Below are 72,089 nucleotides of genomic sequence, written 5' to 3' on the forward strand. Positions count from 1 at the left end.
TTTACAAACTGACATGAAAGTATTTCAATATTTTGTCAGTTAGTATGACTCCACAGATATAGCAGCTGCAGATCACCTCTGACTCCTTTAATAAGAAGAATGCCACCACCAGCTTTTTTTCAAGAAGGTATTTTATAAGACTCAAAGTTCCTTGAAAACAAGAACTGGGATTGATTCACCCATGTAGTTCTCACAAAGCTTGGTACAGAGCCTTCCTCATAATAGAAGCATCATAAAAATCAGTTCAATGAAAGAAACAATAAATAATTCCCTTCTTTTTTTCTTGGTGCATGAGGCACTCTTTGGCAACAGCTCCGTATGATGACTCTCTTGCACTTGAATTCCTTCATCACAATAGTTAAAGCCAAAACTAAGCAAAACATATTGGGGTGCTGGCACCTTCTGTTGAACAAGTTGTATATAAAATGCTGTGGAAAAGGAGCATATGTTTTTGATAACTATAAAACACATTATATTTAAGAACCAGGAATGAATGTAAATGCTGAATATTAATGCACCTGAAGTCTTATTTAAATTAAAAGTTGGTCTTTGGTGTGATTTGATTCTTTCCAAAACATGAGAATCCCTTTCAGGGTCTCTTCTGTACAGGCTGCACAGGGAGAGTCAGCTTTGCTCCTAGTGCCATTGTAACCTTGCCTTGGGACTGGAGGTAAGGATCAAGATGCCGACACTTTGTTTTAAAAGTAAGATGGGTTAAAAAAGAAGTGAGGCTAAGATGCAAGGCAAGCAGTGCAGTGTGTTACTGGCCGGCCAGTGACTCACTATGAGCCACAGAAACACTGCCCATAACTCAGCAGACGTGTTCGCTTAGCAAGTTGGACTTGTCTGTAGGGAAGCAAGGAGGAGCCACACCTCAGGGTGGTCCACAAAAGCAGGAAGGGAGGGCGTCTGTATTGGCTTCGCTCTTTCCCATCTGCCCTTGCACACGGGACAAGGCTCGCCCCATGTGGGCTGCACCATGAAGCCCTCTAATAGCCACTCCGGGATCTAGATGCCCAGGACCTTCGGGTGGTCATCCAAAACTGAGAACGGAGGGGTGACTAAGATGAGTGGGAGACCCGGAGAGAAAGGAGGCGGTCAAGGCAATCTGGGAACGTGCCCGAGCTTTAGCCCCATTATACCCCGTGCCTGCTGTCTCCATGGGTCCAGTGGAGACACAGCCCCATCAATGGTTCCGTCATGCAGCTCTGCGCCCCGTCAAGGGTCTTTGCGTGTCTTTGCGTGTTAGAAAGACGAGGGTCAGAGGCTAGAACAGAGTGTGAAGGGAGGAAGAAGAAGGAGTAGGTACTTAAGAGAAATGACCTAGCATCCTGGAAAGAGCTCAAACCTTATAATCAGATAAAACTTGGTTCAAATCCCAACTTCACGCTTACTAGTTGTGCAGCTTTGTGCAAATCACTTAACTCTCTGAGTTAAGTTTTCCCATCTTAAATGAGGATAAAAACAATTAGTCTAAGAGATGTTATGCCAGTATAGGTCTTGGCATAGCAGATGGCTCTAGTCTGCTATGCCATCAAACATGAGTTCCTGCACGCACCAGAGAACGCATATCAAAATCCTGTGGACCTCACGTTGCTTAATAAGTAATACTTGTTAGCAAGTCATTGCCTGATAAACTAAGAGCGTGAAAGAAAGTCTCCATAATCACAAGAGCCTGGCATTGCCTAGACACGGCCTGGAACCACACTTCCAAGCACAAACATACGTTCCCAAGTGCCTTGGGTGCACCTCGCTAAGACCTGTGATTTTCTCTGGCAACACACATCAGCCACTAAATTTTAGAGCTCAAAAAATCTCGAGGACAAGTTGCCTTCTTCTTTTCGGTTTTGCAAGGACAAATCTGACAGAAATGTAGAACCTGTGTAGATATTTAAACAGCCCATGTGACAGGGAGCGCCTTCAGCCCGGCCATGAAGGATAGGCTTTCCGACAACATCCACTATACAGATGAGCCCTCAAATTAGTGCAGGAGCTGCGAGTCATCGGGCTCGGAGGAGAGAGGCGTTCGACGCTCTGCCTCTGCCACGGGCCATGCCGCCGGGGGCATCCATCACAGTAAGTACCAGGGAACAACACCTCTGATACCTCTTCATTGGGCCGCCAGCAAATGAGGCACTAGATTAGGCCTGACACGGGAAGAGCACAAGCTGAGGTTTGCCGGGTGTAATTAATTGGAACCTCGCCAGCTTGACAAATTGGGATGATGAATCTATCTGGTATGAATAAGGAAAAAATGCATAATCAGTCAAAGATTTAGTTAAGACAGCTTTACTCTGACTCTCTGCCACAGCTAAATCCATTAAGGCAAGGAAACACCACTTTTTTTAAAAAGGCAATGTCCTTCACATGTTCAATTTATAACTTTTTGTTCTTGAATTTATGAGAGAAGTCAACTCAGATTTGTTTGACTTTGAGGGGAAAAGAGGTTTCTCCTGTGAGTTTAAAAAAATTTGTCTCCCATGTCTTTTAGTTCAGTTGGAAATGTGTGTAAATAGACATTGGAGGGGATTTTACCTCTAATTTTTTAAGGCATGTTAATACTAGTTGAGCCAAACAGGCCACTCTGCCTCGATAGAAATGGTTTTATGCTCAGTGTAAAAAGAACAAAACTTTTGCAATGGGTTTGCCTCACCCCCACCCCAAACTTGTTTTCTAGATCACTGTCTGTAAACTCTGATAGATCTAGCAATAGATGGGTAAGAACTGTTTTCTTTTAATTGGCAGGGGAAATCATTTTTTAATTTCTTCTACATTCAAGTTGGGTCTCAGGAAGTGAAAAGTATCAATTATGTGATTATCCAGCTAATTTGACAAACAATAAAAAAATCAAAGATAAATCAGCCCTCCCATAAAAAAAATCATTTGCACTACTGACCAGATTAAACTAGATAATTATGCCCTGGGCAAGAAGATACTGCTTCAAAGAAGAAAGAGAGAACAGGTTCACACATTCCATGGCAAGAGCTGTGGGTATAAATTAGTTCATGGTTCTTAAATCTGTGGGTTTTTTTAAAATTTAATCTGTGTGTCAATACTGCATACCCATTCTACTAAATAATGAAGCAATTCTGTTTGTTTGTTTGTTCTTATCCTTTGGAAAACAGAAGCTGGCTACAGCTTTCAAAACCCAAGTCTTGCAACTATTAATGACCATGGTTTATATTTCAATTTGTATGTGGTTCCTTTTTACCCAACATAGAACAAAATGCTAAGACAATGCTTAAATTAAAATGGCGTAAATGCCAAGATGTCACATGTGACCCCACAGACAGTTGAACACAAACACCGTATTCTCCCTCTGAGGCAGCCCCTTTTGGGCATCCACCGATCCCATTCACTTATACATGCCCAGGTGGGAGACCAGGTAAGTGGCTATTCATGGAACAATGTACAGAGCTTGTTCAGTAAGGGATGAAGGAAAGGGATTGAGGGAAAGAGTGGAACAGGCTGCATGGTAAACAGACCTAGCGTTCAAGGTCAGTTACCCAGGAGCTTCTAAGTCTTTCACTCTTTCTGACATTCTGCTCCAGAAGAAATGTCCTGTGAAAAAAGATATCTGTGAAACTCGCTAAACAACACTTTGGAAATAGACTCTGCTGTCCTGTAATTTGAATCACACCTTAACTTCAAGTGGCAAAATGCCTTTCCTCACAATCCATAAAAACTTTTAACCTCAATGAAACTTGAAAAGTAGAAGGTGGGTAAACAGTTGAAAGGTGCTTAATTTTTCTTTTGTGGGTCTCTTTTATAGTTTATTTTCAAAGGATGTCGAGATGCCACAGGCAGACTCACTGTTTTATGGGTTGGGGGTGGGGTGAAGGAGAGGAGAGGCCCCTCGGGAGACCACTCAAGTTACAATTAACAAAGGGCAGGATGTTTTGCTAGAGGCACAGAATTTACACTTATGAAGATAATCTCTAAGCAGATTGGGGCTGCCATTAGCCAAAACTTTACTTCCCTTCGTTTTCAAAATCTTTTTTTTTTAATGTGTTGCTAAAGGCTTGCAATCTTTTGATTATTCAACAGTATTTTCCCTTCAATTTTTGCCTAAACTAGTCCCATCTTCCCACCCATTATAGGATAGGAATTAATGTATTACCATGCATTATCTCAATTAATCCATCCCATCTCCAAAGAGCAAGAACTGACTTTTTAACGGGGTTGAGGGAAGTAAAGAGACACACAAATTGTTATAGAAGTATGTAGCTGGGATTTAAAACCAAGCACCCAGTGGGACCAAGCCTGAGAAAGCCTCCCCGGGTCCACCACACGCAGCCAGCTTGCTTGCTACCAGATGCCCCCGGACCACCGTCTCCCTTTACCTTTCTGGAAACAAGTGAACTTCGTCCAGCTGACTCTCCACCTGCCCTGGCTATGACATGGCACCTGTCCCAGCTGAAGCTGACTAGCTGGCAGTCAGAACCACAGCAACCCCGCTCCCTAGACAGGCCTAAGCTATATCAGTCTCCTATTAGAAACCTTTCCTTCTCCTTCTGGGTCCTCCTTCTCCCTGCATCCTCCTTACCAGACCTCAGGGGAGGCCCATTGCTCTCCTGACAGATGGTAGCCTCACTGCTGGTCCCCTCAACAGATAGAACACCAACAACTTGGAGGAGAGTATTTGGTTTTCACATTTCGATCATGGAAGGGCCATGAGGCTGAGAGTGTGCTCTTGGGTGAAGAAGACCTCAGGTAAGTGCAGAGAATGTTGTATTTGGGTGATTATCTCTCCTTTCATCTCCCACTCAGCTTGCCCGTTTTGTGACTGGAAGGCAAATGTGACTATGGGCAAGCCCTGACCTACTGCTCAGGCAGCAGGAAGCCAGTGAGGCAGGACAGGCATCCTAACTGGCCCACCAGAGTGAAACATACACTGAGGTCAAAGGTGAGATTTCAGAGGGGATCCAGAAGTACCAGACATGCAGGGTCAGTGAGGTCATGACTACCAGGCAATTTTGATCCCTGGGTTTCTAATCCCATAGAAGGGTGGTGATGGGGATCCAAGTAGACTGGACATTGGGCAGCTGGCAGTGGTCTCTAGGTGATTTGCCTGTAACCTGCAGAGGTCCAGGCCAGGGGGGTGTGTATGACAAAGCAGCTGGCAGTCCCTGATGGGGAGCAGAAGGAGGGCAGGAGTGAAAGAGAAACATTCAAGATGTGAGTTGAAAGATATCAAGAGCTGCTGCTTGATGACCACGTGGGAGCCATGTAGTTGTGGGCAGACAATCCTAGGACCGAGACCCAGAAAATGATTAACCCTAAAGTTTTTGCCCCCATCAGGATTGGCCATTTAACCAATACTGCAGGGCAGTGCAGGGGCTTAGCAGTGAGGAGCCCAAGAGAAGGGGAAGCCACCACCTTCCCAGATGCAATTCTCCAGAGGGAAGACATGTTAAACCAAAGAAGGGGATTTCTTAAAGGTAGCTGGTGGAGAGGAAACAAGTTGCAGGGTCCCTCAAATCATGAAGAGAATGGAAAGTTCTGGAGTGGGACATCAGAAAGACATGTGTGTGTAACAGATACACACTACTGTATATAAAGTAGATAAACAACAAGGACCTACTCTATAGCACATTCAATGTCTTGTAATAACTAATAATGGAAAAGAATCTGAAAAAGAATATATATATATATATATATATATATATAACTGAATCACTGTGCTATACACCTGAAACATTATAAATCAACTATACTTCAATAAAAAAAGAAAGAAAGAAAGACACACATGTGAATCCCAGTTCAGCCACTTACGGCTAGGTGAGCTAGGAAATCTCAATCATCTGTTAAACAAGGAAAATAATAATAAGGCCTACCTGCAGTAGACACATGCATCATGCCTCCCCTCTAAAGCCACTTTTGAGCCCTCAGTCCTGGCAGCCTCTGGGCCATAACATCCCACCTACATCCCTCTCTGGCATTGGACCCAGGCTGGACCCCAGACTGAATCTAGACCAATAGGCACATGGGAATTTGGAATTGGGGCTTTAGAGGCACAGCCAGTTAGCTATGAGGGGCTGAGTTTCTAGGTTAGGTAGAGTCAGTCCCTAAGGCCACCATTGGTCGGCAGTCTCAATGTGCACAAAGTTGAATGAGCAGATGTTCAGCAGGAAGCAAAGATAAAGAAGTCGCTTTTTCTAACTCCAGTCCCCATGGAGCTGTAATTAGGTCTAAGAGATCTGTCAATATCATCCCATAAATTTTCTTTTTATTTGAAACTCTTTGAGTGAATTTCCAGTGCTTGCCAGCATTTTGCCCTGGTTGAGAGCTTCATCAAATAGTGGCAATAACAATGATGACTCCAAGATGAGTACAGTGACAATGACAATGACTTGCATGGCCTCAAATGGTCTTGTGTAAGACTGGCCTTGGTCTGGGTAAAGCCACTTATAAATCACTGACCTAATTAATCATGAGATCACTACCACAATAAGATAAACGCATATCCCAGGACCTTGCTACTCAAGGTGTGGTCCTTGGACCAACAATGGCAGCATCACTTGGGAACTTGTTAGAAATGAAGAAACTCAGGCCTCACTCCAGACTTGGTGAGTCAAAATCTGCACTTTTCAAGATCTCCAGGTGATTTTTATGCATGTGAAGTTAAAGAAGCACTACTCCAGGAATAATACCTGCCCAGTGAAGAGAGGTGCCCATCAGTCACCTCTTGATCACCAGAACTGGCTCAGGTGATGTGTTTGGCTGAGGACACCTCCCATTCCTCCTCATGATTCCATAGATGTCCTCCCGACTCTGAATGCCAGATTTAAGTGCACAACATCCCTGCTGAAATGGGACCATTCTGCTGTCAAGAAGAAAAGCTGGACTAGGCATCTCAAGGGCCATTCGTTGGCCATTTGATCCTGGACAAGTTGCGTGGCCCCATTAGTTTACAGGATTTAACATCCATTCCTCAGATTATAAATCCTCAAAGGGTTCTGCCCAGTAGCCAGCACACCAAATAAATATGTCCATTAAATATGTGCTTTTTCAGCCCCTACCATTCAAAAGTCTAGTGGAGGCAACTTGCAAAGCACAAGGAAAACTAAATCGCAATCACTCAGCTTTCATCTTCTAGCGACCTGATTTTCAGTAAAACAGGAATAACCACCAATCTTAGGGTTTTAATGACACAATAAAAGGTTTAAATTATGGATTTCATAGAGTCAGAATGAGAATACACATGCTTATTTTTCTTTTCTTTTTTCTTTCTTTCTTTCTTTCTTTCTTTCTTTCTTTCTTTTTGTTTTTTCCGATTACCCTGTTCAGACAGAGACAGGAAGTTTCATTCTTTCTGCTTGGATGAAGAGATGGGGATTGCCAAAGGGGCAACATATTGGATCTACCTGACTCCAGGAACAAATTCCTAGGTTTCATTTCAAGATTTTCATTGATTTGAGGGAGAATAAGAAAATGAAATGTGGGAATTAAAACAAAGAGAGCAGGTGTTACCATCCGTCGGTCCAACGCAGCTCAAATTCTGGCTGTGACTTAGTACCATCTGAGCTTGCCTAAGCCACGTGTCTCTCAGAACCTGAATTAGGCCATCTGTAAGATGGGGACAGCACTTGCCTTGCAGCCTTGTTCTAAGGACTGGGGAAAATGTCATTTCGAATCACGGCTATTCCATAGAGGAAGACATCTCATGACTGTTAAACTCACCAGGAGCCTCCTGAGGATGGAGCACCCCAAGCTTGGCACCCTGAAGGAGTGATGGTATTTAGCCCGCAGAGCTGTTGCAAAGATGAAATGAGCTAATAATTGTGAATCTCTTGACATAGTGCCTGCATATTACCTGTATACATGGTGTCAGATACTGTTATTATTTTGGGGTCAAACAGACGTGCTCACATCCCAGTAACACACTAGCTCTGTGACCATGAACAAGTTTATTGATGGATATTTTATTTCAGAAAAGATTCAGTGTACCTTGTCAAGGTACCTCAGTTTCCTCAACCACACAATATGACTGTTTTGACTATTATATGAGAAGACATAGAAAAAGAGTTGGTAATTTTTTTTTTTCTTTTATTCCCCAAATCCATTCTCTGCTCTGTTCTGCTCTGTGCCCCAGGAGGCTGACCCTGACAAGACACATCCCTGACTCCTTTGCTGGCTGACTTCCCTGTGGGTTTGGCCAATGGGAGGCCAGCAGGAAAGTGAGGATAGCAAGAGAGACAGGCAGGAGTATTTCTTCCTCTTGCCCTCCTTGCTTCAGTGCAACATCTCAAGAACCATCAGCATCTTCCATAGCTGCAGCTTCCTGGGAAGTGGTCCTTCCTCCAGGGCTCTGTCTATTACCAGGCTCTATAACGCTCTTTCCCTCATCTTCCACTTCAGCCTCAGTGGTGACATCTCCCCACTATGACCACTCTCTGGATGCCTCAACACCTCTTATTTGGTCTGTTAACACTGTCCATACCTCTGCAGGGAGTTCTTTCTTGAAAGTTGAAACAGTTGTTTCTTCTTCAACAATTGTTTTTTTTGAAACAATTCTGACTGAATTGTTTCCTTCCAGAACCTTGTATGTATCAAAAAACTGGACCCCCAAAAAGGTGCTCAATTGGAAGAGACATAGTATTAGGCTACCTGTCCAAACATCTGCCCTTCCTTTAGAATTGCTTTTCAGCCCCTTTGGAAGGGCAGGACACAATCCTAATCTAAAGAGAATGAATCCATAGGCAGGATGGAGCCTGTTAAATATATTCTGGAGGACTTGAACTAAGAGAAACAAAGACTGAGTTGGTGAATGGTGGTGGGTGTCCCAGCCTGATAGGACAGAGGAAGAGAATTTGGGGACAGACCTTACAGTGTTGCTCATTAGTCGTAGCCCATAGATCATGACACTGCCTGGAATGGGGACCACCCCCCAGCTGGTTTCCAGAGTAGAGACTTGGGTAATTCAGGAGGAAAAGGGACAGGAATGGAGGTGGGCCACCAGGAAGAACATCATTGTCAGTGACATGCTAGGAAAAGGAAGTGAGGGTGCACAGAATTACAAAAAGCTAAAGTGTGGCCTTGGTGCTGGAATCATCTAGCTATTGGACTTTGGGCATCTGTGGTGTCTTCGATTCTTCTAAACAAGACAAAGGGGTTATTTTACAGGCTAATCTCAAGACACTTGTTATCTCCAGTGGCCCCTATTTTAGGAGTTAGACTTTCCCTAGTTCATCCTACCTCCTTGAAACTTGCTCTCAAGTTTCTTCCTATCCTTTGTTTCCTGTTTCCCCGTCTACCCCAGAAAATCCCTCTTTTGAAAGGCAATTTGGACTTTAAAGCTATTGACTTAGTTCTGTGGCTGATGAAAGTATTTCTGCTAATGGATGTAGCTAGAACCAGATTTGCTTTTAAAATGCTGCCCTCTCAATAGTCACGTTTTGGCTTTCTACCTCCATTTTATTTATCTAGTTTGAGAACGAGTTTAATGTTTCAAGATGTTGGTTTCAGGGAAAATGTTTATAGAATTCTTTTATAGAGAGACAATGACCCATGTATAAGGAATATTTACTTAATCACTAGTTCAATCATTGACTCAATTTGGGAAAATGAAGCCTTTGGGGAACTCGGGTCCTCCTTTTGTCTTTGTTTGTTTAAAGATGGCCTTAAACGCCTTGTTGAAAATAAAGCACAGAAATGTGAAGTATGGATTTTCATTTGCATATATTCAATTCCTGAGTAGTAGAGGGGATACTGTGTATTGCTGCATATGCCCACAATTGAAACAAAAGATTTTGATTTTTTCTTAGAAGCATGACATTATTATTGCTATTTTTTTTTAATAAATGTTTTGGCATCAGATATCTGCTATGTGTATTAGAGTTCCAATTTAAATTTGCAACTTCTATGACTATTTGGTTATCATCAGAGGTGCCAAATATATTTTCTTGGTAGAGAAACCATAAAATATGATTGCTCCTCTGGTTCACAAAATAAACTGAAGAAAGACAAAGTAGTTGTCACAGCCATAAGTCTCTACTGCAAGTAAAAGGAGAATATATATATATATATATATATATATATATATATATATATATATATATATATATATATATATAAACTGAGGCTCAATTTTTTTTTTTTTAACATCTTTATTGAAGTATAATTGCCTTACAATAGTGTGTTAGCTTCTGCTTTATAACAAAGTGAATCAGTTATACATATACAATATGTTCCCATTTCTCTTCCCTCTTGCATCTCCCTCCCTCCCACCCTCCCCATCCCACCCCTCTAGGTGGTCACAAAGCACCGAGCTGATCTCCCTGTGCTATGCGGCTGCTTCCCACTAGCTATCTATTTTACATTTGGTAGTGTATATATGTTCATGACACTCTCTTACCCTGTCACATCTCACCCCACCCCCTCCCCATATCCTCAAGTCCATTCTCTAGTAGGTCTGTGTCTTTATTCCCGTCTTGCCACTAGGTTCTTCATGGCCTTTTTTTTTTTTTTTTTTTTTTTTGTTTCCTTAGATTCCGTATATATGTGTTAGCATACTGTATTTGTTTTTCTCTTTCTGACTTACTTCACTCTGTATGACAGACTCTAACTCCATCCACCTCATTACAAATACCTCCATTTCATTTCTTTTTATGGCTGAGTAATATTCCATTGTATATATGTGCCACATCTTCTTTATCCATTCATCTGTCGATGGACATTTAGGTTGCTTCCAGGTCCTGGCTATTGTAAATAGAGCTGCAATGAACATTGTGGTACATGACACTTTTTGACCTATGGTTTTCTCAGGGTATATGCCCAGTAGTGGGATTGCTGGGTCGTATGGTAGTTCTATTTGTAGTTTTTTAAGGAACCTCCATACTGTTCTCCATAGTGGCTGTATCAATTTACATTCCCACCAACAGTGCAAGAGTGTTCCCTTTCCTCCACACCCTCTCCAGCATTTATTGTTTCTAGATTTTTTGATGATGGCCATTCTGACTGGTGTGAGATGATATCTCATTGTAGTTTTGATTTGCATTTCTCTAATGATTAATGATGTTGAGCATTCTTTCATGTGTCTGTAGGCCATCTGTATATCTTCTTTGGAGAAATGTCTATTTAGGTCTTCTGCCCATTTTTGGATTGGGTTGTTCGTTTTTTTGTTATTGAGCTGCATGAGCTGCTTGTAAATCTTGGAGATTAATCCTTTGTCAGTTGCTTCATTTGCAAATATTTTCTCCCATTCTAAGGGTTGTCTTTTGGTCTTGTTTATGGTTTCCTTTGCTGTGCAAAAGCTTTTAAGTTTCATTAAGTCCCATTTGTTTACTTGTGTTCTTATTTCCATTTCTCTGGGAGCTGGGTCAAAAAGAATCTTGCTGTGATGTATGTCATAGAGTGTTCTGCCTATGTTTTCCTCTAAGAGTTTGATAGTGTCTGGCCTTACACTTAGGTCTTTAATCCATTTGGAGTTTATTTTTGTGCATGGTGTCAGGGAGTGTTCTAATTTCATACTTTTACATGTACCTGTCCAATTTTCCCAGCACCACTTATTGAAGAGGCTGTCTTTTCTCCACTGTATATGCTTGCCTCCTTTATCAAAGATAAGGTGACCATATGTGTGTGGGTTTATCTCTGGGCTTTCTATCCTGTTCCATTGATCTATATTTCTGTTTTTGTGCCAGTACCAAACTGTCTTGATTACTGAAGCTTTGTAGTATAGTCTGAAGTCAGGGAGCCTGATTCCCCCAGCTCCATTTTTCGTTCTCAAGATTGCTTTGGCTATTCGGGGTCTTTTGTGTTTCCATACAAATTGTGAAATTTTTTGTTCTAGTTCTGTGAAAAATGCCAGTGGTAGTTTGATAGGGATTGCATTGAATCTGTAGATTGCTTTGGGTAGTAGAGTCATTTTCACAATGTTGATTCTTCCAATCCAGGAACATGGTATATCTCTCCATCTATTTGTATCATCTTTAATTTCTTTCATCAGTGTCTTATAATTTTCTGCATACAGGTCTTTTGTCTCCTTAGGTAGGTTTATTCCTAGATATCTTATTCTTTTTGTTGCAATGGTAAACGGGAGTGTTTTCTTAATTTCACTTTCAGATTTTTTGTCATTAGTGTATAGAAATGCAAGAGATTTCTGTGCATTAATTTTGTATCCTGCTACTTTACCAAATTCATTGATTAGCTCTAGGAGTTTTCTGGTAGCCTCTTTAGGATTCTCTATGTATAGTATCATGTCATCTGCAAATAGTGACAGCTTTACTTCTTCTTTTCCGATTTGGATTCCTTTTATTTCTTTGTCTTCTCTGATTGCTGTGGCTAACACTTCCAAAACTATGTTGAATAATAGTGGTGAGAGTGGGCAACCTTGTCTTGTTCCTGATCTTAGTGGAAATGGTTTCAGTTTTTCACCATTGAGGACAATGTTGGCTGTGGGTTTGTCATATATGGCCTTTATTATGTTGAGGAAAGTTCCCTCTATGCCTACTTTCTGCAGGGCTTTTATCATAAATGGGTGTTGAATTTTGTCGAAAGCTTTCTCTGCATCTATTGAGATGATCATATGGTTTTTCTCCTTCAATTTGTTAATATGGTGTATCACATTGATTGATTTGCGTATATTGAAGAATCCTTGCATTCCTGGGATAAACCCCACTTGATCATGGTGTATGATCCTTTTAATGTGCTGTTGGATTCTGTTTGCGAGTATTTTGTTGAGGATTTTTGCATCTATGTTCATCAGTGATATTGGCCTGTAGTTTTCTTTCTTTGTGACATCTTTGTCTGGTTTTGGTATCAGGGTGATGGTGGCCTCGTAGAATGAGTTTGGGAGTGTTCCTCCCTCTGCAATATTTTGGAAGAGTTTGAGAAGGATAGGTGTTAGCTCTTCTCTAAATGTTTGATAGAATTCACCTGTGAAGCCATCTGGTCCTGGGCTTTTGTTTGTTGGAAGGTTTTTAATCACAGTTTCAATTTCAGTGCTTGTGATTGGTCTGTTCATATTTTCTATTTCTTCCTGGTTCAGTCTCGGCAGTTTGTGCATTTCTAAGAATCTGTCCATTTCTTCCAGGTTGTCCATTTTATTGGCATAGAGTTGCTTGTAGTAATCTCTCATGATCTTTTGTGTTTCTGCAGTGTCAGTGGTTATTTCTCCTTTTTCATTTCTAATTCTATTGATCTGAGTCTTCTCCCTTTTTCTCTTGATGAGTCTGGCTAATGGTTTATCAATTTTGTTTATCTTCTCAAAGAACCAGCTTTTAGTTTTATTGATTTTTGCTTTTGTTTCCTTCATTTCTTTTTCATTTATTTCTGACCTGATCTTTATAATTTCTTTCCTTCTGCTGGCTTTGGGGTTTTTTTGTTCTTCTTTCTCTAATTGCTTTAGGTGCAAGGTTAGGTTGTTTATTCGAGATGTTTCCTGTTTCTTGAGGTAGGCTTGTATTGCTATAAACTTCCCTCTTAGCACTGCTTTTGCTGCGTCCCATAGGTTTTGGGTCGTCGTATCTCCATTGTCATTTATTTCTAGGTATTTTTTGATTTCCCCTTTGATTTCTTCAGTAATCACTTCATTATTAAGTAATGTATTGTGTAGCCTCCATGTGTTTGTATTTTTTACAGATCTTTTCCTGTAATTGATATCTAGTCTCATAGCGTTGTGGTCGGAAAAGATACTTGATACGATTTCAATTTTCTTAAATTTACCAAGGTTTGATTTGTGACCCAAGATATGATCTATCCTGGAGAATGTTCCATGAGCACTTGAGAAAAATGTGTATTCTGTTGTTTTTGGGTGGAATGTCCTATAAATATCAATTAAGTCCATCTTGTTTAATGTATCATTTAAAGCTTGTGTTTCCTTATTTATTTTCATTTTGGATGATCTGTCCATTGGTGAAAGTGGGGTGTTAAAGTCCCCTACTATGATTGTGTTGCTGTCGATTTCCCCTTTTATGGCTGTTAGTACTTGCCTTATGTATTGAGGTGCTCCTATGTTGGGTGCATAAATATTTACAATTGTTATACCTTCCTCTTGGATCGATCCCTTGATCATTATATAGTGTCCTTCTTTGTCTCTTGTAATGGTCTTTATTTTAAAGTCTATTTTGTCTGATATGAGAATTGCTACTCCAGCTTTCTTTTGATTTCCATTTGCATGGAATATCTTTTTCCATCCCCTCACTTTCAGTCTGTATGTGTCTCTAGGTCTGAAGTGGGTCTCTTGTAGACAGCATATATATGGGTCTTGTTTTTGTATCCATTCAGCCAGCCTGTGTCTTTTGGTGGGAGCATTTAATCCATTTACATTCAAGGTAATTATCGATATGTATGTTCCTATTCCCATTTTCTTAAATGTTTTGGGTTTGTTATTGTAGGTGTTTTCCTTCTCTTGTGTTTCTTGCCTAGAGAAGTTCCTGTAGCATTTTTTGTAAAGCTGGTTTGGTAGTGCTGAACTCTCTCAGCTTTTGCTTGTCTGTAAAGGTTTTAATTTCTCCATCACATTTGAATGAGATCCTTGCTGGGTAGAGTAATCTTGGTTGTAGGTTCTTCTCCTTCATCACTTTAAGTATATCCTGCCACTCCCTTCTGGCTTGCAGAGTTTCTGCTGAAAGATCAGATGTTAACCTTATGGGGATTCCCTTGTGTGTTATTTGTTTTTTTTCCCTTGCTGCCTTTAATATGTTTTCCTTATATTTAATTTTTGACAGTTTGATTAATATGTGTCTTGGCGTGTTTCTCCTTGGGTTTATCCTGTATGGGACTCTCTGTGCTTCCAGGACTTGATTAACTATTTCCTTTCCCATATTAGGGAAGTTTTCAACTATAATCTCTTCAAATATTTTCTCAGTCCCTTTCTTTTTCTCTTCTTCTTCTGGGACCCCTATCATTCGAATGTTGGTGCGTTTAATGCTGTCCCAGAGGTCTCTGAGACTGTCCTCAGTTCTTTTCATTCTTTTTTCTTTATCCTGCTCTGCAGTAGTTATTTCCACCATTTTATCTTCCAGGTCACTTATCCTTTCTTCTGCCTCAGTTATTCTGCTATTGATCCCATCTAGAGTATTTTTAATTTCATTTATTGTGTTTTTCATCATTGCTTGATTCCTCTTTAGTTCTTCTACGTCCTTGTTAAATGCTTCTTGCATTTTGTCTATTCTATTTCCAAGATTTTGGATCATCCTTACTATCATTATTCTGAATTCTTTTTCAGGTAGACTACCTATTTCCTCTTCATTTGTTAAGTCTAGTGTGTTTTGACCCTGCTCCTTCATCTGCTGTGTGTTTTTCTGTCGTCTCATTTTGCTTATCTTACTGTGTTTGGGGTCTCCTTATCACAGGTTGCAGGTTTGTAGTTCCCGTTGTTTTTGGTATCTGTCCCCAGTGGCTAAGGTTGGTTCAGTGGGTTGTGTAGGCTTCCTGGTGGAGGGAACTAGTGCCTGAGCTCTGGTGGATGAGGCTGGATCTTGTCTTTCTGGTGGGCACGTCCACATCTGGTGGTGTATTTTGGGGTGTCTGTGGCCTTATTATGATTTTAGGCAGCCTCTCTGCTAATGGATGAGGCTGTGTTCCTGTCTTGCTAGTTGTTTGGCATAGGGTGTTCAGCACTGTAGCTTGCTGGTCATTGAGTAATGCTGGGTCTTGATGTTGAGATGGAGATCTCTGAGAGATTTTTGCCGTTTGGTATTACGTGGAGCTGGGAGGTCTCTTGTGGACCAGTGTCCTGAAGTTGGCTCTCCCACCTCCGAGGTACGGCCCTGATGCCTGGCTGAAGCACCAAGAGCCTTTCGTCCACACGGCTCAGAGTAAAAGGGAGAAAAAATAGAAAGAAAGGAAGGAAGGAAGGAAGGAAGGAAGGAAGGAAAGAAAGAAAGAAAGAAAGAAAGAAAGAAAAGAAAAGAAAGAAAGAAGCTATAATATAGTGAAGTAAAATAAAGCTATTGTAAAGCAAAGCTATACAGACAAAATCTCCCCCAGAAGCATATACATATACACTCACAAAAAAAAAAGGAAAAGGGGAAAAATTAATATATCCTGCTCCCAAAGTCCACCTCCTGAATTTGGGATGATTCGTTGTCTATTCAGGTATTCAACAGATGCAGGCACATCAAGTTGTTTGTGGAGTTTTAATCCGCTTCTTCTGAGGCTGCTTGGACAGATTTCCCCTCCTCTTCTCTGTTCGCACAGCTCCTGGGGATCAGCTTTGGATTTGGACCCGCCTCTGCGTGTAGGTCGCCTGAGGGCGTCTGTTCCCCGCCCAGACAGGACGGGGTTAAAGGAGCAGCTGCTTCGGGGGCTCTGGCTCACCCAGGCCGCGGGGAGGGAGGGGTACAGAGGAGGCGGGGCGAGCCTGCGGCGTCAGAGGCCGGCGTGACGTTGCAGCAGCCTGAGGCGCGCAGTGCGTTCTCCCGGGGGATGTTGTCCCTGGATCACGGGACCCTGGCAGTGGCGGGCTGCACGGGCTCCCGGGAGGGGCGGTGTGGAGAGTGACCTGTGCTCGCACACAGGCTTCTTGGAGGCGGCAGCAGCAGCCCCAGCGTCTCACGCCCGTCTCTGGGGTCCGCGCTGAGAGCCGCGGCTCGCGCCAGTTTCTGGAGTTCGTTTAGGCGGCGCTCTGAATCCCCTCTCCTTGCGCGCCGCGAAACAAAGAGGCAAGAAAAAGTCTCTTGCCTCTTCGGCAGCTGCAGACTTTTTCCCGGTCTCCCTCCCAGCCAGCTGTGGTGCGCTAACCCCTTCAGGCTGTGTTCACGCCGCCAACCCCAGTCCTCTCCCTGCGATCCGATGGAAGCCCGAGCCTCCGCTCCCAGCCCCGCCCGCCCCGGCGGGGGAGCAGACAAGCCTCTCGGGCTGGTGAGCGCTGCTCGGCGCCGAGCCTCTGTGCGGGAGTCTCTCCGTTTTTCCCTCTGCGCCCCTGTTGCTACGGGATCCGCGCTGTTAGCTGCGGCTCGCGCCCGTCTCTGAAGTTCGTTTAGGCGGCGCTCTGAATCCCCTCTCCTCGCGCACCAGGAAACAGGGAAGAAAAAGTCTCTTGCCTCTTCGGCAGCTGCAGACTTTTTCCGGGACTCCCTCCCGGCTAGCTGTGGTGCACTAACCCCTTCAGGCTGTGTTCACGCCGCCAACCCCAGTCCTCTCCCTGCGACCGAAGCCCGAGCCTCAGCTCCCAGCCCCGCCCGCCCCGGCGGCTGAGCAGACAAGCCTCTCGGGCTGGTGAGTGCTGGTCAGCGCTGAGCCTCCGTGCGGGAAGTGCGGGAATCTCTCCGCTTTGCCCTCCGCACCCCTGTGGCTGCGCTCTCCTCCGTGGCTCTGAAGCTTCCCCCCTCTGCCACCCGCAGTCTCTGCCCGCGAAGGGGCTCCTAGTGCGTGGAAATCTTTCCTCCTTCACAGCTCCCTCCCACTGGTGCAGGTGCCGTCCCTATTCTTTTGTCTCTGTTATTTCTTTTTTCTTTTGCCCTACCCAAGTACGGGGGGAGTTTCTTGCCTTTTGGGAGGTCTGACGTTTTCTGCCAGCATTCAGTGGGTGTTCTGTAGGAGCAGTTCCACGTGTAGATGTATTTCTACTGTATCTGTGGGAAGGAAGGTGATCTCCGCGTCTTACTCTTCCGCCATCTTCTCTCCTCCCCTGAAGACATTCTTTGTCCTAAAAAGAAACAGTCACTGGCCTTGGAGTTGGCTTTTGCAGCTGTGCAGCCTTTGAGGTGTGTAGCAATGGCCTGCACCACCTGTTCTTCTGTAAGATAGCAGCAGCAGCCTCAACCTCAATGGCCGAGGCTCAATTTTAAAAAATGAAAAATATCATAAATCAAATTTTAAAGATGAATACTTCCCCCATTCCCACTTAAGTTTGAAATGAGGTAGCTTATGTGTTGATTTCTTTTGGTTCAAATTCTGTTGTTTTCATTGTCAGTTCTAAGTGCTCTTAAAAATTATATGGCAATACAAGTTATAAATTAAGAAGCATGACAAGGAACTTTGACTCAGAATCAGACTTCTGGGATGATAATTTTAAGAAATAACTAAAGAAACAAAGCCCATGGAAATGAACATATTCATTTTAACATTATCTATTATATGGAAAAAGTTGAGACAGTTTATAAGTCAAATAATGAGACATTTAATAAGTAAAATACAGAACATAAAACTCAGTAGAATGACTTAGAGCCATTGAATGGAAATGGCTTTTGTAACAACATGGAAAATCTTTGGTATACAGAGTTCACCAGAAAGAACAGAATACAAAGATATATGTTCACTATGATTATGACTAGGTAAAGCTATGATCAGGTCTTATAAGGGAACATGTAAAAATGAAACCGCTGTATTAGATTTATGGGATTAGAGGTAATATATTTAAAAAAGAAATCTTTTACCACTGTGATAAAATTTCTCTTTACAATTTGAAATGGGAAACCTGAATCTAGAAGAAAGAATTCTCTGATAGGACTCTGAAGTTGGAAGGGAAAGAAATGAAGGTTTATTTCTGTCTTAGGGATTATTGGTTGCTGGAAGCAGAACACCACTCAACCCAGCTTAAGTAAAAGGGAATTTATTGCAAAGGGATAATATGAATACAGAAAGAGAATCCTAGCTGGGTTGCAGAACAGTGTGGGGCTACAAGTAGAGACGGAGCCACTGGCCCATCGTGGCTTCACCAGCCACATGAACAAAACATTTTAAATGAAGACCAGATCCAACCCCAGACTTGCATGACCCTGAGAGTGCAAGCCTCCCTGCCTCACCCTAATCGCGCCCATGGGTTCTGTATTTACAACTTTGACATTTTCTTCACTATGAATTTTGCATTAATTTTTATTTATTAAACTACTGTCATAAAATATTCTTTGGCTTCCTCTTTGAGGTTTTTTTTTTTACTCCCCCTTCAATTTTGTGCCCACAGAGAGTGCCTCACTCACCTCCTGCTAATCCCTACAGTGGTGTTTGAAATTCCTCCCTCCAAGCCTGTCCCTGGATCACGGTATTGTTTCCCAATAGGCTCTTTGCAATCTTCATCCATTACTTGATAATAACAGAGGAACCCATTAGTAGGTATTTTCATGCCAGACTGGTTGTGTTCATCAGATGAGCTGAGAGTGAGCACAAGGCATAAAACTTTTGATTAGGAAGAGAATAAAGACAGGAAAACCTGTCAGGGAAAGCTCTGGCCCCTGGAGGGAGAGAATGGGCCAGAGCAAAGGCACACCATTTTTATAGCCTTTCCAGGGATGAGTAAAACCCTTGTGCATCCTCTCACCTTCCTTTCTCTACCAGCTCCCTATTAGGGTGAAAACTAGCCATCTGTGATGGATATGCCCATGACCTAGATGGATTTCCCCTGTAAGAAGCAGTCCACCTAGGAGACCCCTGATGGTGGATTCCAATGTTGGCTTCCTTCACCTGCAGCCACCCCTGGACACCCAGCTCTGTGCTCATGGAGCCCAGACAAGCCTTTCCTCTTGACTAAGGCTCTCACCCACAATCCCGGCATAAGTCCCACTTGCCCTCATGCACACTGATTGTTAAGGCATATCAGGAGGAAAGATTATGGATGATGTTGCTTGCTTTTATTCAAAGTGTGCTTCCCATGAGAGAGAAATGTCACTTGTGCCCATTTGTTCTCATATTCATGAAAGTACTACATTTGCCGTTCTCTCCTCTTTTCTCTCTTCCTTTTCTAATCTTCTCCTCACACTTCTTCCTGCTCCCGCTCTTACCTCCCACTCCTCACCCTACCCCAATATTTCTTTCTAAAACATGGCCCAGCCGCTAAGGGAGCTGTCATCTTTGGAACCTCTTGTCACAAGGGATGTGAGGAAGGATGTTTCTGACGTGAGAAGCCCAGATTTTCCCTGTGGGGTGAATCTCTCTACTCGGACCTGAAGGAGAGTCATTCGCCTTCTCTCTGTGCACGTTTCTGAGTCTTCCCCTTGGGTTATTGGGTTAATCACCGCTCCTTCTTCCTCTAGGAAGGACCTGAGGCTGCTCTGTGTGTCACACACTGCCCGATGGCAGATGAGAATAGGCAGTTACTGATAGGTCCAGCCTTTCCTGGGACTGGATGCCAAGGAAGAGAAAGCACTTGGATTGAATTACCAAACCCACGGAGAGTTCCAGGAATGTCCAGTCTTGGTGCCATCTTAAGATTGTCTCCTTTATTTGGTGGTTTAATTACCATATCTGTCAACTACATTTTTTTTAAATCAGTCATCACAATCTTGGATGCTTTTGGCTGATCTTTAAATGACTAAACTCTGTGGCCAAGATAATGGCATCCACCTTCCAATTTTCATTCTTTTATTTCATCTGCAAATCATTTGCCTTTGAAGAAAGTAACTGAATAATTCAAACTTTCTGATTAATCTGTATTAGCAGACCTTGTAGAGCCCCAATAGAATGATCTTACAAATCTTTCTCACCCCTCTCCACACACACACACACACACACACACACACACACACACATCCCACACTCACAATCCCACACTGCCTATTTTGCAAGATAACACCAGAACCTAACAAAAAACTAGAGAAACAGAAAGACTTCAACTACAAGGTTTCCAACCTTAATTTCTCCCCCTCTTAATGCAGCAAGATCAGATACATTCAAGTGTGAAAGACATTGACCACTGTATCTAACAATTTTTCTGTGTTTAAGCCCATGAATTCATACTTACATATACAATAATTATGCTTCTTTAATTATATAAACAAAAGCTGTAAACGTATTTCTTTTGAACAAACTCTGGAGGTGATGGCACTTTGGTTAAGTGATACATTGGGCTCCTTCCTAAGGAATAAAACCAGGAGTTGAAACCAATGCCCCTCCCCCACTGCTTCTCCCAGTCTCATTTCCATCCACCTCTTTGCAGCCTCCAAAATGGGGACACAGACTGTCTCAGCACATACTGCTGCCTTGCACTCTGCTGAGGGGCACTGTTTCCCTAAAACACAATGTGTGTTTTATGCAATGCAACAACCATGTTTCCACCACCCTCTAATGACACAAACCTCCAATAGCCCAAATCAAATTCAGGACCAGGCCAACCTGTTATCTTTTTTTGCTCTTGTGCCTTCAGATGGTCCTCCACAAATCCAGAAGTAAAAAATGTATAACTCAATAGTGGAATCGCTTCAGTGTGGGGTCAGATAGACCCAAGCCTGAACGCTGGCCATACCACTTAAAAACTGTGACCTTGGGCAATTCATCCACATTTTCTAAACCTCAGTTTTCATGTTGCTAACCTTGGGTAGATAATGCACACCACAGTGACCTCTAGCAGATATAAATCACAAAGTACTGCTCCAGGAACATTTTAGGGGATCAATAAATGTGAATCTGCTCCATGTCACACACTTTTCCTTTCCTCTTTGAATCCTCCATTCTGAGCAAGGATGGCCAAGTATCATCTTGCTGTAAGAGAAACTGCTTAGTATTACTAGTAGTGTGTGCATTAAACATGAATGATACAGCTACCCTGGGGCCCAGGAGCTTACCATGTCCTTTACATTTGGGGGATTGTCTAGCTTCCTATTTTGGGTAGAAGAGGACACCAAAGCATCATGTAGGTTTGGCATAACACAAACAACAGAGATTTTAATGGCATCACCTCCCAAGGGAAGGACCAGCCAGCCTAAGGTAACCTGCTGTAGTCCTTTCTACACAATTTAACATCTGACAGTTTGCAGTGCCTAGCCAGCCATGGTGCTGTGTTTTATTGCCAGCCATTGAAAATAATTAGTTGGTGACCCAGAAAACTGATATATAAAATCCTCTTAATCACCAATATGGCTTTCAATTATACAGCGTAAACTTATTAACCTTTTTACTGCTGAGACTTGATTTATGGAATTTATCTACATGACCATTACGAACAGAGATTAAAAAGTATATTATCTGAGGTGTTGGCGTTAACAATAAAGAACTGCTTTTCCCCATCGTGGAGCCTTAAGTGGTGATGGCAGCCTCCTATGAAGTCTCTAGGGATTCATTTGTCTCCTGCAATCATTCAGTAATGGTTGACTGAGGACCTATTGTCTGTCTGTGTGGCTTTGTAACTTAACAGGGTAAAGTCCAAATACCTTAGCATGGCCCTAGCCTTATCTGGAGTTAGTTTCACCCCAACCCAAACTTTTCCAGCTTCCTGTCCTAAAAATTCACCATCCTCCAATGAGCTGTGCTTCTCACCACTCCATTCTCTGGCCATGTGTATTTTCTATCTTTAATGGATCCACCTATGTCTGCCAACAGCCACACACACACACACACACACACACACACACACAACTCATATCCACACACCCACAACCCTATACGCACTCACACAGCCCCTCATACATAAAACCCCCCAAAACACCCGTATGCAACCCCATACACACATACATACAACCCTTACACACTCACAACTCCCTCACAACCTCCCCCACAGCGCTACACACCCAACCCATCACACACGCATATGATTCTCCCACACACACCCACAATCCCTCCATACATAGCACAATCCCTATACACATACCTACAGCCCCACGACACACATATAACTTCCTAACAAACCCCCAAACCCACACCAACCACTTCGCACACACCTACACACACCATCTCCCTCACACATACAACACACACACACAACCCTCCCACACTCACACACACATGCGCAATCCCATGCCCACACACATACACAAAAACCCTCCCTTCCACACACACTGATACACAAACCCCTTCTCTAACTGAAGAGGTCCTTCTCGTTTGGGGTCTTGTGAAATTTCTCCAGTCTCCAGGGTAGAGTGTGTCACTGCCTCATTTCTGCTACTTCACTTTGCTCAGAGAGCTCACCAGGGATCAGAGTACATGTCATCCCAAGGGACTACACACTCCTTGTCATTAGGCGAGTGTGCCTCATTCATTGGTCACGCCCAGCAGAGTGGACTGCATCTCAATGAGCTGAGGTCACAAAGGAAGCAAGCAACAGGGCTCTGCTCCCAAGTGCCTTTGTCTATTTAAGTGTGTGTATGTGTATGCACTTGAAGCAAATTCAAACCAACCAATAAGAAAACAAGTTTTAAATAACATTATACATGAGACAGAGAGAGAGGATTCCCAAGAGTTATCAAAACACAAATTTTCTATTTCAGCAGTATGTGTGGTGATGGCCCAGAGCAGAGAAATGGCCCAAGGAAAGAACCAGCAAGAGGAGCGCCTGAGTGATGCTTCAGGAAGTAACCAGACTGCTGGCTCACAGAAAGGGTCAACCGTGCATGAGAAGCTGGCAGGTGACAGGGTGAGCAAGTACTCAGAGGACATGCAAAGGCTTCAGCTTTGATCACCAGAGCCACTGCAGGCTCCAGAATTCCCAAAGTGCTTTGAACTCACGCTCACCATGGCTAGAGCCACGCACTCATGCCCAGGCTCTGTGTTGTGTACCCAGTGGGCACACCCAGAATGAGTGCAAGTCACTAGGAAAGCATGGGCCCCAAAGACATGTTATTGAGAACAGTATTCCAGAATAGTATCACAATAGTCATCTCAGGGAAAATCAGAATTTTGTTGGCCTTCCTTACACTTATTTTATGGTTTAACACTGCTTTCATTCAGAATTCTTATAGGAAGGGACAGTGAGGGTGAAATCATAACTGCTTCACAGTTTAAGGACACTGAGGTCTTAATCTTGCTGGGATTAAGTTATATATTATACAACATTAATTTTATTAATATTTTTTGTCCCAAGCCAGATCTTATAAATTCACTAATGGTAAGAACAGTGTCATTTTGCAGTACAGCAATAATTAGCACAACATTGCAAATCAACTATACTTCAATAAAAAAATAAAAATAAAAGTTATTAAGCTTTATAAAATGTAAGTAACATTTCTCATTAATAAAATTTAAATGACAAAAAATAAATAAAATGCAATTATTGGGCTATTAAAAAATTAATTAATTTTAAAAAGATTGGGGTGATAAAATTGGATTGAATAAGGAAAAAAAAAGAACAGGACCATATTTTTCTCTGTATTCCTATATCTAGCCCAGGACTAGAATAAATGCATAAATTAGTCATTTATTAGTCATAAGTGAACTAGTCATAAAATGAATAAATAAATAATTGGTATTCTTTAATCAGTCATTTCATTCTCCATTTCCTCCAATGGACTTCAACAGAACCCCAGTGAAATTGAGCCAAATTTTTCGACTTACCACGTTATATTGTAATTATCAATTTATTTGTGTCTCCTATATGGGACTACACATTCTGCTGGGGAAATAAATATCATAATACTAAGAAACTAAAATTTGTGGAGGCTTACTATAAATAAGGCACTGAACTAAATGTTCTACATAAGTTTTCTTGTTATTTCTTACACAAACCCTGTAGCATAGATACTTTTATCACTCCTATTTCACAGATGAAGGAACCTATCCTTAAAAGATTTAAGTGACTTATCCAGGAGCACACAGTGAGTAATTGGTTGAGCCTGGACTTGAACCAAGTAGCCTGGCTCCAGAGCTTCACCATGAACAAATAACTACCTGATTAGACTGCCCCCAAACAAAGAATTTCAACATGGATTCATTGCATAAACATTTGATGCACATCCTCCCCATGCCAGGAAATGTGTTGGTATTTAGGATACAATGGCCAATGCCATGGGTATGTTCGCTCTCCTCGGAGAGCTTGATGAATTATGTAATCACACAAGTTCATGATCATAAATTGTGTTAAGTGCGATCAAGGGAGATCACAGATGTAATGAGGGTGACCACAGGGGCAGCTGAGGTGTGTAAGGATGGGAACCACCAGAGCAGCTTCCCTGAGAAAGTGGCAGTTGAGCTCCAAGCTACAGAATCTGTAGGAGTTTATGACACATTGTGTGCATGGAATCTGAAAATATTTGAGGGAGATGTTATTGATTGGCTCATTTCCTAACCCACCTTGCTCAAAAAAAAAAAAAAATTCTTATTTGAAGTGGTTTGCAGAATTATGTAAAACACCCAATTACATGCACCAGAAGGAGAGGAGAAAGAAAAATGAAATGGTGGGAACATAAAACGCAGTTAATCCAAAATACATCACTTAGTGTCCCATACTCTTGCCCTAAGTAAACCATCAGCCTGGGAGACACCATGGCAAGGAAAACTCATCAGTGATCAATTCCCAGTGCTCACAGAATTACAGACCAGTTTCTCTGGGCATGCTCTATGGGTATGAAAGTGTGAGTTAACAGAAGCTTTCGGGAGCAGCTAGCCTAGAGGTTTCCTAGACTTGTCTTCAGACAGCCCATGGGATCTCAGGGGCTGTGGACCAGGACAAGGAGGCCCGAGAAGTTTCCAGCTTAGGAGAAGGAGGCACAGTGCTCATTTCAACCAGATAGGTTCTACTCTCATCTGTTCTACATAGTTGAATTAATTCTGCATTCTTTTTCTTTTGAAGAAAGACTTACAATACCAGATTCTAAATACGTTTGGAAGTCTTAAATTCAACCCAATCCCTTCCTTTTGCAGATGAGAGAGGTTGAGATGTTTCGCCAAGGTCATTTGCTTGTTAGTGTGAGAGCTGGGACAGCCCCTTCCCATGGGACCTCCCAGAACACTCAACTGGGCAGCGTGAGGATTACAAGCCATAGAGCTTTCAACCTCAGCTCTAACAGCCACGTGTTCTAAACCTGGGATTAAATAGCCACCGTTGCATGTCTGGTAAAACCCCTTCCATGCAAACAAATACAGTAGTGCAATTTATTTGGTTTACTGGTTATTCACTTCATGAAATCATTGTGTCTCCAGTTTTCAAGCAGATACTCCCCCTAAACATCAGCTCCCCCCCATCCCTGTGTCTTAACCATAGAGACAGTTTCTGAGTTATCTTAATAACTGTATCTGCTTGTGATAAAGAAACACAGGGATTTCTCACTGGCCCAGGAATCCATAGTTTCCTCCATCTACTCACAGGGATTCCATTCCACAAGCCATCTGTTCTGGTGCATAAAAGCACAGACTTTGAAGCCTGAAGCCAGGAGGATGTGAATTCAATCCCAACTCTGCCTCTTTCTAGCTTATGACCTCCTACAAATTCTTTAACCTCTGATGTCCAACTTACTTGACTAAAATACAAATGGTAACCAGACCTATCGAATTGTTATGAGGTTCCAAATGAGATGATGAATGTAAAGCACTTACCTTTACAGGGTGTTTAGAACACAGTAAGCACTCAATAAATGTTTGCTATCATTGTTGCTCTACAAGTCGTTCCCCTTATAAATCTACAGCCGTTAGTAATGACACCAAACAGAGATGATTCAAATGGTTTTAAAAGAGATTTTGTGAAACAAGAGCAATAAAAAAAATCAACTGCACCACATAGTTCAGTCAGTGTCTTACTTCACTCACAAATCATCATCTGTTCAGCAGGGGAAACTATGAACTGTCTGGAAATAATATGGCAAAGATAGTCAATGACAATTAGAGCATAAAGGGTCTAATATAGACTTGGAGATGAATCTGGAATCTTCTATTCTACTAAAATCCATTTATTACAAAAAATTCTGGAACCACTTTACCATAAGTGGGCATCATTTAGTGCTCAATTACAATGAAATTCCACTGGAAATATATATTAAATGCAGAACATCTACATTAATACCAGGAGAATTTGGTAAGATTGATGTTACTGCAATGACTACCAGATGAATACTAAGTACCTTGCTTCAACCTTCCAGGTTCTTGGGCTCAGATACTGCCGTTCCCTCACTCCTGTCATCTCCATTTCTGAGGGTCTTTTATGGAGGCAGAGGGCAGGTTCAAAGTCCGTTTTATTTTCTTGTAATCTTGCTTAGAGCTAGATGGCTCTCAGACACTGATTAATCAAGACACATTATATAATAAAGTTAAAATCACAAACATTCCAACACCTCCATGAAAAGCAACTCATTTTCCAAAAGGCTATATATGTAACGGGAAAATTTGTAAAAGGTGGTAATTTCAGACTAAGCACTAAAAAGACATTTTTAATAGCCCCAACATGGATTGAATTTAGCTGAGCAAAGAAATCTCAGTTGAAGAATTAGGACCTGCCTCAATCAAACTCAGGGCTGTTAATGACTCAGAAGTGGGCTCTGCAGGCTAAAGGAGGTTTCTGTTAACATCCTATTTCAACACAGATTACTTGAGCTGAGACTGAACTTCTCCTGCAGTCATTTTTTTTGCTAATCAAGAAAATAAAGCTCTTCCTATGCAGGAATATATGTAAATGTGAGGTCAGATTCCCATTATAAAATTTGGGGTCATAAAAAATAGGTGGAAGCCATGATTTTCTTGCCATTTGTCATGATATATTCCTGGGCAAGGAGACGGGTGCATTATCCTGAGTTCAGGGTTGTGGGTCACTTGCTTTCCTATCAAATAATCCAGATTCAGGTTCCAGCTCAACCACTTATTGACTGCTAAAACTCTCAGACCTTCAATTTCATCTTCAGCAAAATGGCAATAACCATCTCATCACGTTGTGTGTGGATTAAGTGAGATGCAGCATGTGAATGCTCCTAGGACAAGTGTCCTCCATAAAGGGGATACAGCTAAGCCTTGCTCCTCCTGTTGTGGGTTGCGGGTACCTGCTCTATAGAAATCTACTGCTGCCCCAAAATAAACACAGAAATTGCTCCAGGTCCAACCACCATGAAGGGCTAGAATCATTCTCTCTAGTTAAATAATCAGTTTCATCCCATGTCACTTGTACATGGACCTCCCCCCAACTTTCTAGATGCCCACTAGGGTTTTGACCCTGCTTGTCCCCAGCCGGCCAGCCCCTGCCTTAGGTTTTCACCACATGGACCCAGACAGGGAATGGGAACCCAAGCCCTCCACTGGACTAGGATGGGCAAGTGGCAAAGTTGGAGAAAATCCTACAGAAAGTCTATGCATGCTGCTATGCACTTATCCTGCTGTCTACTCTCTTTAAAAAAACAAAAAAAGCTGGTAGATTGGTTCAGGCCAGAGGTTGCAAACTGGCAGCTGAGAGCCAGCCAGAGCTCTCACCCAGAGGGTGGCTTGTTTCATTTTACAGTGCCTCCATTTTGAAATAAGGAAATTTCACGTTTTAAAAATCTAGATTTGGGGTTCACTTCATAAAGCCGGAAATTCTGGTTTCCACGTACCACAATCTGCTGGAAGTCAGTTGGGGCTGCCCCTTTAAATGGGTCCCACCACCCCGAAGATCTCTGTCATCCAGAGCACCCCTGAGGCCTCAGAGGTTGACCCAGTAATCTCACCATGTATCAGTCCAATTCCTGCCATTATTACTATAAGCTTGGTTACTTCACAAATATTAATCCCTGCATAATCCTCCTAGCACAGTGAAGCAAAACAAAGCCACATCCACAGAAATGTGACAAGGGAAAACCAACGGTGCTAAAAAATGAAATATGTGTTAAGTCCCCAAAGAAGTTCATTACCTGAAGGACGCATTATCCCCTTCCCTTCCCATGAGTCAGCACAGTCAGTAGTCAGTCTTAATTGGTTTAAAGCTTAGTATGAAATATTAGGATGCCACGGTATGTGATGACACAGCTGTATTCCTGAGGGGATGTCTGAGACGAATCTGTGTACAGCGGAGACAGGTGGAGACAAAGGGAGCAGGTGGAAATGGGTTGTAAATATACTATAACTTAAAAAATAATGGGGTGTTTTTTCCCTACAGGTTTCTGGTGCTTCATCACTAATTAAATATTGAAACTACAAAAGGAGAAATAAAGTTTTGTGGCTCTTTGGATTTGGGGCATAAATGTAAATATTTTGTACCATTAACTGCAATTTCATTTGAAAAATACACACCTGGCCTTGGGAGCATTGAATTGTAGGCATATGAGCTGAGAAGGGGGTAGATTTAAGGAAAATATTAGCAACTAATGGTGACATCCTTTTTTTTTAGGCTATAAGGGGGTCAGGGGCTGTGCATTCCAGAGCAGCATTTTTTGAGTTTAGAAAACTGATGCACCTTTTAAACAAAAGAAGAGATTCTATCCCACAGAGCAGATAGGCTGTTGCCAAACGCAGAAAATCAATAGGCAAATCACTGGGAATTCTTGGGAACAGTAGTTGAATCATTTATGGTCTCCATCCTCCAAGTTTGCAATGGTGAGGCACTTGGAACTCTGAGGCATTGATTCTCGATCTTGGCGTTAGGGTAGGATGATCTATAATTTTGTGAAAGGAAGCAAGAAACTTCTGGAACCACAAGAGTCATAGGTGCTTAGAGCTGGTTGGCCAACTTCCACCACGACTGATCGTACATTTAACCTCTTCACAGTTGCTCACAGGGCAGTGGCAGACCTCATGGTCAGCTCCCATTAGGGGTTCATTCTTCCTGTTTGTTCACCCCAAAATCTGTCTCTACCCCATCCCTCTGGGCTCCACACTTCCTGCAGGATCACACGAGAAAGTGTCTTCCTCTTCTGGCTCCATGCAACAACTCCATTGGCTGGACTTAGGGTCAAAAGACTCAGTTCCCTAGCCCGTTCTCCCACTCACAGCCAGGGAGCAGCCACTTCCTCATCTGTAAAATGCCTTCCATGACTCCCTCCTGAGGTTTGGTTTGGGGCAACATCCAAGTAGGATAAACTGTGTGAGTATTTTGTCAAATGGGAGATAGTGTGGGTTAGCGGGTAGACCCCATGACTTACAGCCAGGTGTCCTTAAAGGTGAATATGGAGCTTCAGTGTGTGATCTGGAGGAAACCACTAGGGATCCTAAAATAATCAAACTCACAGAAGCAGAGAGGAGAATGGTGGTTGCCAGCAGCTAAGAGAGGGATGAGTAACAAGGTATAAAGTTTCAGTTATTCCAGATGACTGCGTCCTAGAGATGTACTGCACAGACCTGTAGTTAACAATGTTACACTGTGTGCTTAAAGCTGTGCTGGAAGTGTAGGTCATATTAAGTACTCTTATAAAAAATAATAACAATAATAATAATAAGTAAAGAGGAGGAGAACAAACTTTTGGACGTGATGGACTTGTCTTTGGCATAGATTGCAGCAATAGGTTCAGGGATGTATATTTATCTCCAATGTCATCAAGTTATATACATTAAATACATACACATGTGTACATATATGTGTGCATTTAAATATGTACAGTCTTTTGTATGTCAATTGCATCTCAATAAAGTGGATTTTTTAAAGTTCAGGATATAATAGTTTGCACGGAGAGTTTATGTGGGAACTGAAGGAGATGACTCATAAAATCCCTGGCATGCACTGCTGTTCGGCAAGTTTTGGTCTTTCCCTTCCCCAAGCGTTATTAGTAAATATATGAACTGAGTCCAGCTGAGTGAGCGTGTCTGCAAACAAGACCATGAAAGTCACAACATCCTCTGGCGCCTGTGGCTGACACTCGTGCCCCTGTGATCTGAGTGCCCCCATGATCTGAGTGCCCGCCCAGCTCCGGCCCCTGCCTCCTGTCTCCAGACTCGACTCACAGAAAGGGGTCAAAAGCATAGGCTGGAGGCATCCAGGATGAACACAACCCCGCCTTCCCTCCTCTTTGGGAAAACACCATAGATCTGGTGGCGGGAGATACTTGTAGGAAGAGTGAAGGGACTTCAGAGAGAGCCATTTGGGGTCCTTTGGAGAGAAGTAGCCTTTGGGCTGCCAAGCCTCTTGGAGTTGGACTATTTTCCAGGTAGGAAGACCCTTGCCCTTGGAAGAAGCAAGAGAGGCCAGGACAGAATCTTAAGGAAAAGAATCTGAGTGATTAGGACTGATGTCCGTCTGATGTCTCTGAAGGGAGAAACTGAAAGAGAACCTTGGGATTTCCTCCTGTGCTTTCTAGTCCAGGGCTGGAGAGAAAGCAGGAATCAGGGACAGAAGCCCCATTCAGGAAAAGCATGTACAAGTGGTGACCCTTCATGGAGCAGGATAAACGGGGCCCTCGGCTGGACATCCCAGAGTGGGGAGGAGCAAGGATCTCTGCCACTGCACAGAATTACTGAGCAATTGTGCTGATTTAGTACTTCTCAGGAGGAGCTGTCATCATGATGTGCCCAGGTGAGAGAAACTTAATAGTGATGATTGGAACTGCCATGAAGAAAGCTTGGGCCCTTCCATTGAGCTCCACTGGGATGAGAGGTAATAGGGAGTGGGTAACATATAGTGGTTTATCATGAGGTTTTCAATATATCAGTTTTGGATCCCAAATGCAATGGTCAAGTCCATAGGGAAATACCAAAAGTCATGATGAAAAAGCAAAGATTGGGAGACAGTCAAAAGTCAGCATGATGTTATCCCACTTTTCAGAGAGATAAAGTAACTTCTCTGAGGTCACACAGCTATAAATGTGGGAACCAGGACTTAACTCTCAGTGTGCCTGTCTCCAGAGCAGAGCAGATGTTCTTTCTTCCAACACCACTGCCTCCCAAAACAGAGAGGGGTACCTGGTGGTGGTCCTCACCTCAAGCTGGTCATTTCTGAGACAGACCCCTTGTACACTTAACCCACCCCTAACAGTGCACTCACACTGTCTCACTTTCCTTTTAAGTCACCAGCTTGGCATTAATTAATGTTAGGAAAAAACCAACCAAACATGGTAGACTGCACAGTACAAATACTTTTATTAACATTCCATCTGCATGCCAGACATACCACGTGCATTCAACAGAGGTGGTCAGGTTAATAGCTCAACTATGGGCCTGGCACTAAGCAAAATAATAAGTCCCACCCTTCACACTAGTCATTCACACAGAGCCATGTTCACCATAATCCCATTCTCTTACCGTATATGCTACAGAACAGGGCTCATCTTCCCTACATCTCTTCATTGCTCCTTCCTGGGTCAGACTCCATGTGCCTGCAGAGGGCGTGATCCCAACAACAACGTGGGGAGGTAGACACTTGTGTCCCCACTTTATAGGTGTGCCCACTGAACATCAGAGAGGGAGGGGAACTTGTCTACATCCCACAGCAGAGTGTGGCAGTGGCAGGTTTCAGCCTCACTGGCCACCTCTCCCAGCCCCGCTCTCTCCACCACCCCATTCTCCCACTCCTTCCCTACCTGCTCCTCATTCGTTTCCCCCTTTTTTCTATCCTTCTTTCTATCATTTTCTTTGTTAGAGATCATTTTCCTTACTCCTTGCCTGACTCATAATTCCTTTGAGGAAAATTGCAGTCTTCATAAAAATCCAGTTCTAAAATCCTAACAGGAATACAAATTCAAACTATTCCCATAAGAGTTAAAATTTTCCCTATGAGTTAAAAATGATGTTGTCAATACCTAATGCTGACTTGTATTCTCTAAGAACGGATGCAACCAAACATCCATTGATGCAATAAGTGAATCTTTTGGACCCCTTCTTCCCCTGACTCTTGGGTAACTGTTCCATGGTCTAATGGCTTTGAGGTGGAAACGTTGCTCTAAATTTTCAAAATAACTTCCTTAAACCAGCCCCCCTCCCCATTTTTCCAACTAATCCAATGTTCTGTGTGGTCAGGCTGGAAAAAACATGTCCCTCCTTTGTAGTTTTCTTTGTATCTTTCAAAGTTTGGTAACTTACCAAATGTCCCATTAGTCACTTGACCAAGCTAAATCTTTAGTGTGTCCTAATATACAACAATTGCCTACAAATCATAATTTGATTCCTAAAATTCCTTATTATATGCAGATTAATGTCTATTGAAATAAACATTTCTTATCTAGTTTGGGAAAACCTGTAGGAAGTATGCATTTTGTTTTTCCATGCTTCTATTACCTAATATTTTAAAATAGAAAAGAACATATGTAATATATATACATATATATATATATATTATATATATATATATATTATATATATATAACTTTTTGCTGCTAAGAATAAGTCAGTTATTATAATTCTTGCACAGGTCTCCTGGTGCACCATGCACAGAATTTCTAAAGTAGATATTAGGAGTAGAAATGCTAAGCCATAGTATACATGAATATTCAACCTTCATAACAATAGCAGATTATTTTCCAAATCAGTTATACCTGATTATCCTTCAACCAGTTCATTAGAGAGACTTTTATTCCACATCCCCTCCAAATTTGTATTATCTAAGTTTTTCATTTTTCCTCATCTAGTTGGTATGAAACAGTATCTCATAGTGCTTTGTAATTTCCCTGACTACTAATGAAGTTGAGTACGTTTTCATATGTTCATGCACTATTTGTGTTTCCTCTTCTGTGAGATGAGTGAGCTCAGCTTTTGCAAAAGGCACATGGAGTTTGCTTCTGCCAACAAGACTTCATTTGGAGAAACACCAATTTCCCACTCTCGTGGCTCTAACTAGGTAGTCAGCACCAGGAACCTGCCCTTACATCTCCCTGGCCCACAGGAGTCAGCACAGTAGGCAGGGAACCCAAGGAAACCCATTTCCCTGCTCCAAGCAGTCACCCAAACTGGGCCATTCCAAGTACACTTCCCTAGAACTAATGGGTAGGGGGAAGCAGCTCTCTGTTGAGTTATATGGCGATGTCAATAGCCATCCTCCCTGGATACATGAAAGAAACTTAAGCCCAAAGGAAAGAACATGCCCACTGACAGAGGGAAGCAGAACCAGAGACTGAGTGAGAGTCTTGATGAGATTGAGATCCTGGATCTCATTATGCCTGAAGACAGCTTTGACTTCCCAGTAAGATGGGACAGGTTCTCTTTTTCACTCAAGTTCTTTGAGCTGGACTTCTGTCAATTGTAACTAAAATAAAGCAAAGCTATTTGAGTAATAAGCAAAAAAATTATAAAAAAGTGAAAGTTACAACTTTTTATTAGCTTGGGCCAAGAAACATAAGGAACACATTGGCATGAAGGTTGTGGTAACAAATGACATTTCTATAGTGTCTTATAATCTACAAAACACTCTCACGTCCATTGTCTAAATGGCTACTCCCTGCAATTCTGGGAGGTGGGCAAGGTGAATATTGTTATTATCATCCACATTTCACAAATGAGGGATTTGAGTCTTGAACCTGGGACTTCCGTCATACGTCCTCTTTCGGCCATCTGGACTGCTCTTTAATCACTATCATTCACAAAACTCTCAGAACTCTTAAGATAAACAGTAACTTATTTACTTTACAGTTAGAGAAAGAAAATATGTTTGGGGAGAGAATTGGGTGCAGGCAGCATGTACTGATCACACATGGTGTCCAATAGTCAGCAAATAACTCACCTAACAGTATTCTTTGATTGAAAACTTTTGCTCCAAGCCCATTTACCTGAAAAACTGGAAAATATGAAACGTTTGGCTCTCAAACTTGAGAAAAAAATGCTTCCAGATGTCCTTGGATCTACTTTAGCAAACCAACTTCCAAGAATGTTCCAGAATCACTATTTTCAACCAGATTACAGATTGTGCTTTATGGCAGAAACACATTCTAGGTACATAATAACTTCTTAATAACTGAGCCATTGATTATCGAAAAGGGGCTTAGTGAGGCAGAAGAGAGGGCGTGGAACCCACAGAGCACAGGCAACCTTCCCCACAAGTTAATATGGCATTTTTAAGGAGAGGTAGACTTAGTAAATTTCAGCATTTCATGGACCAGTATGTCACTGGAACTAAAAAATGTAACTGATAATCATTTTGAAGGAAACGGTGAATCTGAGCCATTGCTGGTGGCAATTCTGAGAAATCTCTGCAATTAATATTTAAAAATCCTTAAAGTCCTAATTAAAGAAGCAACATTCTAAAGCAAAGGCAGAAGAAATGAACAATCTAAACAGAGAGAAAAGAGATAGGTGAGTATAACAGAATCTAAACTGGAATGGGACTGAGGAATTTTCTTTAGCCACATCCGACGAAGAATTTCAGTAATTTCTTCAAGAGAAGGGAGTAGCCATAATATATGTATGTGGGTACATAGGCCTTTGATAGAATTTCAGTAATTTCTTCATGAGAAGGGAGTAGCCATAATATATGTATGTGGGTGCATATGTTAAATTTAACTCTATAGTAAACTTTGCATTCTTTTTTCACTTTTTAACTCCTTTTTTGAATCTTTTAGCTCCAGATTAAATATTCCCTTCAGATTTTTCTTTAGATAGGTGTCTGGATCTGTGAACTTCAAGGAACCACTGCAGTCAGGATTCTGGTGACCAGAGAGGTAGGCCAAGTAGGCTGCATCAATTTTCATATGATGCTTTGCTCAAGCTTGCCCTTCTTTTGGTGGATCACATGCCTTGAGATCCCATACAATTACCCAGCAAAGCAATATGGCCACAAAGGCAAATAAGCATGCAGAAATAAAAACACCTACCCACCCACCTGCCAGTGTAAGGTTAATGATGGTACCCCCAAGGGGATTGGAATATGGTTGGGTTAAAAACTCAGATATCACCAGAGCCATCTATGCTCATTCCAAGCAGCATCGTAGGACTTATATCCTGTTCTGTCACAGTGATGAATATCCAACACTTGTTGCTTTTAACATATATATATATATAATATATTGATATATATAATAGAATTAGCATATACTATATATATACTGATATATATCAGTATGGGACATAAAATTAGGACTTTAAAGAATTTACATACACAGAATTTTATATTGAATATATTCAAAGTTGTGACAGAGACTTCAGTTTGCCACCCAATGGCCATTTTCTTCTTCTTGTGAATACAACCCCCCAGAGTTAACTCAGTCAAAAGACTGCATTTCCCAGACTTCCTTGCAAAGAGCTGTGGCCATGTGACTAAGTTATGGTCAATGAGTGGTAAGTGGAAATGTTGTGTAATTCTTCCAGGAAGTCTCCTTAAAAAGGAGGGGTTTGGGTTTTTTTTTTTTCCTTCAAACTGCTGTGATGTGACATAGTATGATGTGATTAGATGATGATGTAATGTGACATGATGAGTGATGAGATTGTTTCCATCTTGGAATAAGAAGGTGAAAGCTACAATCTGAGAAGGCAGAATAGACAACTGGAAGTAAGCTGGGTCCCTGAAAAGTCTGTGTGGCTTCACATCATCCCTGGATTGCCCACCTCTGAACTTCCTTACCTGAGACAGAAACATCTAATTTTATTCTATTTTCTATTATATGCAGCTTAACCTAATCTTAACTTATACAAGGGATTAAATGTGCCAGGATTAAAGGAAAGAGGATGAATAGAATTTAAAAATGAGTGATAATTGAGTGAAAATATTTTGTTCCCTCTCCCTTTTTCCTGCATCTAAGGACAGCCATAAACGTCAAATGAAGGCCAGAGCCCAGAAGTACTTTCCAGAGGCTTTTGTCTTCAAATATCTGGCAATTTCAATGGGAGCTAAAACATGCTTCATCTTCTTAATGTTGATAATCTTTCTCCATCTTCATGGTTTAAGCAAAAGCAGAAGACATCACAGGGACACCTCAGATTTCTAGCTGGTAATCACCCTTAGTCATAGCAATAGAGATCCCATATTTCATTTTGATATCAAAATGCATTACAAAGCTACAGTAATCACAAGAGTGTGGTACTGCCATAAAGAGAGATATAAAGACCAATGTGTTAGAATAGAGAGCCCAGAAATAAGCCCTGGTCTATATCGTTAAATAATTTTTGACAAGGGTGCCAAGAATATTCAATAGGGAAAGGACAGTTTTTTCAACAAATGATGCTGGAAAAACTATATATCCACATGCAAGAGAATAAAGTTGGACCCCTACCTAATGCCATATACAAAAATTAACTCAAAATGGATCAAAGACCTAAGCATATGAGCTAAAACCATAAACTCTTAGAAAAAAACATAGGGGAAAACTTCATGATGGTGGGTTTTGCAATGACTTCTTGGATTCAGCAATAATTTATCAGATATAACACTAAAAGAAAGGACAAATATCATATGATTCCACTTATAAGAGGTACATAGAGTAGTCAAATTCATACAGAAAGAAAGTAGAATGGTGGGTGCCAGGGGCTGAGGAGGGAGGATATGGAGTTATTATTAAGTGGATAAAAAGCTTCAGTTGGAGAAGATGAAAAAATTCTGGAGATAAACGGTGGTAATTGTTGTACAACAATGTGAATATACTTAATGCCATAGAGCTGTATACTCAAAAATAGTTAAAATGGAAATTTTAGTCTATTTATATATTTTACTGCAATTTTAAGAAAAAATGAATTTGTTGTAAACTTAGTAATTGACCCTCCCAAAAATATCCATGCCCTAATCCCTGGAACATGTCGAATATGTTACTTTACATGGTAAAAAGAACTTTGCAGATGTGATTAAAGTAAAATGGAGATATTACTCTGAATTATCTTGGTGGGCCTGATGTAATCATAAAGGTCCTTATTCAAAGGAAGCAGGAGAATCAGGGTCACTAGTAGATGTGACAAGGATAATGAGGTTCTATTGATACAAGGAAGGGCCCATGAGCCAAGGAATGAAGGACAGGTGGCCTCTAGAAACTAGAAACTGAAAAAGACAAGGAAATAGGCTCTTCCATGAAACCTCTAGACGGAACACAGCCCCACGACACCTTGATTTTAGATCTCTCACTTCCAGAACTGTAAGAGAGCAATTTGTGCTGTTTTAAGCCATTAGGTTCGTGGTAATTTGTTACAGCAGTGATAGGAAACTACTACATAAATTAAATAGTCTCTGACCTTCAAACACTCATCATTTGGTTTCAGCTACTTCTTGTCAGCAGGTACTAAACTAGAAGAGCTCTGACTTTATCAAGAGCCAAGATGAACTTACAGAAAAGCTGTTGATATTTGATCTGTTGCCCCTCTCAATTCCTATGACTATGTCTTGGTCAAAGACGCCTGGCTTTTCTCCCCTCTCGGGTCTTCCCCATCCCCTCCTGATCAAGGATGAACAATTATGAGCTCAAAGATCACTATGGCATGTGCTGGGAGGACTAGCCAGTATGGTCTGTAGCTCTGAGTGCCTCGTCCTGGCAAATGGTCTATGCCAGCTCATTCCCCTCAGTCCAGGCAGTCCAGTGAAATAGAACATGGCATTACTGACATCCACCTGACTCTGGGCTCAGTGCCTGGCACCACCTTGTGCAGATATTACCAGCAATCCTATTTTCCAGATGAAAGACACTGAGCCCCAAGGTTGCACAACCAGTAGTTGATGGAAGTGGTGTTTGGATTCAGTTAAGTCAGGCTTGAAGTCAGCCTACTCATATCCAGATTCTCTGAACTGAGGAACTCCAAAAAAAAAAAACACCACATCTATTCTACCCAGTCCTTGGCCTGTTTTTATGCCCACTTGCCTATAACCCACATTCTGACCATCACATACTTGGATAAGACCAGAGGTGAAGTCCTCTGCCAGAAGTTTCTTTTATGATGCAACATGGAGCATCAAATGTGAAGACAAGAATGAAAGAGCATAGGGTTATCAAAGAGGTGATCTTGTGGGAAAGATGTGTTTTTATCTCAGTCAACCAGATGGTCCATGATGTGGCTAAGGAAACCTCTAAGGAAAGAAAAAAACAATCACGGAGATGAGGCAGAGTCTTTGGGAAGTTGCGGGTGGGTGGATTGGTGGGTTTGCTTTATTTCTTTTAAGGATTTTCACCTCTAATATTTATTAAATCAGTTTACTTTATCTCCATTATCACCATCCTAATCCAGACTGTAATCACTTCTCACAAGACACTGTAAGACCCTAAAAGCCTGTGAATTGTTCTTTCCATATCTTATCTAGCCACCTCTAGCCCCCAAAATCTATTCTCCTTACTGGAAGCCATAGTAATCTTTTTAGAACTTTGAAGATATCATTCCACTGTCTTCTGGCTTCCATTGCTCCTGTTGAAAAGTCAGGTATCAAACTTATTATTGCTCCTTTGAAGGTAACGTGCATTATTTTTCTTTTGTCTTTGATTTTTACTATCTTTTACTATCTTATCTTAGTCTTATTATCATATTTACTTGAAATACAATACTGTGATATTGTATTTATACTTCTGGACATTACAGAGCTTCACGAACCTGTGGATTAATATCATTCATCAGTGTTGGAAAATATTCAGCCATTACCTCTTTAAATACCTCTTTTGACTACCATTTCCTTCTGGGATTCCATTTATATGTTAGATCTACTGACTGAGCCCCACATGTCTATGTGGACATGTTTATGTCTCTTTTCTGTATTTTCTATTTTTTATCCCTGTGTGCTGCAGCATGGAGATTTTCTGTTGACCTGCCTTCCAGTTCACCAATTCTACTTTCTATTATGTCCAGTAACTATTGCTGTTACTGATATTGTTTATTCAGTTCTAGAATTTGACATTTGATTTGATCTTATAGATTCAAATCTCTGATACATCCTCTATATTTCCAGCCATTTTCTCCATGTTCTTACCGTATATATCTGGTTACTTAAAAGTCTTATTAACTAACTCCTATAGCTGGATCATGTGTGGGCCTATTCCCTTTAACCATTTTTCTCTTGGTTTTCAGTCATGTGATCCTGTGTTCTGGCATGTCTAGTAATTGTTGAATTCATGTGTATTGTTTATAAAACTTGTAGAGACTCAGGTGATGTTATTTTCCTCTTTAGACCATTTACCCCTCCCTCATTTAGGCAGATAGAGTAGTTGATGATCTTAATCTAATCAGAGATTATGCTATTACAAGGCTGTGTTGCCATCAAGGTAGAGCTCAATCTATTTCCTGTTGGCCTTTATTTAAGGCACAGCCTTCCAAGATTTTCACCTAAAGGACTGGCATACTCACTGCATCACCTCCCCATAATCAGTTCTGAGCTCTAATTTTCATCTCTTGAAACTATGAAGACTGTGGAAATGAAAACTCTGCTGTGTTTTTTTTTTTCCAGAGGACTTGCACTTAGGTTTTTTGCCTCCCGCTCCATGCAGCCTCAGCATTCAACTGAGGGGAAAACCGGTTGCAGGCATGAGGTCTCCTAAGTCTCTTCTACAAGCTCTACTGGTTTCCCTTTTCCCCAGGAACAGCCTTCCACTAGTGCAAATCTTGGATATTCAACCTCTTACCTATACCCAGAACCAGCAAATGGACCCAGGTTAAAAGAGGCTGCAGAAGTCAGTTCACTTTTCCAGAGTCTTAGCCACACTTATCCTCTTTGCCTCAGCAGTTCTGTGCTGCCTTCAAACTGATAATTTCTATATCCATTTTTTTTTCAGTTGTTCTCTACAGGATGAAACTTTGCCACCAGCTACTCCTGGTAGTCACTCAATGTAAACTTTTAAAACTCACAGACTTACAAATCTAGGTATTCTTCTGCTTCACATCTCCAAATGTTCCTTACTAGTAATTAGAGTAAAAATCAAATTACTAGCCTTCTTTCTCCTGCATGTGTGCCTGCTACCTTCCCAGACTAACCTTTCATTCCTTGCACTCCCCGCCCCCACTGCACTGCAGCCAAACTGCAGATTTTATCCTCAATCCAGGCCTTGACATACAAGCTGTTCCCTACCTTGGATGTGCTGCTCGAAAAGCCTTCCTAGAAGAAGAGTCTGGCTTGATAGTAGTGATCCTCAACCTGATCCCTTGGTTTGGGGGGTAAGAGGTGGTGGCGAGGGATATCCTTTTACTCTCCAGTACTCCTCAGGCAATTATTAGATGTACAACCTCAGAAAAAGTATTGCTCTCTCTGAGCCTCAATGCTCTCATCTGTAAAACGGGAAAAACATTCAAAGCTCTTTGTGAGGACTAAATTAGGAGTTGCATTTTAAAGTGCCTGCCTTTACATGACTATGATCTTCCCTCTTTATTCCAAAGCACATCAACCAAGAAGGAACATTTCCATCAGTAAGACTGGCTTGTTTCCATGGCAATGGTACATTTCCCTTTTCTCAGCAGTCTGGCCTCAGCCATCAGGTATGTTTTGAGACATTGTAATAACATATAAACATTCCCATCTTAACAAGAACCATGCCCCCACTTAGAGCCAAGAAGATGCTCTTGTTACAAGCTATTATTTCTTGGAAAAACAAGAAAAAAATCCTTAGATGCAAGTATGTCTCATATTTTTAAAATATCCTAATCCTTGACTAACTTCAGTATGTCTGTAATTGCTTTTTTCTCCTCATGTTTTACGTCCATTATGTGGTTCTATTGTTCGAACATCGCTTCAAATGAAATTGTGCCATTAAAAAGACATAGCGCCTTTGGATCCTTTTAGTCCAGCTGTGAACTTTAGACTTAATCCTTTAGGGCACTCTTGTCTGATAGGGTTTAATTTATATTAAATTTTCTAAAAGGAAAGGCAGGATGGTCAAAGCAAGATAGCGAGACAGACAAGAGTCTGTATTTCATAAATTAATAAGCATCACCGACCGCCTTTCTTGACCCTTTAAACTCTGTGAAATTAATATAAGTAGACAACCAAGGCCCAATTGCCCCCTCCAGAGCCTTGCAAGTTCACTTAAGCAATCCAAGTTTACTTAAAGTTTTATAAACCAGCTTTTAGAGCAAGTCCTTTGTACTTATTACTAGTGACAGTGAGCATTACAGCAGCCAATGAACCTTACTGACTTGCGACCCCAATATGGTCAAGCACTGTTATCAAGGGAAATATCAGAATCAATGCTTGTATATTACATTGAGGTCCTGACTTCTGAAAAAGCCCCCTATAGACCCTTCAGAATATGTCAGTGAAATAAACAGCTAATACTGTGAGACAATCTACCAACGATGGTCAGAAAGTGCTGTTTATTTAACCACTTTTCAACCATCTTAACCCTTCTATAAGGTGTATGTTTCCAAAAGAAAGAAATAACAAATTTTCATGCCCCCAATTCTTTTGCAATGGAACCACATTTATGCCCACTTTTTCAGGTGAAAACTCGTGTGGTCTTGCCATAGGGAGCACGGAACGCCATGTCATCTTCTTCCTCGATTAACAGGCTTGCATTATTAAACAGCTCTGGTGGAAGTGGTGAAGGTACCACACCTTTTCTCCCATGGCACCCCCCACGTGAGCTTTCATTTACAGCCAGCATTTGCTGGAAGAAAGCTGGGCTCACCACCACGTTTTACTTACTGGAATTACTCATGTCACTGCTTCAATAGTACCCTCTCCTGCATATATAATCACCAACTCTGTGCATGGAATTTTTATGTAACTTTTAAAAAAATTCTATTTCAGTCATACTCAGGTTTTTTTATTACTTAGTTGTCCTATCGGGCATAAGAGAACAATCTATAATTATTGTGATTTTCAGAGCATAAGTTTTTTGGGCTTTTTTCCCACTATAGTTGGTCAAAGAACTTAAAAATCTTACTAGAATACCAAAAATGAATATGTAAGATACTTCATATATAAAGAATACACCCCTTCCTTTCCAGGTGATAAGAAAGTAAACCTAAATATTCCTGAAGTCCTTCTAATGCTGGGATTTTCTCTTCTATTTTTTGATCTTTTCTTTCCCCCCAATCACAGTGCACTGAGCCATTCAAACGTCCCCATCTGTAGAGTGCTGGTTCCTGAGGCTGGAAGTCTTCAGGAACACAACTTATAAACTTCAGCCCCTGGCAGTGCATTCGATCTGAGCTAACCTGCCCAGAATTCAATCCAGAAGTCAGAATTACCCGGGGGTGCTCAGCAGAAGATCAAAAGATGCTGCTTCTCCCTCTGCAAGTCCAATCATCTTGTTTTGGAAAAAAGTAATTCATATGCATTTAAGCTCTTATTGAGGGGCAGGCACTGTTTAGTGTTCCTCAAAGGAACCTGTTTGGACCAATCCAACAGCTGACTTACCTTAGGCATTTTATAAAGAGATAGTACCCTTTGGATGCCTGGGAGTGGGGTGTGGGCCAAGCCCAGGGGTAGGAGAGAGGTCTGCTGACAGGGCTGAGAAGGGCAGGTGTTCTGTCACAGCAGAACAAGGTGATTCCTTCTGGGCAGCCACAAGGGTCATGGCTCAAAGGGCAGAGTTGCAAAGCCCGTGGATGAGAAGTTGGGCCAAACTGGTAGAGATGGAGAGCAGAGAGAAAGACCAAGGGCAAAACAGCAGGTCCTATGCAGTCTCCAAAGGCCACATTCAAAGGCTCAGAAATTATTCTTATTGATATCCAAGCATGAGTTCCAAGGGGTGGATTGGATGAGGGTAGACAATTGGCTCAGATGAGCCAGAAGTGCCTTCCTGATATAACGCATTTACTAAGAAGATCCTTTTCCCTGTGAAAGGTACTCTCCGGGAAAGGAAGCATCCTAGCACATTATCCCTGAGGCAGCTATACCTCTACATAGAAGGCCTAATGTCAGTAAGTAGAGTCAAGGTCATCCTAACCCACATCACCAATGAGCCTTGGACTCCCCAAGACATTGACTATAAAGCATTGACTGTACCTTAGGATGACTTGGGAAGGGGGTGGCTTTTGCAAAAAATTAGGGCCAGGGGCATCCCCTAACCAAGTGAAACGGGGTGTCAAGGGGTACTTTTTAAAATCTTCTAGGTGATTCTAATGTACAACCATAGCTGAGAACCACTGACCTAATACAAACCTGACTTGAAAGATAAGGAAAGGAGATAGCAGGTCAACTTCATCAGACTCCCATGAAGCCCACCAGCACCAGTGCCACCACCACAGTTTATGCCAGGCACGTGCCTGAAACCTTCTGACTCAACCAACATCCAGCCTGCCTGCTTCTCAACAGGAAAAAAAAATGCATCTATAAAACCAAATCAACTCTGACACCCACAATTAATCCACCCTTCAGCATACCCCTCCTGAGAATGGGTCTAAACTAACTTGAACCACATCATCTTCTCTTTAATTTTTTAAATGCCCTTGGGGAGTATAACACCTCCCTACCCCACCCCTAAATACAAATCAAAATCAGAAAGGATCAAGTCCCTTGTCATAGAGAGAATTTTCTCCCTCCCGCCCTTATCTTTGGAGTCTTCATTATGCCTGTTAAACTTTATTTCTCTGGATGACCAGTTCATCTGCCTTACCCCTTCTCTCTGTTTGACGGATTCCTACTTCTCCTCTAACAAAAACAAAAATAATAGCCAGGATCATGATGACAGATCACATTTTTATGGGTGATTTGCTCTGTGCACAACTTGCATTAAGCATTTTGTTTGCAGACACATCTCATTTAAAGCTCACAACACCACTATGATGCTGTTATGTCATTTACAAAAGTGGGAATGGCCAAAGTCACAAAGCTAGGAGGTGAGGAAGCAAGCTTACAGACCCATGCAGCCCCATCCCAGCTGGGCTCCTCACCCTGCTGCTAAATGCCTCTCTGAAAATTCAGCCCAGATGTCACTGTCTTCATTTTTTTTAATAATTGTAATCATTGCTAAAGCCATACCAGGCACTAGAAAATTTATTACACTGGTATCAAAAATATGTGTACATTTGAAATTTTTCATAACAGAAAGCTTTTTAAAGTATTATGTAAATAATAATATTTTTAGAAATTTAAAATCTAGAGTTCCTCAATAAAATATTAGCAAATTTTTTAAAAAATGTCACTGTCTTTATAAAGCCCATCCTTTTCCCTTTAAACAGCCCAGAAAGGGGTCCTTCATGCCTGTAGTATTCTCAACTCCTCTACATTGTATCTCAAATGGCATTGCCACATTTTTTGTTTAAACATGTGTATTTGCCACAAGATTGTGAACCACACATGGGGGGCCCTCAATTTTATTCACCTTGGTTTATTCCAAAGACAGCTCAGGGTCCAACAGATAATAAGGTCTCAGTATCTGCTCAATGAATGAATGAATGGCCAAACAATTCATTCTTAAAGAAGAGTTTCTTCACTGTTAAAACCTAAGCAGTCAGGGCACCATCAAGATGGTGGAGGAGTAAGACGTGGAGATCACCTTCCTCCCCACAAATACATCAAAACTACGTCTACATGTGGAAAAACTCCTACAGAAAACCTACTGAATGCTGGCAGACGATCTCAGACTTCCCAAAAGGCAAAAAACTCCCCACATACCTGGACGCCCTCGGGCGACCTACATGCAGAGGCGGGGCCAAATCCAAAGCTGAACCCCAGGAGCTGTGTGAACAAAGAATAGAAAGGTAAATTTCTCCCAGCAGCTTCAGGAGCAGTGGATTAAATCACCACAGTCAACTTGATGTACCCTGCATCTGTGGAATACCTGAATAGACAACGAATCATCCCAAAATTTAGGCAGTGGACTTTGGGAGCAATTGTAGACTTGGGGTTTGCTTTCTGCATCTAATTTGTTTCTGGTTTTATGTTTATCTTAATTTCGTATTTAGAGCTTATTATCACTGGTAGATTTGTTTATTGATTTGGTTGCTCTCTTCCTTTTTTTATTATTTTTTTTTCCATTTTCTCTTTTTGTGAGTGTGTATGTGTATGCTTCTTTGTGTGATTTTGTCTGTATAGCTTTGCTTTTGCCATTTGTCCTAGAGTTCTGACTGTCTGTTTTTTGTTTATTTTTTTGTTTGTTTTTTAGAATAGTTTTTAGTGCTTGTTTTCATTGGTGGATTTGTTTTTTTGGTTTGGTTGCTCTCTTCTTTCTTTCTCTCCTTCTTTTATTTTTAATTACATGTTTTTACTTTTAATTTTAATTATTTTATTTTATATTATTTTATTTATTTATTTATTCCTTCTTTCTTTCTTATTTTTTCTGCCTTTTCTTCTGAGCCATGTGGCTCACAGGGTCTTGGTTCTCTGGCCGGGTGTCAGGCCTGAGCCTTTGAATTGGGAGAGCCGAGTTCAGGACATTGGTCCACCAGAAACCTCTTGGCCCCATGTAATATCAAATGGTGAAAGGTCTCCCAGAGAGCTACATCTCAACGCTAAGACCCAGCTCGACTCAACGACCAGCAAGCTACAGTGCTGGACACCCTATGCCAAACAACTAGGAATACAGGAACACAAACCCACCCCCTAGCAGAGAAAATGCCTAAAATCATAATAAGTTCACAGACACCCCAAAACACACCACCAGATGTGGCCCTGCCCACCAGAAAGACAAGATCCAGCTTCATCCACCAGAACACAGACACCTGTCCCCTCTGCCAGGAAGCCTACACAACCCACTGAACCAACCTTACCCACTGCGAGCAAACACCAAAAACAACGGGAACTACGAACCTGCAGCCTGCGAAACAGAGACCCCAAACACAGTAAGTTAAGCAAAATGAGAAGACAGAGAAATACACAGCAGATGAAGGAGCAAGGTAAAAACCCACCAGTCCAAACAAATGAAGAGGAAATAGGCAGTCCACCTGAAAGAGAATTCAGAACAATGATAGTAAAGATGAACCAAAATCTTGGAAAAAGAATGGAGAAAACACAAGAAACGTTTAATAAGGAACTAGAAAAACTAAAGAGAAAACAAACAATGATGAACAACACAATAAATGAAATTAAAGATTCTCTAGAAAGAATCAATAGCAGAATAACTGAGGCAGAAGAACGGATAAGTGACCTGGACAATAAAATAGTGGAAATAACTACCACAGAGCAGATTAAGAAAAAACAATGAAAAGAATTGAGGACAATCTCAGAGACCTCTGGGACAACATTAAACATACCAACATTTGAATTATAGGGGTCCCAGAAGAAGAAGGGGGAAAAAAGGGACTGAGAAAATGTTTGAAGAGACAATAGTTGAAAACTTCCCTAATATAGGTAAGGAAATAGTCAGTCAAGTCCAGGAAGCACGGAGAGTCCCATACAGGATAAATCCAAGGAGAAACATGCCAAGACACATGTTAATCAAACTATAAAAAGTTAAATACAAAGAAAAAATATTAAAAGCAACAAGGGAAAAGCAACAATTAACATACAAGGGAATCGCATTAGGTTAACAGCTGATCTTTCAGCAGAAAGTCTGCAAGCCAGAAGGGAGGGACAGGACATATTTAAAGTGATGAAAGGGACAAACCTACAACCAAGATTACTCTACCCAACAAGGATCTCATTCACACTAGACAGAGAAATTAAAACCTTTACAGATAAGCAAAAGCTAAAAGAATTCAGCACCACCAAACCAGCTTTACAACAAATGCTAAAGGAACTTCTCTAGGCAGGAAACACAAGAGAAGGAAAAGACTTACAGTAACAAACACAAAACAATTAAGAAAATGGTAAAAGGAACATACATATCTATAACTACCTTAAATGTAAATGGATTAAATGCTCCAACCAAAAGACATAGACTGGTTGAATGGATACAAAGACAAGACCCACACATATGCTGTCTACAGGAGACCCACTTCAGACCTAGGGACACATACAGACTGAAAGTGAGGGGATGGAAAAAGATATTCCATACAAATGGAAATCAAAAGAAAGCTGGAGTAGCAATTCTCATATCAGAACAAATAGACTTTAAAATAAAAATTACTACAAGAGACAAAGAAGGACACTACATAATGATCAAGGGATCAATCCAAGAAGAAGATACAACAATTGTAAATATTTATGCACCCAACATAGGAGCACCTCAATACATAAGGCAAATGCTAACAGCCATAAAAGGGGAAATCGACAGTAACACAATAATAGTAGGGGACTTTAACACCTCACTTTCCAAATGGACAGATCATCCAAAATAATAATAAATAAGGAAACACAAGCTTTAAATAATACATTAAACAAGATGGACTTAATTGATATTTATAGGACAATCCATCCAAAAACAGCAGATTACACTTTCTTCTGAAGAGCTCATGGAACATTCTCCAGGATAGGTCATATCTTGGGTCATAAATCAAGTCTTGGTATATGTAAGAAAATTGAAGTTGTATCAAGTATCTTTTCCAACCATGTTATGAGACTAGATATCAATTACAGGAAAAAATCTGTAAAAAATACAAACACATGGAGGCTAAGCAATACACTGCTTAATAACCAAGAGATCACTGAAGAAATCAAAGAGGAAATCAAAAAATACCTAGAAACAAATGACAATGAAAACACAATGACCCAAAACCTATGGGATGCAGCAAAAGCAGTTCTAAGAGGGAAGTTTATAGCAATACAATCCTACCTCAAGAAACAAGAAACAACTCAAATAAACAACCTAACCTTACACCTAAAAGAGTTAGAGAAAGAAGAACAACAACAAAAAAAAAAACCCCAAAGGTAGCAGAAGGAAAAAAGTCATAAAGATCAGCCAGAAATGAATGAAAAAGAAATGAAGGAAACAATAGCAAAGATCAATAAACCTAAAAGCTGGTTCTTTGAGAAGATAAACAAAATTGACAAACCATTAGTCAGACTCATCAAGAAAAAAAGGGAGAAGACTCAAATCAGTAGAATTAGAAATGAAAAAGGAGAAGTAACAACTGACACTGCAGAAATACAAAGGATCATGAAAGAATACTACAAGCAACTATATGCCAATAAAATGGACAACCTGGAAGAAATGGACAAATTCTTAGAAATGCATAACTTCTGAGACTGAACCAGGAAGAAATAGACAATATAAACAAACCAATCACAAGCACTGAAATTGAGACTGTGATTTAAAATCTTCCAGCAAACAAAAGCCCAGGACCAGATGGATTCACAGGCAAAGTCTATCAAACATTTAGAGAAGAGCTAACACCTATCCTTCTCAAACTCTTCCAAATTATAGCAGAGGAACACTCCCAAACTCATTCTATGAGGTCACCCTCACCCTGACACCAAAATTAGACAAAGATGTCACAAAAAAAGAAAACTACAGGCCAATATCACTGATGAACAGATCACACACCATGATCAAGTGTGGTTTCTCCCAGGAATGCAAGGATTGTTCAATATATGCAAATCAATCAATGTGATACACCATATTAACAAATGGAAGGATAAAAACCATATGATCATCTCAGTAGATGCAGAAAAAGCTTTTGACAAAATTCAACACCCATTTATGATAAAAACGCTCCAGAAAGTAGGAATGCAGGGAACTTACCTCAACATAATAAAGGCCATATATGACAAACCCACAGCCAACATAGTTCTCAATGGTGAAAAACTGAAACCATTTTCACTAAGATCAGGAACAAGATAAGGTTGCCCACTCTCACCACTATTATTCAACATAGTTGTGGAAGTTTTAGTCACAGCAATCAGAGAAGAAAAAGAAATAAAAAGAATCCAAATTGCAAAAGAAGAAGTAAAGTTGTCACTGTTTGCAGATGACTTGATAATATACATAGAGAATCCTAAAGATGCTATCAGAAACCTACTAGAGCTAATCAATGAATTTGGTAAAGTAGCAGGATACAAAATTAATGCACAGAAATCTCTTGCATTCCTATGCACTAGTGAAGAAAAATCTGAAAGAGAAATTAAGGAAGCACTCCCATTTACCCTTGCAACAAAAAGAATAAAATACCTAGAAATAAACCTACCTAAGGAGACAAAAGACCTGCACTCAGAAAACTATAAGGCACTGATGAAAGAAATTAAAGATGATACAAACAGATGGAGAGAGATACCATGTACTTGGATTGGAAGAATCAACATTGTGAACATGACTCTACTACCCAAAGCAATCTACAGATTCAGTGCAATCCCTATCAAACTACCACTGGCATTTTTCACAGAACTGGAACAAAAAATTTCACAATTTGTATGGAAACACAAGAGACCCTGAATAGCCAAAGCAACCTTGAGAAAGAAAAACGGAGCTGGAGGAATCAGGCTCCCGGACTTCAGACTATACTACAAAGCCACAGTAATCAAGACAGTATGGAACTGCCACAAAAACAGAAATATAGATCAGTAGAACAGGATAGAAAGCTCAGAGGTAAACCCACGCACATATGGTCATCTTATCTTTGATAAAGGAGGTAAGAATATACAATAGAGAAAAGACAGCCTCTTCAATAAGTGGTGCTGAGAAAACTGGACAGGTACATGTAAAAGAATGAAATTAGAACACCTGCTAACACCATACTCAAAAATAAACTCAAAATGGATTAAAGACCTAAATGTAAGGCCAGACACTATAAAACTCTTAGAGGAAAATATAGGCAGAACACTTCATGACATAAATCACACCAAGATCCTTTTTGACCCACCTCCTAGAGAAATGGAAATAAAAACAAAAATAAACAAATGGGACCTAATGAAACTTAAAAGCTTTTGCACAGCAAAGGAAACCATAAACAAGACCAAAAGACAACCCTCAGAATGGGAGAAAATATTTGCCAACAAAGCAACGGACAAAGGATTAACCTCCAAAATATACAAGCAGCTCATGCTGCTCAATATGGAAAAAACAAACAACCCAATCCAAACAGGGCAGAAGACGTAAATAAACATTTCTCCAAAGAAGATATACAGATTGCCAACAAACACATGAAAGGATGTTCAACATCACTAATCATTAGAGAAATGCAAATCAAAATTACAATGAGCTATCACCTCACACAGGTCAGAATGGCCATCATCATAAAGTCTACAAACAATAAATGCCGGAGAGGGTGTGGAGAAAAGGGAACCCTCTTGCACTGTTGGTGGGAATGTAAATTGATACAGCCACTATGGAGAACAGTATGGAGGTTCCTCAAAAAACTAACAGTAGAACTACCATATGACCCAGCAATCCTACTACTGGGCATATACCCTGAGAAAACCATAATTCAAAAAGAATCATGTACCACAATGTTCATTGCAGCACTATTTACAATAGCCAGGACGTGGAAGCATTCTAAGTGTCCATCAACAGATGAATGGATAAAGAAGATGTGGCACATATATACAGTGGAACATTAGTCATAGAAAGAAACGAAATTGAGTTATTTGTAGCAAGGTGGATGGACCTAGAGACTGTCATACAGAGTGAAGTAAGTCAGAAAGAGAAAAACAAATACTGTATGCTAACACATAGATATGGAATCTAAAAAAAAAAAAAAAAAAAAAGGTTCTGAAGAACTTAGGGGCAGGACAGGAATAAAGATGCAGACATAGTGGACACCGGGAGGGGGAAGGGTAAACTGGGACGAAGTGAGAGGGTAGCATTGACATATATACACTATCAAATGTAAAATAGATAGATAGTGGGAAGCAGCTGCATAGCACAGGGAGATCAGCTTGGTGCTTTGTGTCCACCTGGAGGGGTGGGATAGAGAGGGTGGGGGGAGATGCAAGAGGGAGGAGATATGGGGATATATGTATATGTATAGCTGATTCACTTTGTTATACGCAGAAACTAACACACCATTGTAAAGCAATTATACTCCAATAAAGTTGTTTAAAAAAAAAATGCCTAAGCAGTCTATTCATCACAGAAGCTCAGTATTTACTTCCACGTTTTTTCCCTTTCCCTGCTCCTCATTTGGACAAAATAAAGAAAAATGCATTTTTCACAAAATTCCCCACACACACTTGCACTTGTTTTCTGCTTGGGAATGACAGCGTAGGCGTGCAGAAGCCAGTGGGATCTAGAAGGACATCAGTCACTTTCACAGCTGGAGTCATAGCACTTTCCTTAGGGGAAACTTTCTGCGGCAAGCAGAACTTGCTTCATCCTCACCAGGACAGGACAGAGGTCAGCAGTAGGAAGAGCCAACATCCCACCCACCAGATTTTGATGCCACTCTTGGGCCTGGTGGAGCAGACTTAGTCTTCTACCCAAGAATGGTCTGTATGCCTCCATTTCCCTTCTGAATTCAAGGAGGAGTACAGAAAACGCCATGAAGCCAGCTCCGAACAGAACAATGACTTAACTCCAATGCTATTCAAAAGTGGTCCCGGGGGAGAGTTCTCCAGTGGTCTCTCTGTCCTTCCTTCCCAGGGTCCAAAATACTTGAGTTCACCTCTCAAAATGCAAAGAAAAGGAAATCCTGAGTGCAGACATCAGGTTTTAAATTACTGAACATCCCAAAAGAAGTATAGTCTTGCTTCAAGCTTTCCTTCAAATGGGAAACGATTCACAAATCAGGAGGCCATTGTGAAGAGTTTGGCAGACTATCACTTTCAAGCATTGAAATCATCAATCCTACCTGAGAGCTATTTAATTCTCGACAAAATCCTGTCAGCTCCCAAGATTACACCTAGAGATAATGAAGCCACCAGCCCTTTGGCAGATGGCAGAATCAACCTTTACGGGCCAGGCACTGAGTGCTGGGCTCTAGCCCTTCCTCCATGCACTACCCTCACTGACTGTTGGCCAGAGGCGCATTCCACAGATGGGGAAAGAACCCACAGACCCATCAGAAGTCACATTTACATGGTCAAGAGCAGGGCCTTTGTGGACAAGTGGATTTTTTTTTTTTTTGAATTCAGAAATTACAGTGTATCTTTTTTTTTTTTTTCACACACACACACTGTATTTTATTTTTACAAGAGATAAATAGACTGACACCAAGCATTGTACATGGATGACCACAACAAAAGCAACAATGATTGCAATTACCAAACATGAAACACACTCATACTATGTCATAATATTGACATTCAGTCCAGTAATCCTCCACTGTAACAGCTCCTTTAGACAAGTGGATTTTGATTCCAATCCCAGTTGCTTCTTTACCAGGTAAGTCTCAGTTTCAGCACATGGGCCTCTCATACACGGTTCATAGGAAGAAGATCAACTGGAATTGGAATATTTGTTTAATTATATGCCTAAATATAGTTTCTAATTACCTTATTGAATAAAGGCCATTAAATCCAAAAGGAACCCTGCAAATACCCATTGGTTGTTAATCAATAAATCTTAAAAATTCTGGTAGTCCACAGAGCATTATTTTTAGAAGAATACCATTGCTGTCTTATACAACTTCTGCTTGTCTGAATTTAGAGCACCCTAACATTTTCAAATCCTATTTCTAACACCTTCAATAGAAATGTGTATAAAACAGGAGAAATCTGTGAGTACTGTGTGTTATCAGAGCCTGATTATTTCTATTTATCCTTTTATTTGACACACTAAGGGTTTTCACATCCCAGCATAGGGCAATTGATCAAAGTGAGATTTGGAAGGGGTGAGAGGTGTACCTTTCTACTGGAAAGTGGAGAAGGGTGATTGCACATATGGACCTCTCAAGCAGAGCAATTCTAGGGAAACACATATCTGAATGTGGGGGATTTGGAAATAGTTTCCCTTAAAACTGTCCATATATGTGAACTTCCCAGAAGAACTTCAACTACCAGGAGTACACACACACCCATTTAAAGATTGCAGCTTAAGATACCATGTGCTTTTACTAGTCTTATAGTTGCCATTAAATCTGTTTTGAATAGGTTTCTCCCACTTATATACTTAGCAAATTCATACTCACCTTTGGGGACACAGTTCAAATATTCCTCAGTGGATGGCCACAGTTAGTTGCTTTCCTTTTACTGTACTTTCCACCCACCTCCACTTTAGCATGTACCTCATTGCCTGTTTCCATGCCTGTTTCCCCAGGGGTGGGGTGCCTGCTACACACAGCGTCTGGAATACAGCAGATGATCGAAGGAAAAGGCTGTGACATGGATTCAGACACCACTGCAGAAATCTTGGCTAAAGTAATGGTCGCTTGGACAACAGTGGGGATGGAGATGATAAGAAATAGCAGGATTTGCTCATGGGTCCTACGTGATTTGAGGAAGAAATAAGAGCTAATGATAACTACTAGATCTCTGGCTTCAACAACTTCTCTGGTTGAAGGTGGTACAATTTCTTGCTGCAGAGAAGACTAGAGTGGGGAAGATTTACCATGTTGAGTAGGCCATTGGCTATATTAGTGTGGAGGACAGGGATGACAGGTCAAGGCTGTAAATATGAATTTAAGATTCAAAAGCATACAGAAGGTATTTAAAACCAGAGGACTGGATAATATCACTGAAGAAAAATACTGTACAGTAGAAAGAGATGAGAACCAGGGCTGGGAAATTCCAACCAGTTGAAAGAGGGTATCGGTAGGAACAACACATTCAGGTATGAAAGGCATTCACTAAATAAAATATATCATATTTCTCTGAGCTGGAGATATAGAATTTTTATTTTTTTAATGTTTACTCTTTACTTCTTTTTATTATTATGTTATTTGTTTATTTAACATTTTCCTCTTACAGTTAACAGTGGTTTCCACAATGTTTTTTGCAGAGAAAACAATACTTTCATTCCAGTAAAGTAAATATTATTTTTCTCACTTATTGTCATGGTTTAGCCACAGAAACATCTTTCTTCATGCAAATGTGCCAAACTCATACACAGGAATAGGCAGTCATGCGATTTTCTAACACCACCTGTGAACATTCATTATCAAATCATTACTCTGCTTACAACTACGTTCACTCTCCCATTCCCAAAAAGCAACAGAAAATAGCCTTCTGTGGAATTCTACTTATACTGCCTCCTTTTTTAGTTTGTTGTTATGATCTGCTTGTGCATTTCACTTTGAACGGCAAAAACTTGTCAAACGAATATTAATCCGTTTTTCCCTTTGCCCACGTAGATGTCAAGGCTCCATGATTAACGGATGGTATTTACTTGACAGCAATGTTTATTTAAGTCGGTGACAGATCCTAGTTTTGCTTCTTCAGATCAGGAAATCTTATGAAATCTAGAAAAGGCTTGGGACTTGGCTACAGAAGAATAGGTTTTCTGCAGATGACACTTCATCTTGGAAGCTGAAAAAGGAAAACTTATTTTATCAGTCCCCCAGTGGTTAATTCATATTGAGAAGAATCTTTCCTTGTCCTCCCTTTTCAGATTCAGGTTTTGGAGCCTGAATTAGGACTACTGGATTGAGTTCCTACCACATACCTCTCCCCACCCATTAAACGATTAACATTACCTGAGAACTTATGAGAATCTCTGTGCTAGAATGGCCACTATTTGTGACTTTGCTGATATCTTCCTTCTGATCTCACCAAGTTTGAAAGCAGACATTCAGCAACTAAGGGTTATGTGTAAAGACTTGAAGTTAAAAATTGAGACGTAGTCATTATCCGTCAGTTGGAAAGTGATTAACTTTCCATTAAAATTATTTTAGATCCCTTAACCATTATTATTTAGGTCACCTAGCACCCAGGTTGTGGTCTCTAAATACCACTTCCCATTAAAAAATAAACCAGGGTTCCTAGTCCCAAGTCTGGAGCAGGAAATGGACAAAATGAATCTAGAACATTTTGTATCAGAAAGTTAAAATACACTCAAACACCAATAGAATTGTGTCCAAAAAACACAAAAGCCAGCTTGAAGGACCTTCCACTGGCCAAGGAAGGTACAACTTGAGCATAAGAATAACTGCAATGGATTAAAAACTACCAAATGTATTAATATAAGTTCATAGTAATAATTCTTTTTTTAAAACTTACTGGTCATCTTTGGAGGATGCTTGGTCATTAACTCATTGTTTTAAAAGTTAGGAAATAAAAGGAAAGAATCAAGTATTTATCCAACCTTTCCATATGAATGATACCTCAAGGTAATCTAATAACTGATAAGGGGAAGTCTCCTTTTAAGAGGTATTCAAGCTGCTAAAAAAAAATTTTTAATGATAACATTAGAACTACATAATTTTTCAAACTCTGATGAACTAATAGATCTAGGTAACAATCGTCAGCGGGCTGCTAAAATCACAGAAAGAGAGACAACCAGTTTTTCTGTAACCCCTAATGGAAATACACACCACCACTGATAAAATACTTTTGAAAAACAAGTGTGAATTTGACACAAATCAAGCCTCTAGAATTATCAGTTTATGGGAAAAAATTGGATACAGTAGAATATGTTAAACGACACTACAAAAATGTAATCAACAAGATCCAGACTTGAAATTCTACAGCAATGCTACTCAAAGTGTGATCTATTGACAATGTAGTCCATAAACTGTTTGTTACTGATCTATAATAAGTATAGAAATTGAAAGGAAGCATTTAGAAATGTTTATAGCAATTTAACATTATAATCTAACATCCAAGCCTCTGGACAGTGGACTCATCTTACTGAATAGAGTATAGCTATATTCAGGTCACCTGAAATCATATCTAACTTATATGATGAATCGTATGTATTGTGAACTATTTATTAGTCAGGAGCAGTAGGACCATGTTACAATTTATCTCAGTTTAAGTATAATTGGTCAACTGTGACCCCAAAATGTATAAAGTCTGGAATCTATTTCTTTCACCAAAAGATAATTTAATGTCAGAAAACAGATCAGTTGTTGCTAGGGTATGGGGTTAGGTGGAGGATAGGGAGAGATACCTTATAGAGGGTACAAGGAACCTTGATCAATATGGTCATTATGTTGCCTATGAGGATGATTTCCCAGGGGTACACATATGTCAAACTCATCAAATTGGATTCTCTAAATATGTGCATTTTATTGTACATAAATTATATCTTAAAAACTGTAAACTTTTTTAAAAAGAAAAAAAAGTTTAGGGATATCTGCTTCTGTTTAGGATTTAGAAAACTGCAAAGCATATTACTCCGACATTAAAAACAAGAAAAAAGCTGAATAATCTACAAAGGCAGAACTTTTCATGAACCCATCATTAAGCTGTGGTCACTAGGCAACCAACTGATCCATTTTTCACGAGTGACTAGTCCTTCCAAGGGGCTATAAGACACGTGAACTGTTTATATTTGGCAGTGCCTAGAAGAAAGAAGTGGGCACCACACAAGCCTGAAAGAAAGAAATTGAATAAATTTTAATGAATTCTTAAAGGCAAGTATGGACAAGCAGGTCACTGTGGAATGGCTGGGGGGCCCCAGACATAAAGAAAGTTTGCGAGTGTTCACAAGTGCTTCTCTACCAGCTTTTGATGAGAAAGATCGGGGGTTGGACAGGAGGCTGGGGAAAGACTCCCTCAGTAGCATGCAGGCATGCAGGCAGCAGGAGGTGATCAATGGAAGAAGACAGGTAGGAAACCTCACCTTCATTCCCACACCTTCCCCTCCTGTGAATCAAAAGCCTAAGCCACTGGGAAAGGGGCATAAGCCCTTTGACTCACAAGGGCACAGACAAAGATCCATAGTTCTGGGAGATAAATAGAAGCAAAATTTGTCTTCTTTGGGGGAAAAGATAGAAAACTCTTTCCAAAGCACAGGCAAAAATCCCTCACTGCTGGAGGAATGGTAGAATCAAATCCTCTACCCCTGCGAGGGCCAAGAAATAGTCACACTCAGGATCTTATACTGATACAAAGCAGAGGGTTTTGGTTTTGAGTTTTTTGGGTTTGTTTTGAGTTTTTTGTTTTGTTTTGTTTACCACTAAGGCAGGATTATCATACCTTCCCACTCAAGACTAATTCTAAATGTAAGAGGTAGTGTGTTGGTAAAGGTTTAAGTACCAGTGCTCCAGGTTAGAAAGTCCAGATTTGCAGTTTTGTGGGAAATTTGCCTGAGGATTTGTAGGAAATCTGGCCAATCTCCATGATGCAAGTATGACCATAATCTCCTATTTCAAACTATGTCCTATGACATCACTGAACATGGAGTTAGAAAGAGAGGTGCACAGCTGGTTTTCATGAGCCCATATGAGACAGCTCCAGCACATCATTGAACAGAAAGAAGAGTTTAGAAGACTGCCTTTCACCCTCCCACCATGCTTCAGGGGTACAGAGACAACTTATAGCTAATTCAGAAGCAGGAACACAGAGAAAAAACCTCCAACACTCAAGCCCCAACACTAAACACAAAGTAAGAGCAACCTACTGCTACAAAAACTTGAAGCCTTAGATGCACTAAAGATAACAACAATGAAAAGAAAACCCACAGAATGGGAGGAAATATTTTCAAACAAAGCGACCAACAAGGGATTAATCTCCAAAATATACAATCAGCTCATGCAGCTCAGTATCAATAAAACAAACAACCCAATCAGAAAATGGGCAGAAGATCTAAATAAACATTTCTCCAAAGAAGACACACAGATGGCCAAGAGGCACATGAAAAGAGGCTCAACATCACTAATTGTTAGAGAAATGCAAATCAAAACTACAAAGAGGTATTACCTCACACCAGTCAGAATGGCCATCATCAAAAAATCTACAAACAATAAATGCTGGAGAGGGTGTGGAGAAAAGGGAACCCTCCTACTCTGTTTGTGGGAATGTAAAGTGGTACAGCCACTACAGAGAACAGTTTGGAGGTTCTTTTAAAAACTAAAAATAAAGCTACCATATGATCCAGCAATCCCACTCCTAGGTATATATCCGGAGAAAACCATAATTCAGAAGGATACATGCATCCCAGTGCTCACTGTATCACTATTTACAGCAGCCAGGATATGGAAGCAACCTAAATGTCCATTGACGGAGGAATGGATAAAGAAGATGTGGTACATATATACAGTGGAATATTACTCAGCAATAAAAATAAATAAAATAATGCCACTTGCAGCAACATGGGTGGACCTAGAGATTGTGATACTGAGTGAAGTAAGTCAGACAAAGACAAATGTCATATGATATCACTTACATGTGGAATCTTAAAAAATGGTACAATGAACCTATTTACAAAACAGAAATAGAGTCACAGATGTAGAAAACAAACTTATGGTTACCAAGGGGGAAAGGGAAGGAAGGATAAATTTGGAGATTGGGATTGACATATACATACTACTATATATAAAATAGATAACAAATAAGAACCTACTGTATAGCACAGGTAATTCTATTCAATACTCTGTAATGACCTACATGTATGGGAATAGAATCTAAAAAATGAGTGGATATATGTATATGTATAACTGATTCACTTTGCTCTACAGCAGAAACTAACACAACATTGTAAATCAACTATAGCCCAATAAAAATTAATTTTAAAAAAAGATAACAACAGCAACAACAAAACTCAACCCCAGATCAAGTTCTAACTATATTGGCTCAACTCCCCACACTAACAGCCTAAAAGCCTGGGTGTAACAATTTCCAGGCTACTATTACCTCAGAATCTACTGTTCTTCTAGACATAATGTCTAGCATTCAGTCAAATTTACACAACATACAAATAAGTCAGGTAAATCAAACCATTGTCAAGAGGCACAGCAATCAATAGAACATATGTTGGAACTACTGAGCAGTGACTTTAAAAGAAATATGATTAATATGGTAATAGGCCCATTTTTAATGGTGGAAAAAATATTAAAACAGGTAGGAAATTTCTAATTCATTATCCTCTTTTCATTACAGAAAAGAAAAATATCCTTTGCCATCAGTAGTAAAATATGTGTGTGTGTGTGTTTTCCCCCCTTCCATCCAATTTCTGGTATTATTATTTCTGATATTATAAAACCAGAAATTGGAAGGAAAGGGGGAACACACACACACACACACACACACACACACACACTTTGGCTTTGGAGCCAGAGAGGAATTTGTCGCCACTAACTGTGTAACCTTAAGCAAGTTCATTTAACCTCTGAGAATTTCTTTTCCTTATTTCTGAGTTGTGTATAATCCAGAAAGTTGTTGTGAAGTTAAAACAACATGGTACATGTAAAGTCTTTAGCACATATTAAATGCTAAAAAGAAAATGCACAGTAAACAGTGGTTGCTAATGCTGTCATCATTAGCAATTACTGAGTTTGAGTTCATTAAAAAGCAGAAATGGTGTTGACTTGATAGAACAAGTGTTATAGTTAAGAATATTAATATCACACATCCAGTTTGGAAAATACTGCTTTGTGTCCAATGCATTTGGTGAAAACAACACAGTTTGAGGTAGTGAGAGAATGGGCTTTATGTCCAACAGATGTCAGGGGAAGCCCAGCCTTTCCACCAACAAATGGTGTGGTTCCGGGAAGTCCCAAGGCCCCAAGGTCTCCAGGCCCTTTGAGGATGCTGCAGGAGCAGGCTCAGTGACACACGTAACCCACGGTAGTGCCTCTTCTTCTTGCCTCCCCCCCACCATCAACTCTCTGACCTCTGACTTAGCACGAATTGTAAGGGACACTCACCCTGACGGGCACCCCTAAAAGACAAGGCTCTTCCTCCCTGAAGCTTATCAGAGGAGGACTAGATGAGAAAAAGGAACTTAGTCCATCTGGTGAGCTGAAAAAAACACACAGATAAATGACAACTTTCAATTTTCTTATTAAAAGCAAAATCTTGTGTTTTGAAGTTTGATGAAATATCCACATGCACCCTTAAAATAACTGTGTTCACCCAAATGTTTCCAAATCCAAAAAAACGTGAAGAGCAGTCACCTGAACGTTATGATTTCTTTATTCCAAAGACTGAACTGATTCTCAACACTTCCGTTTTGAAATGAGCAACTGTAATCCACCTCTAATGGGCTGGATGAAAGGGACAAGAAACAGTTCAGTCATCTCCAGAGATTGCCATAATTTAAAAAACAAAACAAAACAAAAAAACTCGAGATGTTCAGCCATGTAGGACGACAGCCTCTTGATAATAGAATGATCTCTGTATTTTCCATATGACTAATTTATAATTATTATCATGCCAGAGTATTATACTTCGACAGTAATAACAATTATAACAACAATAATAATAATACCAAAAATTGGAAGGAAAGGGGGAAACACACACACACACACACACACACACAAAGCTGTAAACAGCTTTATTACCTGATTTTTTTGGTTGCCTTCAAACATTAATGATTTTTTTAGATGTAATGCTTTTCTCTAGAAAATGTTCTTAAACATTTGACATTTGCTAATGCTTGTTTGCTAACAAGCGCAGAAAATAAAATGAAAGAATAAGCAGCCAATGAATTTAATAGAAAAACTCAGAAATATTAATTCTTAGAAAGTGTTGGGAGTTGCAGAGTATCTGTATGCACTTCTGGCTGACTTACTTTCTTCTAATACAATTGTTTCTAGTTGGTTGGAATTACATACGTTAATGTTAAATGGCTTTAACATTAATGTTAAATGCCCCCTCGGCCCGAAGCAGTGGAAATCTTTGGACCAGACCTGGAGCTCACTTATTCAGGGAGCATCTCTACCGGAAACCTCTGGGAAGAAGAGTCCTCCTCCCTCCCCACCTGGCCCCCTTGTGGCCGCAGGGAGAAGCTTAAGAGAGGGAGGAAATGGAAATGGTGCTGGGAGGAAGCAGAAGCCCTATCTTCTTTCCTGCCTATCCTCCCTTCTTTCCCCTACCTTCCCTCCCACCTGGGAGCGAATGGAGAAAGAGCCAACGTGGATGGTCCCTAACGCTGGGCCGCCTGGGGCCACCCCTGCGTCCTGACTCCCGGGCAGTGGAGCCTGGCCCAGGGGACACAGCCAGCCCGGCCATATATCACCACATTTTTGTTGTAGTCCACTTTGGTGGAGACTTCTGCCCTCAACTTTATGCCAATGTCTCGTAAAATTTAATTCGTAACCTAAGAAAATGAAAATCAATCACTAAATGCGAAACCTCGCTTGACTAAACTATTCTAGTCTATTTAACTTAATGAGCAACATATTTTCATGAGAAAAACCAGACCATATATTAAAATGACCTTAGAAATTTAAAGAGCATTAAAATATAAGTGCTGAATTGGGTTTTTTTTCTTTTAATTTCCTAATTGGAATTAGTTTTTCACTGGAAAGGGAAGAAAATCATTATATATATATATATATATTTCTTTTTTTAGCATGCAGGATCTCAAAATTTATGAAAACTTTGAAGATCTACCAACAGTCTGGTCTACAACTGAGAAATGAGGAGGAAAGGAGGGCACACTGTCTAGAGTCGTGTCCGGGCCCTCCCGCCCCCAGGCACAGGCTGGTCACAGCACCTCTCAGAATCTGCATTCCTAAAACTAGAAGAGACGGCTTCTGTGCAAGACAGAACAGCGCTCCTGCTTGGGAGTTATCATACTGCTGTGGTGGGAAATACCTGCTCTAACAGTCACTCGCTGTGCAACTCCGGACAAGACCATAACCTCTCTGAGCTGTTACTTCCTCATCTATAAAATGGGGAAAATAGTCACTACAACATGGTGCTGTAGAGAAGAGTAAACAAAATACTATAATGGGAAACATATGGTACAGATCCTGGCATCCTGCAGAAACTCCATCCGTGGTTATTAATGACCCCTCCCTGAATTAAATAGGCTTGGTGAGAGCAGACATCCTTGCCATGTCACATCCCAATCTTAATTATGATGTCCACTGTCAATTTTTCTCAGTTAGCTAGATTTTTGTTTTACAGTAAGGGAGCTGTCACCTCCCTATCTTACAAGATTGTTGTGAGAATCAGTGAGAGCACTTTGTAATCTACAGGTTATTGTACTTTAGTTATCAGCATTCATTAACTCCCAGTTAGCAAAGGAACAAAACAAAGTATAGAACAGTCCATGAAAATACGATTGCCGAAATTATGTATCGCAAAAATACAAATCGAGAATAGATAGCGATTATTGTTTTTACTAATTAATAAAGTGGACCGACTATTTCCTCCATTGGTGGCTATTGGAAATTGATGACCCATTCAGAGCCAAATACTTTTTTTTTTATCAAAGAATGTTGTAATTTTTAAAAGCCACTTTCTATCAACCCTCCGCTAAAGAATAAAATTTAAGGCCCAGCCAGAGTTAATCATTTTGGGGTATCTGGCATGCCTTTTCTTGATTCAACATTTGATGAGAAGTTAGTGTCTGAGTGGACTCTGCCAGGAAGAAATGGTCACCCAGTCCTGGACCTGATCTTAGCATGAGGCATGCTTTCCCTTTTTATCAGTCTCTATCTTAAGGCCATATTTTATCTCATTAGAGCAACATTCAAACTTGTCTACACACAAGAATTTGGTGTTTTCTACTCTCTCATTGCCTTGGTGAAAATTTACTTTCAAATCTATATATTTTTTTCCCCTTCTTACATAGTTGGTAACAAAAAGCTCTTCTTCCCTTAGAAGGAGGAAAATCTCTTTGATGTCCAAACTTTCATTTGTGATTCAGAAACCTCCATGGCCCCAAGAATACTTTTAAATTCAAAGAGAAACTAGTTTGATAGGATTTTGCCTGCTTTTGTGTGTGTGTTGGGGGGAAGGAAGAAACTTTTTTTAGTAATGATCAAACACAGATATAAAACACTATAATTAGCTAACTCAATACCATGCCATCCAAGTGGTGCTCGCTTTGAATTTTCAACCTTCATAAGGCCATGTCTTCATGGCTTTATAAAATTACCCATTCTCACTCGAATACGCTGCCTTGATAACTAATTCTGCATGATCAGTGAAATCCATTGTGCCATTACTATGGTTATTAACAGGAAAGCATGCTAATTGGCAGTTGCAATCCAGAAATGAGTAGCCTAATGAAAACAGGCACTAAAAGGCAAAAGAGCTACCTTTCTAATGCCGCCAGGACAAAGTCTGAGAAGGCAGTGGAGGGAGGTGACTGGAGCCGTGATATCTTAGCAGCACAGGTGTTTCTGCTGGACCTGCCAAGGGGAACATGTACTTCCTGGGAGGGAGCCAGGGCTCAGTCTATTTGAAAGCTCTCCCAGTGCTATAGCAGGGCCCCAAGAGCAAGCCCTCCAAGCTGATGCCGGAGGCCGGGGCAGGCATTGGCAGGAAGTACACACTGGAGGAAAGCAAGACACTGTGTGTTTCAGGAAGGTCCCTCAGCACCTTGAGTCTGGGGACAATTGCTATTAACTGTAGGTGGAGAGACTAAGGATTCCCCACACTGGGTACCGAAAGCACCAAGAAAGCAATTCATGCACACTCAGACTTGCACAGGAGGTGGGTGACGACACAGAAGACCAAAAGAGGCTCGGCAGAAATATCCAGCAGGCTGAGTTCTCAATGGGGCCAGGACAGTCCTGGAGCCACAGCAGGGACTGGAACTCAAGAGGGACTGGTTGATAACAGAAACAGCCTGCTAAGCACTTGCGGGCCCAATATTTGCTGAGTGGAATTTAGTCTGTTTTCTGAAGTAATAATTAGAAAGCTCCAAACTGCTCCAGGTGTTGCCAAAAATAAGTGCTTGGGCCATCTGCCAACTGAGTCAGTCTGTTAACGTTCCCTTCTGAAAAATGTTCAGAAGGGACCTCAAATCCCGGCCTCTCTGGATGTTTCGTGGGCTTCGAAGTCATTCCCACTGAAAGCTCCCTTCATGCTCCTGATGGTGGGAGCACGGGTGTCGCCTGGCCCTTACTTTCTCAGCCAAGATTCAGACAGGATTCATGGGAATTAACCTTTCTCATAAGCCCCTCAGGTAAAGGTCCACGAGAGGGTCTAAGCAGTTCCAGGTGGAGACCCCACCCTGCAGGGGCCAGGGGGACAGCCCTGAGGAGTTGCCCGGTGCACGGCCTGACAGCCACCTCTCCCACTGCACCCTCACAGATGCTGGAAGGCAGAAGGTTCCTAACTGTAATGTCAGCACAATTAGGAGGTTTCAACGTGGACCCAGCTTGTGCCCGTGAATGAATCTAGATCAGCCCAGAAGACAGTGCAGTGTCACGGGGCTCTCACCGGTTCAAAACCCTCATTGGCCTGGAATCAGCCAAAGGAGGAGACACACTTAGCAAAATTGAACTGAGCTGGGAGGGAGAGGAAATATATAAGGGGAATAGAACCAAAATCCAAAAATGAATGTCCATATAGACTGTCATGATTGCATACAATGAAGTCTAAAATATGGATGAATACAAAGTTCTTCATGGGAATGTGAAAACCAGGACACAATCATAGGCAGGGAAATGGGGGAAGGAATGGGGTCTCCAAGGAGGATGCGTGAAAAAGGCTCAAGGGTTTCTGATGTAAGTGAACTGCAAATCTAATCATGCGACTTCCTTCTTACAAGGGCTTCCCTGGCTTTAGCAGAAGGCAGAACCCTTGTCTGAACTCACAGGCCCTCCCAAGACCATGCTGGCTCCAGTCTCCTGCCTCATCCTAACTCCTTCTCCCTTTGGTCCAGTTACTTCTATCCAGGACCTCTAGCCTTTTGTTTGGCACTCTCCACCCTTCCTCACCTCTGGAGTTTTGCACGTGCTGTTCCCTCCCCAGGAACACACGCCACACCTCACTTACCACCCCTGCTTCACCCAGTGAGCACCTGCACAGCCGGCAGGTTTCAGCTTGAACATTTATTCCTCAGGGGGTTTTCACGCTCCACTGAACCTCATCCGAGCCCGTGCCCCGTAATCCCATCAATGCCCAGACCTCTCCTTCTCTAATGCCCATGACCGATTCCTCCACCCACGTGGACCTTCCTCACCACACTGTGAACTCCATGCAGGCAGGAGGCGTGTTTGTCTTGCTTGTCTCATTATTTCCAGCACCCAGCACTTCACAGGACTCAATTTAGAGGGAGTAGAAACTGACGATGTTGTTTAGTGCTATGTACCTGGCAAAGAAATCAAGATGGTCTCGGGATACACTAAAATGGGTATGTGTTCTATGACAAAGGAGGTGATAGAAAGGCCGTTTTTGTGCCAGTCAGGTCACACACCAGGGTTCATGTTGGGTGCTACACCAAGATGATGGTCAAATTGGGGAGCTCAAAACCATGCCCTCCCTAGAACATTAAAGGAACTAAGCACACTTAGGCTGGAAACAAGGCAGGGAAATTATGGTCAATGGATGCAGATATCTGAAGTGCTTTTTCATGACAGTGCAGGTCGTCTACTCAGCGGAGAGAGGCATGGGTGTGGGATGATGCAATAACACCTCCTGAGGCTCCCTGTTGCTGAAAGTGTTCAACCTGAGTCTTCCAGACACTTGACAAATTTCCCAGTGTGTGCTGGTCTATGAGATAGTTTCTCTTTTCCAGTTTGTGGGGTTTATGCATTTCCAAGGAACTCCATTCTGGACCTCAAGATCTAATCAGCTAGATGAGAAATCTGGGTCAAATTCCCCCTGCAGTGTTCTCTGAGCTTATGCATCTGGTAGGCAGTGATTGGGGATTTATAATCTAGTAACTGAAATAGGCACTGGCCACTCAAAACTATCCTCACATTTAGAGGATCATTTCTTTAAATGGCCCATTTGTATCTGGTTTCTGGGAATTAATATTTGAGGAAGAAAATGATCAATTGGAATCCAAATCTCTGACCAAAAAATGTGTCCCCACTCAACATTTGCAAAGCATGACAACGAGGGAAAGTGTTCTGTCTCTGTTACTTTCTGGCCTATGAAGATTTGGACTCATCCTCCAAATCCCACATGGACCTCCCAACTTAGAGGGCATCCAACTGAGAAGCCTCAAGGCAGAAGCCCAAGAACGCTCTCATTTCCAAATCACAGGAAATTTCCCTGCAGATTCCTTCACTTTTGCGCAAAAGATAGGGAGCACTTGAAATCGTATTTTGATTTCAAAGCCATGTTCCCTACCAGAGATCCAGTATTTTCCTCTCCCCAGAATGTCAGCGTCCATTTAAACCCTGGAGATTTGCTGGTCGGTTTTCCTATCTGCTTTGTCTTCCAGCCTGCAAGCCAGGCAGCCCTTCCTAAAAGCCTGTACACCTGACCCAGGAGATTTCTTTACTCCCCCCACCCCTCCCTGTAGTGTTAAAAGGCTACACTCTACTCTGAGACCCATCTCTCTCTTTTCCCCCCTTCAAGTACTTTCATCCCCATTTGTAACAGCCACTAATATGCACTTCTATTCGATTTTCCTCACCCAGCTTGAAATCCTCTCATTCTAATTACCGTTTCAGTTTTCTTATATTTCTCCCTTGAGATGTCTCAATTAGTGTACTTTTTCATACCGCCTGTCACCTCTGAGCCACAAGGTGGGTCTAACTCCAACCAAAACCAGGCAGAAAATAAATGAGAAGTCGTTCTGGACAGCCGGGCCGAAGGTGGGGTTACTTTACAAACTAGTGCACTCTTAATTGATGATAAATGGACAGGAAAGTAGCCTTATTAATACGGCAGCCCAGATTCGGTTGACATGTGACGTCCTTTCATTATTCAAAGGTACAGGAGAGGCAGGCCACACTCTGTCCTGGGTGAGGAACTTCCATTCAGAGAAAGACAGAGCATAAGACTAATTAACATAGTTCTGGTCAAAGTCGGAAATTAACTCACCTCTTTAAGACCACAGCTCCAAATGCCATTTGTCTTCTCTGTAATTACACTTACAGGTAATTATACCTGATTGTAGCACACAGCAAGTTAAATGAAGGGAGGGCTCCCCCACACCACCCCCATCACATAACTCTTTTCATTCCAGCCCTGTCAAAAGATTAAACAAAAATAAAGGTGCCTGCCTTGGTATATTTCTTCCATTAATGAGTGCTTTTTTGTCTTTTTTTTTTTTTTGATGTGGACCATTTTTAAAGTCTTTATTGAATTTGTTACAATATTGCTTCTGCTTTATGTTGTGGCTTTTTGGCCTTGAGGCACGTGGGATCTTAGCTCCCTGACCAGGGGTTGAACCTGCGCCCCCTGCATTGGAAAGCGAAGTCTTAACCACTGAACCGCCAGGGAAGTCCCTTGCTTTGTTGTCTTAAGGCTTCTTGAGGAAGCAGCAATTGTGCGGTGTTTATTCCTTCACTCCCCTGGGAGTCCAGAGTCCTTATCTGGACCTCTCAGAATTTAGAAACACACAGAAGGCAAGTTGGACTTGAAAGCATTTTCCATCCACTAATACCTGCTGCAGTCTTTCAGGGAAGGTGGAAAGGGCAAGGACCAGGAAGTCATCTCCCCTTCTGTCCGTGGCTGTGCAGTAATTAGGGCTTGCTGACATAGCATCTCTAACTGAAACCGGGGTACAACCCCTTCCCATCACCTTAACTCTCTTCTATTACTATTATCTTTCTAAGGATCTCCGAGGGGCCAAAGAAATGAGAATGTGCATACAGAGGAGTGGCATTTAGCCCCATTGCATCTGTCTGTGTGCACACGGCCCTTATATCTAAGATGCTAGTGTGGGGCTCATTAGACGTGGCGGGGCTCAGCCCTCTGAGAACCGTGGCTGGCAGGGTCCCACTCCCCACATGCCACTGGGCAGAGAGTGAGAGGCCCATTTAGAATTCCACAGCTCCCTAGAGGATGTGGAGGGATCCTCAAGTAGTCCCACAAATTAGCCCCTCAAGAATTGAAAGGGTCCAGTTTCCAGTGGTAAATCCTCAGAAGAGTTTAGGAATGGGCAAAGGTGACTTTGGGGCTTCCCACATGTGTCTGTGTCCTGCCTATTTGACCCTCTCTTGCCTTCTCGTTTGTTTCACACTGTCAGGATTTCTTCCTCCTGCTCACCCACCCCCAATCCCACCCAGGTCCCTTTTGGCCTCTCTATACCTTTGCAGATTCTGCCGATTGACAGTGAAGTTTGGGCTGAAAGATCAACTTGGGCTTGTCTAAATCCCCACTTGCTTTAAATATTGCCCTGAAGCCACTTCGCAGCCCAGAGGTAGCATTCTTCTTGCCTCTGACTTTCATCTCGCTGAGCTGAGTGATTCCCATGAAGAAATCCAGAATTAAAAAATAAACATCTCTAGTCACACATTTGCTGGATAATTATATGTATGGCCCGCTCATGAAGCAATTTGGCAATATGTATTAAGAGCAATAAAAATATTGACTGTGAAACTTTCATGAGGAAATAATCTTTAATTCAGAAAAGCGTTCAGTACAGTGTAATAAAGTTGCACAAAACAGCCGCGACAAAAAAGAAAATAACCTAAGTGTTCAAAATTGGAATATGTTCACTTAAGAGGCACATTCACTTGATGGATTATTATGTGACCATTAAAAAAGGATGATTATGGAGATTATGCAAAATCTGAACAATTGGTTGCAATATTAGGTTTCAAAATTCAGAATATAAATCAGAAAAAAAAACATGATCACAAAAGTCATACCAAAATACAAATAACAACTGGTTTAAAAGAAGAGGATTTCCCTTTCCTTTATTGTCCAAATTTTCTGCAATGCATTTATATTCCTTCTAATGGAAATATATATATTAATCTGGTATGAAAAAGAAGAAAATCCATTACTCTTGTAAATGTGGCTCGTGCAAGCCTGTCAAATGAATCTAAACTGAGGGGTTGGTTGATGTATCCATCCCAGAACTGGCATTGCTGAGACCTGCCTCCTCTTCCACTGACAAGCTGGGTGATCGGAGGGAATCATTTAACTCTCTGAGCTTCCATTTTGCCATGAAAAGGAGCAAACTCTTCTCAAAGGTGATTGCACCCTCTCTGACTCTCCCTCCACCACCTGGGCTGCCCCTTCCCAATCACCTTCATGGAACTCTTTCCTCTGTCTGCCTGTTAAAAGTTGGGATCTGCCAGGATTCTGTCCTTTGCTTTCTCTCGCTCTTCCCATGTCCAAGGTGTCACCGACCCACCACCCACAACCCATCCACTCTGTCATCTCCTCTGTCACAGGCCTCCAGAGCATCAGACCTGAATTTCCAGAGGCCATCTGGCGGTCTGCACCCAGTGTCTTCAAAACCAAACTCCTGAACTTTCCCCAGCAAGCCTGTCTCTGACCTCACATTCATTACCTGATGACAGAACCACCATCCACTTTCTCGCCCCACTTGGGTAAGCTGGGATTCCACTTGGTCCCAACCTCATCACCTCTGAGACAGTTTGCTGACAGTCACATCATGTCTGCCCTTCATCTATCCAGTCATCTTCTCAACTGTGTCCAGAGGAAACCTTTCTAAAGTACAAATTGGCCTTGTCATTCACCACCCAACACCCTTGGGTATTTCCTGATCACATGCAGGGGGAAATCCAAGGTCTGGGACATGACGTCACAAGGCTCTTCCTAGATTCGCAGCCCTCCCACCTCTCACCTCTCAACCCACTCACCTAGACGGTCTCTCACCTCTCTCACCTTGCTCATCTCTCATCCAGCTGGTCCTCCTGGTGCCTCCACCAAAGGCAAGGCAGTCCTGGATATTGGAGATAATGCTGTAATGGCCTGGCCTCCCAACAAAGCCCAAGTGAATACCCAGCCACCTCCCCTCCCCAACCCAGTACTCTTTCCCATGAGAAGATACTCTGCCCAGTCTCACCCCCTAGGAAATACCAGTGCAGAGTGGGTCTGTGCCTTCTCAATGACGTCACATCTCTGTGACCCTGGGAATGCACCATTCCCCAAGGGTGGAATCTTCCCAGTGGTGCCTTAGTCAGAGAGACAGCCTGAGTCTGGTGGGATGCTCAGCAGGTCCCATTTTCAGGGTGGAGCTTCAGGGAGTCTTCGAGGGGCTGGTCGACACAAGCGTGGGCCCCTCTTCTCCAAAATGATCAGCACAGAAAATGGAGAAACAGGAGGACTAGCCCCTTCCCTGTGACCTTTTCTGTGCCCCAGGTACCTTTGCCCAGGAACCTTAGCAATGAAGACGGGGCTTTACTACCTAAAATGCTTGGGCCAGTGCCTGGGGCAGGAGAAGGGGAGAATCTAGTCCTGGAATTCTCAGGTCACATAACTGGTCATTTTGCCACTTGGGTCTTGAATGCAATTCCATCCCCCTTCTAATGCCCATGTCTCTCTTCCTCATGACCCTGTTCTATTTTTGGTAGCACTCCACTAGGAGTGGCTCTGATAAAATCTTACTTACTTGTCTCTGTTATTCATCACTATTCAGTGCCTAGTAGGGGCTCAAATATCTGTCTGTGAACAAATATTCACTGTCCCCTGAAAACAGGCCACTCTCTGGTCACAAGCCTTCACCCCTATTGCTTCTTCTGTCTGATGTGCCCTTATTACCCACTCAAGAAAGTTCTACTCATCCTGGAGCAAACCCAGATCAGCCCCTATTCCTCAGGGAGGCTTTCCCTGTGCTTATTCCCCAAACGGGATTCCCACTATCCCCTCTGCAATCTCCTGTCACCTACAAAGTGATACCCCACGTCTCAACCCATGCCACAATGGTGGCACTTCAAAAAGGGTATCATAACTCTTTACTTTAGGTCTCACCTTAAGTAGACTATGAACCTTGCCGGGCCAGTGCGCCTTATTAGGATGTCCCCAGGACCTGGGGCATGCCAGCCACAAAGCAGGTGCTCAGTAAATGTGGGTTGAAGGGATTAACAGCTGACTCAGTTGGGACGGCCACCTCCCCCTGAATGCAGGGTACTGGGAACACTATCACTTTCCAGCTAACACAACAGAATAACAGGGAAGCGGTTGCCATTTGAGGTCCTGCTAAGCAACAATCACTGCTTTAAAAATATCAGTCCCTAGAAGAGTCCACCATGGCCACCCTGCTGTCTACAGCATCTACACAGGGCCAATCTTTCCTTGGTAGGTGATGCCAAGGGAAACTTCAGCCTCAGCATGGTCAAATTCTCAGATTCCAGATTAATGAGGTCTTACAATGCACAAGGTTAATTACCTCCCTCCTGAAGATATTCTGTTTCATCTAACACATGCTTTCTTAGGAAGTGATCAAGGTCCAACCACCTGTAGGACACAGTGTGCCTCGTGGAAATGGGGTGGGCTCTGAAACAAGACAGATTTGTGTTCAGATGTGCTACCTGTATGAGTTTGGGCAAGTTACTTAACCTCTCTGAGCCTGAGTATGTCATCTGTAAAACAGGGATAATACCCACTTCAAAGGTTCATTGTGAAGGCTGAACATGGCATGCACTAATCTGTGAGGAGTCTAACACAGAGCAGGTCCATGGGTGATCAATACAAGTCAGTTCTCAACATTTTCCTCGCTGTGCTAAATCTTTATTTTTTTTCCTTCCAGAAAAGAGAAAGCCTAGAGCAGGGTTTCCTAACTCCAGCACGATTGGCATTTGGGGCCTGATCATTCTTTGCTGGGTGGGAGAGAGGGAGCCTGTCCTGTGCATTATAGGGCATTTAGCAGACTCACTGGCCTCAGTAGCACTCCTCTCCCCAGCTGTGACAACCAAAAAATGTCTCCAGACTTTGCCAAATACCCTTTAGGGGGAAAATTTCCCCCAGCTGAGAACCACTGGTCTAGGGTTCTCTAACTCAAATGTCACCTAGAAAGAAAAGTTCCTTGATTTTCCTTTAGGACCTGTTCTGAAGGGTGCTGAAGGCACATGTGATGGAGTCCCCACCTGTCAGCCTTCAGGACAAGAAAGGATGCATTCTTGATGTCACTGCAGTAGGATGCCACTGCTGTCAACAGCAACATCATTTGCTATGGACTGAATTGTGTTCCCTCAAAATTCATATTTGAAACTCTAACCCCCAGTGTGATTATATTTTGAGATAGAGCCTTTAGGAGGTAATTAAGGTTAAATGAGGTCATAAGGGTGGGACCCTGATCTGACAGGGTTAGTGTCTTTCTAAGAAGAGACAGCAAAGAGCTTGTTCTATTTCCATGCACACACCGAGATTAGGCCGTTTGAGGACATGGTGAGAAGGTGGCTGTCTGCAAACCAGAAAGAGAGCTTTCACCAGAAACCAAACTGGCCAGCACCTG

The 72,089-nt window shown here is 41.5% G+C and overlaps 1 long non-coding RNA gene across 1 annotated transcript; it reads left to right on the forward strand.

Moving 5' to 3' along the window:
• Positions 1 to 30,415: 30,415 nt before the first annotated feature.
• On the forward strand, positions 30,416 to 44,324 carry LOC132360343 (uncharacterized). The gene is made up of 3 exons (XR_009501080.1): positions 30,416 to 30,982; positions 40,657 to 40,755; positions 42,320 to 44,324. It is a non-coding gene; the product is annotated as an uncharacterized LOC132360343 (long non-coding RNA).
• The last annotated feature ends 27,765 nt before the right edge of the window (positions 44,325 to 72,089 follow it).

The sequence above is a fragment of the Balaenoptera ricei genome, chromosome 2, assembly GCF_028023285.1.
Source record: "Balaenoptera ricei isolate mBalRic1 chromosome 2, mBalRic1.hap2, whole genome shotgun sequence".
NCBI classification, from domain to species: Eukaryota; Metazoa; Chordata; class Mammalia; order Artiodactyla; family Balaenopteridae; genus Balaenoptera; species Balaenoptera ricei.